The sequence below is a fragment of the Gastrolobium bilobum genome, unplaced genomic scaffold, assembly GCF_033153095.1.
Source record: "Gastrolobium bilobum isolate Gb01-03AN ecotype WA unplaced genomic scaffold, APGP_CSIRO_Gbil_v1 utg10772, whole genome shotgun sequence".
Classification (NCBI taxonomy): domain Eukaryota; kingdom Viridiplantae; phylum Streptophyta; class Magnoliopsida; order Fabales; family Fabaceae; genus Gastrolobium; species Gastrolobium bilobum.
Window position 1 is genome coordinate 260,790 of NW_026897585.1, and position 72,089 is coordinate 332,878.

Genomic DNA, 72,089 nt, shown 5'->3' on the forward strand with positions numbered 1-72,089 from the left:
GAACCATACATCAACTTAATGCATGCCTGTTTCACCCAAGAATCATGATTGTGACATGCAAAATGGATTTGTTCAGTAACGCGGTCTGTATGGCAATTTTTTTGGATTCTCAATTTCTCATCATCACTTATGTGGTGCGTAAAATTAATTTTGAGAAAAACGAAGTTTTTTACATTTTTTATTGAATAAAATTGATTTTATGCATGAAACCCACTAATTTTTTTAAAAAACATACTCATATTATTTACACAATCAAAATAAAATCAATTTTTCCAAACTCAATTTAAAAATAGATGTACCCATCTCGGTCGAATCTATTAACTCGTATGAGTAATAAATTAAAATTTAATGTAATATTTATTATTGTTAATTACGTTTAGTATAAAACAATATTTTTTTAATATTAATTCTTGAAAATTGAAATTAACTCCCCCCCCCCAGTGTCTGTGGTATCTATATAAGTGCTCCATTACGCCCTTGGTCTTCCACACAAGAATTTCATTACCCTTTCTCATTCTCTCTACCCTTTTCAAAACAAAAAAAATGGCTTCACAACTCTTCTCCTTGTTCTTCCCACCACTTCCTTCTTCAACCACGCTAACCTTCAATACCTTTTTCGGTTTTCTCTTTCTCGTAGCCGTCTTCGGCTACTGGCTAGTTCCCGGTGGTCTTGCTTGGGCTCTGTCGAAGCACAGAACTTCAATTCCCGGCCCTTCCGGTCTTCCAGTTCTTGGCCTTGTTTTAGCTTTCACTGGAACTCTTACTCATAGAGTCCTTGCTAAGCTCGCTTATACCTTCAAGGCCAAGCCTTTAATGGCATTCTCTGTTGGGTTTACTCGTTTTATCATCTCCACAAACCCTGACACGGCCAAAGAGATTCTCAACAGTTCAGCTTTCGCTGATCGACCTGTTAAGGAATCAGCTTATGAACTTCTCTTTCACCGAGCAATGGGTTTCGCACCCTTTGGTGAGTACTGGAGGAATCTGAGGAGGATTTCCGCTACTCACATGTTCTCTCCTCGGAGGATTGCTTCCTCCGGCGAGTTTCGTGCCACGGTTGGGGCTCGGATGGTGAGGGATATCATGGGCATGATGGAGAGGAACGGTGAGGTTGTGGTGAGAAAGGTGTTGCATTTTGGGTCGTTGAACAACGTGATGATGAGTGTGTTTGGGAGGAGTTATGAGTTTGGTGAGGGTGGTGATGGGTGTGAGGTTGAGGAGTTGGTTAGGGAAGGGTATGATTTGCTTGGGGTTTTCAATTGGAGTGACCACTTCCCTCTATTGGGTTGGTTGGATTTCCAAGGTGTGAGGAAGAGGTGCAGGAATCTGGTGGCAAGAGTGAATCTTTTTGTTGGGAAAATCATATGGGAACATAGGATAAAAAGGGTTGTTCAAGTTGAAGAAGAAAAGAACGCCGATGAGTGCTATGGTGATTTTGTTGATGTGCTGCTCCATTTGGAGAAAGAGAACAGGCTTCAACACTCTGATATGGTTGCTGTTTTATGGGTGAGTTTTTCTTTAATTATTTCATCTCATTTTAAGGTTATGATAATGCGCTTCAACTCTTTTAATTAGTATAAAGTCCTTTTTTCCTCTTTTTAATCCTTGTAATGTCCAAAGGAAAAGTCTTATTCTTAATTTTGCTAAGTATCGTTAATAACGCATTTTAATTTAGAGTCTCCATATTTTTATGCCTGTGCGTTGCTCTTTATAAATGACCTTACATGTATTATATATTTTAATTTCAAATGTTAATGGGCTATATATAATGTAAATTTAATATTTTTTTTCAGGAAATGATCTTTAGGGGCACTGATACAGTGGCAATACTTTTAGAATGGATTCTTGCAAGGATGACTCTGCACCCAGAAATCCAAGCAAAGGCCCAAACAGAGATTGACTCAGTTGTTGGCTATGGTCGAATAGTGACTGATCTTGACCTTCCAAACCTGCATTACCTACGTGCAATAGTAAAGGAAACATTAAGGATGCACCCACCGGGTCCTCTCCTTTCATGGGCCAGGCTAGCAATAGAAGACACCCACGTAGGACAGCACTTCATTCCAGCTGGCACCACAGCAATGGTGAACATGTGGGGCATAACACATGACCATGATGTCTGGTCCGACCCAGAAAAGTTCAAACCGGAGCGATTTATGGAAGGAGAAGATGTCCCAATTTTGGGGTCTGACCTAAGGTTGGCACCTTTTGGTGCTGGAAGAAGGGTATGCCCTGGTAAAGCAATGGGCTTGGCTACCGTTGAGCTTTGGCTTGCAATTTTACTTCAGAGCTTCAAATGGATGCCTGGTGATTCTGTTGTGGACTTGTCTGAGTGCTTGAAACTCTCTCTCGAGATGAAATCCTCTCTGGTCTCCAATGTTGTTGCAAGGCCTGCCCTGCCGCCGGTACTTGCTTCGGCCATGAATAAATGAACAAACCATCTTATTTATGTCAACTTCCAATATAACTTACATGATAATCTTTGAATCTATAGGCATTAGTCAAGCTAGTTTAGTTGGATTATGTTACTCTTCTATCTAATCGTTTTATCAATGTAAGCTTGAAAATGCTTCTATAATTAAATGAAGTTTTATATTATGCTATGTTTATGTAGTTTATTAAAGTTTGCTTCCTTGCACCAAATTTTAATTGAAGTTCATAGATATAATGCCAATGAACGACACTTTAATGAACTCTTTTAACTACAAATTTTATCATAATGGGATAAAACATCAGGTTAAACCAACGACTGATGTAAAGAACCTTGAGGTCACTACCCCAAAAGCTAGCTCAAGGGGTGGGAGTGCCCAAAGCCTTATATAGGCCATATTAGTTGCCCATCCAATCAATGTGGGACTATATGTCTCAAAGGGGTGGGAGTGTCCAAAGCCTTATATAGGCCATATTAGTTGCCCATTCAATCAATGTGGGACTATATGTCTCAACACGCCCCATCACGCAAGAGCCCTTTAGGCTAGAAGTGTGGAAATTGCACAGGCCCATTTTTTGTTTACCTTTTTGTGCTTTTTTTTTTTTAATTCCACATTTTAAAGCGGGGGACGGTGAGGCTCTGATACCATGTAAAGAACCTTGAGGTCACCACCCCAAAAGCTAGCTCAAGGGGTGGGAGTGCCCAAAGCCTTATATAGGCCATATTAATTGCCCATCCAATCAATGTGGGACTATATGTCTCAACAACTGATTATATGATTTTTTATAGTTTTGTAACTTCAACTATCTTAATAATAAAATTTAAATCGCTCACGACTTGTTAAGTGTAGTGAGAAATGAGTAAGAAACTAAGAAATATTGTTGTCACTGGTCACGTGATGATATACGGTTTAGATTTTATTGTCAAGTTTAACAATAGTTGTAAAGGAATATAAAAAGTTTATAATTAATGATTAATTATTGGTGTTTAGAGGGAATGCTTTCATTCTATCTCAACATGTTATCAATAAAAAGTTTTGGGCAAAATGTGATTTCATATGAACTCCGGAAGCATCAATGTAGTTTAATCTATTAATATAATATAGAGAGAGCTTATGAAATGAAATAAGCGATTTATTATAAAAATAAATTGATTAAATATTTTAATTATTGTTATTCATATGTAATTCAATGATAAAAATTTGCTATTTTCATCTCTCAATAGACACACAACGGCCTTGGGGATTTTTTTTTTCTTTCCAGTTTGATTAGGGGAAGTTACTCATGACAGAGATCACGTTTGTTTCATTTGATGCTTTCATGTAAGCAAGCGATTTTGGACTTTCGACCGTTTCCATTCATATGAGACGAGAGTGGGAATTTAGGTTTCGTTTCCACAAGAAACCGAAGCTAGCTAACCAGCAATCGAGTTAATGATTAATTAAGAAAGTCACTATGAGAAAGGTAGATTTTTCATCTTTTGTAAAAATGAAGCTTTGTTCCCTCCGAGTTGCAATAGACTACATAACGATGGGGGCATGCATGTTGATTTAAACCCACGTAGAAGAATGGCTATGGCATAACTTTGTTATTTGCCGTTGAAAACGTATATATATGTTTTGCAAATCAAGCAAGAAGGAAAAAAAAAACAGAGAGAAAACGTATATAAAGTTTGAGAAATGAAAGTGTGAGCAAAAAGTATTTTTAGTCCCCTCTTTTATTTGGATGACTTATAAATAAGGAAAATAGAAAAGTAGAAAATTATAATATTACAATAATATTTATCTTTTTTTTTTTTTTTTACCAAGTTGGCCATATTCTAAAAATAATATAATAATTATGTTAAAACATGTACAGTATGTAGAGAGGAATTAAGAAACTTGGTCAGCGACTCAGCATGCATGAATCATGATGACATAATGTAATATAATTTAAGTAATGAAACCAATGATTTCTGTATGTTCATTATGGCTGCATCATTTATCCTGCGCAGTATCGCTTTTTGAACGGTCGTGAAGTGTGGGTGGAGGGGACTGGTGGAAATGAAAAATTGATTCCTTGTTATATAGGTTATGAACTAGCAAGTAGCGTGATGATCACAAGAATTTCGCCTTTTTCTCTCGTTTTATCGTGACCTCGCAGAAACTTTGAAATGATTGAGGAATAAGAACCTAAAAATCATATATAATATGGGCCTTTTTCTTTTGCAAGATCCATATCCTTCTGAAGAATATATTTACCAGAGAAAATGTGCCTGAAAAAGCTGTGCTCCTTTCTCAACAATAAAAAAAAGGCCCAAACAGGATTTGAATATCCAAAGAAATTAATATCTTTCTTATTGTTTCTATTTGCATCATATTATATGCAAGTTCCCTGTCACCCTCTATATTCCTTTCCTCCTTCTCAAGTCACAACCAGCTACCATCCATCATGAACACATTACTTATTAATACTCAACCAAAATGCTAAGAATCACAATATATGCTAAGGGATACTATTAAATTCTCTTTTACAATCGTTCACATTAGTCTGTGACTGTTGTATATCTGTAACGAGGATTGACATATTCCATGCATGTGACCCGCGTCAATACTCATTATCAGGATGATCCATTTGGTCTAATCCAATTTAGTCAGTTAATTAAGAATTTAGGTATACTGCTTTTGACAACTATATATATATATATATATATATATATATATATATATATATATATATATATATATATATATTAATTATTAATTTGCAATAAATGATAACCGTTGATTGACAAAAATCAACGGTTAAAATATAATTATAAAAAGTTGTAAACAAAAATAGGTTGTAAGCGTAACCTTCCTTTTTATATTTTTATATATATATATATATATATATATATATATATATATATATATATATGAGGCAGGATCCTTTGACACCTCATCTGATAGCTGTTAGATCAAAAAAGATCAATGGTGTCACATGCTTGCAAATCAGAGTCGTTGATCTTTTTTGATCTAACGGCTCTCAGATGAGGTGTCAAATTTGAAATTTGACACTGGTGTCAAAGGATCCTACCTATATATATATATATATATATATATATATATATATATATATATATATATATGGGACATGATCCGTTTACAAACTTTTTTTGCAATTACACTAATGTAGGACCAGTCGTACACTGTGGGATTAATGTAGGACCGGTCCTACATAGTGTAGTTTGTAAACAAAAAAATTTGTAAATATAACCTGCCCCTATATATATATATATATATATATATATATATATATATATATATATATATATGAGGGATTATATTGACAAACTTTTTTTCTTGCAAACTACACTAATGGTCAGATTTAGTGTAATTTGCGAGAAAAAAGTTTGTCAATATAACCTTCTCCTATATATATTATATTTTAGGATATATATCTGCAATAAAGCAATGCATTAAACAAAAACAAAGTGTTTATGTACCCAAAAAAAAGTGTTTAATGCCGAACATTGAAACTTCATTTGTTGTTATTTCTGATTCTTTTATTGTTTTGCTTACTTGTAAACATCTAAATAGGAAAGAAGGATAAATGGTTTAATAAAAGATCGAACTTTCACACCTAAATCTTTGAAATATGAATTATTATCAACTAATCTACAAGCTCTTTGGCACATTGTTCATCCTTTTACAAGAAAGTTTTACAAGTTATATATTAAGATGCCACAAAAAAGTAGATCTCACACTGGCATAAATTTGTGAAGGGAAAATTTAGTGAATCGAATTAGGAGGAAGATTGTAGTTGAAGTATTGCTAAATCTAGTAAAAATATATGCTTGAAATAGAAAATCAAAGTTTAAATCCTCAAATAACATTTGTATATGTAATTGGGATTCCTATTAGTCGAAAAGCAACAATTAAAAACAATAAAGAAATAAACAAGTAGAAAGAGTGGAATTAAAAAACATGCGCCGCCTCCTCAACTATGAAAAACTTAGGGTCCTAAAACCCCTAGGTGAAGCATACGAACGAATCATCATCCTCCACCACCAATTGCACTAATAGAACAACCCAGAAAAAATAAAATAAAATGTACCTATAGGAAAATTTTCTCTGTTATATATCGTACTAATGAAGAGATTAAAGAACCTAATTCTGAACTGCCTTTGCGTTGCATGCGCCTTAAAAGCATACATGTGGCTGAATTATTAATAAATGTGTAACCATCATACTGGCCTGTTGGATGCTTCTCCAACATATGCTTTGGCATGTAAAATAAACACTGGAGGGCAAAAGTACATCCTTCTAATATGCTCTCTGATTTACGGTCCACTCAAAATTATATTGCTTTTGAGTTATAATAAAATCATGCTGATCCTATGACATCTACTATTTACTTGTTAATTTGATATATTAATAATATGTTAACATATATAGTGAGAGTATGATTATTAAATAGGTGGCGAAGCGGGTAACCCAATCTGCCATGCCTTCAACCGACATTAAATAACCCAATTCAATCAACTTTTAAAAGTGGGGTGAAAATTCCAATCCACCAATATGCTAACCCGCCAACATATATAAGAAAAGGAATTATTTTCAAAAATTATACTCTACATAGATATAAAAAGTATCAAATGAAGATAAAAGAGGAGTAAAGAATGTTATTAATTAATTTTTTTAAAAACAAAAAATAAAAAATTAACTTGACGGGTCAACCCGTCGCCATGTCAGGCTGAATCCATTTTGACCCACTTTTAAGCATGGTGGGTTTAAATGGTTTGGCGAGTTGAAAATCTCAACGCAGACTACCATTGGTGGGTTAAATGGGCCAACCCGACATATTGAACCCGTTTTGCCATTTCTTTATATTGGATTCATATGGGCTATAGCCAAATATCTTGTATTATTTCTAGAGTTTCCCTAAAGTGGAGTTAATAGTGTAGAACATTTCGAATTTGATGTCTCTTAATATAAACTTCAAAGTTCAGATACCTCTAACTTATATCTCTCAAACCCATGACCTCCTCCAACGTTACTAACCTAATACTTGCATGAATCGGGGCAACTTCTTCTATTTTTATTGTTATTATTTTTTTAAGATAAAATCGGGGCAACTTCTTGGATCACGGGTGTGGTCCCTATTGTTCGTTGTTGCATGATGTTTAGGAGCCGCTTCACTTAACCTCTTATTACTTGTGCTTTTGGAGGACATTCAGTACATTGGCTACATTAATTTTCACACCACACTTATTGCCCTATTTGATAATATAAGGCAACTAGCATTTTCCTGAATTTTGTTTTTTCTCCATTTCTAACTCTCAAGAGGTTACCTTCTTTAAGAATCAAACCTGCGTGAATACCTCTCCAAGTGTAGTTAGGTACATGACCAAGGTTTGCTTTAAAGAAATCTGTCCTTGGGGAGCATTTTGCACTCAAAACCTTTGCCATAAACAAAGTTAGGGGATTTCAGCATCCACCACCCTTGTTTAGCTAGTACAGCAGGGTTAAATAATGCTTCAAACTCCTGATCTTATTCCACTTCTCCTTTTGTCTCATGACAAGTATATTTTTCTCTTTCCATTTTACTATTCCACCAAAAATAGTTTATTGCAAAGGGTCTAGAGAAATTTTGGCAAAAGGAAACACCTGATCATGATGAATGAAGAATTGATATTGGGCAACATTTTTTATTAGATCAACCTCTTCTTGATAAACACTTCTCCTTCCAATCCTTTAAAACTTTTAGCATTAAATAAGTGTCATTTTAATCTTAATAACTTAACACAGTCTAATTCAAAAACTTAAATTATGTAATAAAATGTGTAATTTTTTTTTTGGTAACATAAAATGTGTAATTTACTAATTAAGGACGATGAATAAGGAATTAAAATATTACACAATAAGTAAAAAGCACAAAACCTTATAGTTTGAGAATTATTGTTTTGCTTAATATAAAGGATGATAGATACTCCTTAATCCCTATACTTAGAACACTTGTTAGCAAAACTCAAAATTCTTTCCAAAAACAAGATACCAATCAATATATTTCAAATTTTGAATTATTTACTAATGAAAATTCAAAACTAATGTTTTGAAATAACTTATTGCGTATGGCACAAGAAAATTATGACAATATGACACATATTAGAATTGCAGTATTTTACAAACCAAGTTCTCTTTATATTGATTGATGATTGAACGAACGAATAATGACTTTATTTTTTTATTTGGATTTAATGCATTATCAGTGTAAAAAAATTTACATTGTTGAATGGCGGTGAAAATTTAATTTTCTACAAATACAGTATATACAAACTAAATTTATGACTAGATTGATGATTCATTGATATCTATCTTAATTGACAAAAAATGGGAAGGCGGGATTTTTATCTCTTCTTTGCACATCAACTTTATCTTAGAAATAAAAATGTATAAATTAATGACATACTTATTATATTTTTATTTAAACAAAATAAAATAACAGTTACTAAATTATATAATATTTCAAAATCATAATTTTTTTAGAAAAAGCTAACAAAATAAAGTACTAGTATAGGTGCTTACCCAAAAAAGGAAGAACTAGTATAGGAGATCAGGACTCAAAACACATTGCTTACTACATTAGTCCATTTACTGCGACTACGTTGATCTATTTCAGCTTATTGGGCTATTTGTAGCACTAAAGTTTCAGTCCTCAGCTACCATAAGCCCAACAATCCTGAAAGCCCAAAATCAGAATTGGACTAAGCCCAATCCAACTTGCACTTTGTCTCGTTTACATTGAAGTTGTAGGTTCTCGTTCTTCTTCTTCTTCTTCTTTCTTTCTCTTAAACCCTGAAGATGCCGCCATTAGCGTCTCTGCAACTTCGGAGGCTCTTACTCCGATCCTTACGTTCTCGTTCCTTATCATTCATCTCTTCCTCTTCAATTCGACCTCCTTCTATTCTTCCCCAACAACCCTCTTCCAATCTCTCATCACATTTCAAGTCCCCAAGCATTTTCACTCCACCTTCACTATTCACAATCAGACATTTCTCATCGGAAACCCAAACCATCCCAGAAGATCCGGATCCGATTGCTCGCTCCATCTCCTCGGAGCTTCTCAAAGACCCGGACTCGGACCCTCTCTCCGTGTCGCAGCGCCTCCAACTCAGCTTCTCACACATCACACCCACACCCAATTTGGTTCTCCAAACCCTAAATCTCTCCTCCGAAGCTGGCCGCACCGTGCTAGGGTTCCACCAATGGCTCGCTTCGAACCCCAAATTCGCCCACACCGACGACACTCTCTCCTATTTTGTCGACTACTTCGGCCGCCGCAAGGACTTCAAGGCCATCAACGACGTCCTCGCCGGCGGCGGGGCGGGGCCCAAAACCCTAGAATCGGCGATCAACCGGCTCGTCCGCGCGGGGCGGCCGAGCCAGGCGGTTCAATTTTTCTCGAGAATGGAGAGGGATTACGGGTTGAAGCGCGATCGCGGTTCGCTGAATGTGGTTGTGGAGAATCTGTGCGAGAAGGGTTTCGCGAGTTATGCGGAGAAGATGGTGAAGGATTTGGCGAGGGTGTTGTTCCCGGACGAGGCCACGTGCGATTTGCTGATCAGAGGTTGGTGCATTGATGGGAAGATCGACGAAGCTCGAAGGCTTGCTGGGGAGATGTATCGTGGAGGTTTTGAGCTTGGCGTTGGGGCTTATAACGCCATGCTTGATTGTGTGTGCAAGCTCTGTCGCGAGAAGGATCCATTTCGGCTTCATTCGGAGGCTGAGAAGATGTTGGTGGAAATGGATTATCATGGGGTTCCTAGGAATGTGGAGACATTCAATGTGTTGATAACGAATTTGTGTAAGATTAGGAAGACTGAGGATGCGTTAAGTTTGTTCCATAGAATGGGAGAGTGGGGATGTTATCCCAATGAGACTACTTTTGTTGTTTTGATTAAGAGTCTGTATCAGGCTGCAAGGTTGGAAGAGGGAGATGAAATGATTGATAGGATGAAATCTGCTGGATATGGTGGGGCACTTGATAAGAAGGCTTACTATCAATTCATCAACATTTTGTGTGGCATTGAGAGGATTGATCATGCTTTGAGTCTTTTTGCCAAGATGAAGGCTGATGGGTGTGAACCTGGGATTCAAACTTATGACTTGTTGATGGGGAAATTGGGTGCCCATAATCGTGTTGATAAGGCTAATGCTCTCTTTAATGAAGCCCGGAGTAGAGGACTGCCTGTTATTCCTAAAGAGTATGCTGTTGACCCAAGATACTTGAAGAAGAAGGTTAAGGTTGTGAAGGGTAAGAAGAAGAGGGAAACCTTGCCTGAGAAAATGGCTAGGAAGAGAACTCGGCTGAAACAGATTCGGTTGAGTTTTGTGAAGAAGCCTAAACGAATGATGCGTCGAGCTTTTTGATCTCATTTTTGTACTTCAAAGGTTTTGGAATAGATTTCTCTATTTTATATCATTGTTTCCTTTGTGTCATGGTTAGTTCTACTCTTAACATATTCCGAAATAAATTCTTGTATGGAAAACCGTTCCTTTGTTGGACATAACCGCATTCGTTTGATCATCCTCTTTGTTAGAAGTGACTTATGCTTGCATTTCTTATTGAGCACGTGAGGGGTGTTGTGCTTGTGCCCTGTGCTAGACACTTAGTCTCCGAGGTGTGTCCTTTGGTGCATGTAAGATTAGTAGGAGAAGAAGGCCTCTGATAGGTGTTTGATTGTAAATGATGCCAGTGTTTTGTAACTCGATGACCTTCTTTACTTATTTTGGGTTTGATCAACTTCCTATCATGACATATAGTGTCCGGTTTAGATGGTTCAATTTCATAACTTAATATCCACTCTCAACTCTTTCGGTTCTCTTTCTAGGGTCATCACTTTGCATTCGGCCATCAGTTAGGGGATCTTGTTATTCCTTTGGGCGATTCTGAATATCAGTCTTTGATGGAACTGTTATACTTGTTTTAGTTGCTGATATATGCAATCAGGCTCAAAATATTTTAGCTACTAAGAGGTTTTATTGGTTTAATATGGGATAAACATACGAATTCCAACATCCGAGGTCTGCCATGCCATGGCTATATATATTCTTGACATTGGATTGCCTATTTATACGGGAAATTCACTTCAGTGAGGACAACTATATTCCTAATTTTTTATTTCGAGCTGCAACAAGAATCTTCTCCCTATAAAAATGGGTTTTACATAAGCCTCTTTTTGGTATCAGCTGAATTGAATCGAGGCAATGAATGTAGAATATATATGCTTAGTGGATGTATTTACGTTTATTCCAGCCCTTATACCAACACCCACTGGCCTCTATACTTTGGTGGTGGAATTAGGGACATTATTAAACAGAAATGAATAAATCCGCAGGGTAGGCTATTACAAGAAATTAAAAAAAATAAGGTGAAAATTTCTTCAGTGTTACATTTCAGCATGTTATCTCTTCAATAAACGTCAGCGTATACCTTAAGCCTCCTTGTGGCTTATCAGTTCCTCAGGAAATGTAAAGTTAACCCTCATAAATAACCTGGCATCACCTCACGTTACATTACACAAAGCGTAGCTAACTTCGTTGCTTAGGTTCATGTATGAACAAACTTTCGCGTGTTGATTTAATGATTTCCTTCAAAAATAACACATTCACTGCTGAAACTCTGAAACATTCTAATCTTTTACAATAGTTGACGATTATCAGCAAAAAATACTTGCCTGCTGAATGAAACTATAGAGTCGTACTCGTATAGTCGTATATACCTAAAAGCAACCAAAACTTGGGACAATCACAAATTGGCTTGTGGTGATTAATGATTTTAGCTTTAACTTTAATCCAGACAAGATTTGAATTTATCATCTTCATAAAAAAAAAATTTCCTTCTGTTGAGGTGTATCATTATTTTTGCGTGCAAGTGAAAAAGAGTACATAATTAATTACACAGTGAAAACGCAAAAAAATAATTCTAATGACTTAACTCTGCAGCAAAGTTCCTCATAAGTGGCAGATGCTTTAAATGAATAAAGAAAGAAATATTTGTTATTGGCACAGGTTATCCAAGTGGGAACTCAAATAAAACATCATTGTCACCAATTAAGAGTCTAAATTTTTTTATACCAGACCTATAACTTATGCCTTAAGTATAATCATACAGTCACCACTTAAAAATCTGATTATGAAGCTGATAAGGATATTATTGGCATTTGCTAACTGAAACTTTGTTTCGGATATAAAAGCATGATTAGATTGCAGCCAGTTTATCACTTGTATATGATAGTTTCAGTTGAACTCAAAATCCAAACCTAACTTTGTCACGTGTGTTGGTGCTGCAAATCTCTACGCGAAGAAATGCAGTCTCTCTGGTTATCAACCACTGGATATGTTATCCCACGTGGTGGTTTTTTGGCAATCTTACTCCTCCTAGTGCTCTCTTGCACCACATTCACTTCTACGGGTACTGCATTGTTCTTGTTCTCTCTCGTCCTTGGATATCAAATTTAGTTCTTGGAAATATTTTCATACTTTACCGTTCATGAACTAATTTAAGTGTGATAACTAATTTAGTTAAATTTATGTTGTTTTAGTGATTATATATCGATGTGACATAATACATATATGTCTTCAGCATCTTTTGGACGAAGAGGAAAATATGAAAAGGCAAAAGTACATAAATGTTTCTTAATCTTACTTGAAGTGTGATACAAATTACATTTTTTTTTTTGCTTCTCTAATCTCCACTTGAGATGCAATCAAGTTAGATATATAGAGGTTTGATCTGTAAAATTGTTTGCTTTAAATACTTAACTGAGAATTTAAGTCTTCAACTTTTCCTGGTTGTTCATGTACAGAAGCCTATGATGCACTTGATCCAACTGGCAATATAACAATGAAATGGGATGTCATAAGCTGGACTGCCGACGGCTATGTTGTAAGTGATCACTGATCACTACTTTCTTAATGTGAGAAAGTTCTATGAAAAACATTATATTACTAGTTTTCATCTTTAACCTGAAAAATATTATGGAATTAGAAAGATGTGAGAACTATATAGGACAAGACCTCTATAAGGCTTGATGGATCTACTCAGTTGTACTAGCCAGGTTTCAGCAGGACCTAAAGGGTGTCTGATTGGTTAATTGGTTATTATTTTTTGACATAATTTGAGTTAACTTTAGTTGGACTGTGACAATGAATAACTTGGTATGTCTAAAGGTTATACCAATTTTCCATTAAACCTTATAAATTTAAATGTAAACAAAAATCAGCTCCTGTCTTCCCTGCTTCTTTAACATATTGAATCTTACTTGCTTGCATTGAACAGGCTATTGTTACAATGTTCAACTTTCAACAGTATCGCCATATTCAGGCTCCTGGTTGGAAATTAGGGTGGACATGGGCTAAAAAGGAAGTAATTTGGGACATGATGGGAGGCCAAACCACAGAGCAAGGGGACTGTTCAAAGTTCAAAGGGAACATCCCACATTGTTGTAAGAAGGATCCAACTGTTGTGGATTTACTTCCAGGAGCTCCTTACAATCAGCAGACTGCGAATTGTTGCAAAGGGGGAGTCTTAAACTCGTGGGCTCAGGATCCAGACACTGCTGTAAGTTCGTTTCAACTTAAAGTTGGTTCAGCAGGAACAACTAACAAAACGGTCAAACTGCCACAAAATTTTACCCTGAAAGCACCAGGGCCTGGTTATACTTGTGGCCCTGCAAAGATTGTGAGACCAGCAAAATTTATTACCAATGACAAGAGGAGAACCACTCAGGCCTTGAGTAAGTTACTTGCAAAAAGCATTGACTTGGAATTTTACATATACATGTGTCTTTCTAAACTTTGTCTTAAAACCAGTATTTCTAGATATAAGATATGGACACATTAGCATTTATTATATAAATCAGGTGTCTTACAAAATTGATGTAACTTTTGTATTCTGATAGCTTGTGTAGTTATACCAGTTCAAAGTCTATTTCGAATTTTTCTTGTTAGCAATGTTGCCTTTGTTGATGAGATTGAATTTATGAATTAGCTTTTTCATCAAACAAATAGTAAGTTGTGATGTGACTAGAAATACTTATTTGTGCTTTGTACATTGTTCAGAAAAATTCTTAGCATGAAAACCAAATTTTAGTCTTTTAGATTCTGTTTAGCTTAACCTGCATATTTTTTGGCAGTGACCTGGAATATTACTTGCTCGTATTCTCAATTCCTGGCTCAGAAAACACCAACTTGTTGTGTTTCTCTCTCATCCTTCTATAATGATACAATAGTAAACTGTCCAACCTGCACCTGTGGCTGCCAAAACAAAAAAGAACCTGGTAGCTGTGTAGAGTAAGTCCTTAAATTATATCTTTCTGTATATATCTGAAACTCTCTTCTGATATATTTTTCTTACAGTCCAAACTCCCCACATTTAGCTTCAGTTGTGTCACCACAAGGCAAAGCTATAAATACACATCTAGTCCGATGTACTAGCCATATGTGTCCTGTTCGAGTGCATTGGCATGTGAAGAACCAGTATAAAGAGTACTGGAGGGTCAAGATCACAGTCACAAATTTCAATTACAGAAAGAACTATACACAATGGAACCTCGTTGTGCAGCACCCAAATTTTGATAATCTAACCCAGGTTTTCAGCTTTAATTACAAGTCACTAACACCTTATGAGGGCTTAAGTAAGTTTCTATGTTGCATAATCATAATCCTAGATGGTCTTATGAACAAAATGTTCCAATTATTTATGTAATTATTTTGGGGCCTTGTTTTGCAGATGATACTGGTATTCTGTGGGGAGTGAAGTTCTATAATGATTTACTTTTTTCAGCTGGACCCTTTGGGAATGTGCAGTCAGAACTTTTATTTGGAAAGGACAAATCAACCTTCACATTTGATAAGGGATGGGCTTTCCCTCGAAGAATTTATTTCAATGGAGATAACTGTGTTATGCCACCTCCTGATGCCTACCCATGGCTCCCAAATACAAGTTCAAAACTAGTTTTCTCTTTATTAAGTACAGTCATAGGCACCTTAGCTTCTTTGCTACACTTATTGACTTAACCATGGAGATTAATCTCTGTGGAGAGACATAAAGAGGTCATATCTACTCTTTCGAAATCAAGTGAGCTGAAGGCATTAATCACATAGTTAATAAAATGCATAGGAGCTGCCACTGAAGTAATAGAAAATGAATGCAGGTGCATAAATGCTTGCTACTAGAATTCTCTCTTGTTATTTACTTGGAGGGTAGATTTTTACTGTCACGTATGCTCGCATTTTTGTAGCTTTTGCTTTGTATAATTAATGTGTATTTAATTATAGTTTTGAGGTTTGATATTTTAATGTGTGTTTAATTTATAATTTAGCATGACATACATGTTATCTATCTATCTATATATAGAATAAAAGTTCTTCTGCTATCTCTGATAACCTTTCACGTTTTTTATTTTGTTTGGAATAACAATTAAAGTATATTCATTTTTGATAAGTTTAAAAAATGTACTTTATTAAAATGCCCATAAAATGTTATTTCATTACATATATATAAATTCTTCTTTTAAACTTAATTTTACAAGAATATTTGAATAAATCCTTTTAAAATAACTTTGTTGTCAGAATTGTAAAAGATATACTGAGGGCCCGTTTGGTAGCAGAATTTTTTTTTGTTTTCACTGGATTCTTTGGTTGGATAAATAAGAATGCATTGTTTGGTACAGGATTTTTAAAATTTTCTTAGGAATCTGATTTTCTCGGGATTTTCTTTTGTGTGTAAATTTTTTTGAAAAAATAATCCAGGAATACCATCCAAAATGTGGTATTTTAAGATTTCTATGGTAAGGAAAAATTTAATACAACTAAACACAACATTAACAAAATTAACCCAATATTTCCGAGAATATGTTAGTCTACCAAACTACTTCTTGGTAACATTTTCAGAAAACTTATTTTCTCATTATTTTCTTGAAAATCGTAATTTTCGAATAAATTTTTTTTCTCCTATATCAAACACCCCGTGGGAGTAAGCAATTTCGAACACCGCAGGCAGCGGGTAAAAGCACGAGGTATGAGTGAAGCAGATAAACACTACTCAATGTTTTGTTTAATTTTGGAATTTTGTCAAGTTTACAAACACAAACACTGTGCCTAACCTCCACCGGCCACTTTGAATTAAATCACAACTTTGAAAAGATGGAAGGTCTAGAAATTAAATCTTATTTTTAATTTTTTTCTATACTATACAGACTAAAATAACCAACAACTTTTATTGGTCTTATTCTGAATTCGCGTTGCTAGTCAATCATTGCAAAGGGAATTTGTAGGAACTTGGGCTTCTCGTTTAGGTTGATTTTTTTTATTGCATGATCATTACTTATTAAAATTGTCACAAAATTAATTCGGAGGAATGATAAGCAATTTAGTTCAATTTCAAACTTTTTTTTTGGGTAAACAGTTCAATTTCAAACTTAAATATAAAGCTAAATCAACCTTGGTTTGCATTTTACAATTGATATGTAGTTGGTGGCATGTTCTTTGTGTGTGCTGCCCAATGGCAACATGTCAAAATGGAAAATGATACCTATACATTAAAAGTTTACATCACTTTTATACCTTGTTTATTTGAGAGAGAAAAACAAAGTGTGTTTTTCTTGTTTATTATTAAAGAAATAAAACTAGTGTGTAAATATTTTTACCTGGCCAAAAAGGAGTGCCAAAATTCAAATATCATTTGTACAATAATAATGTGAACACATTTTTTTTTTTTTATGTAGATATCGACAGTTTTTTTAACATGCGGATGTTGTTTATACATAATTTTTTATTTCTTCTTACTCTATTTTATTTTTAAATAAAAAAAACAACAGAAACACAATTCTCAACATACATGCTCTTTCTTTTTCCCCCTTAACAAGTAGGGTTCCTACGGAGCAGTGGCAAAATTGTTCCTTCGTGACTAAAAGGTCATGAGTTCGAATTTAGGAAACAGTCTCTTTGCAATTATCCAAAGATAAGGCTGCGTACAAAGACTTATTGGCTTACGTAGGAGAGACAGAAAAATAACTTTAATAAGACATAGTTAAATTTCTGAATAAAGAGAAAAAAATAACTTTAATATTATAACTATGTCTTACAGGTAAGACATAGTTAAAGTGTAGAAGCAGTCACATTATCGGTGTAAAAATATCCTGTCCCATATATATATATATATGGGACAAGATATTCTTACACCAGCATAAGAGTTATAAGTCTTGCACTCAATCTTAATCATTGATCCACTTGTATCCAATGACTCAAATTACTAAAAAATTAGAGCCCTTAGATATAAGTGGGATCAATAGGATCAATGGTCAAGATTGAAAGTGTAACTTACATTGGTATAAAAATAATCCTGACCCCCACACCAAAAAAATAAAATAAAAAATCCTGACCCTATATATATATATATATATATAATTTTACACCTGTATAAAACTAATAAACCTTACATCACATCTCAACCATTGATTTGTAACGGTTTGAACTTTTGATTTGAGCGGCGTAAATAACATCTTGTAAAAGCAGTACTTTAGCGTATAAAATGTCTAACAAATTATTAAAAAATATATTTTTGAGTTAAGTGATTGAATAAAACATATCTTGTTAAAGCCGTAATTTAATGTTTAAAATGTCAACTGACAAATTATTAAAAAAATAAATAAACGACAACTTTTGGTGCCTTGTTGGTGAAGTTCTCAATTTCCCTTCTCACTTTCAAACCCGAGAATATTCAGGAATATACTACAGCAACCTTACTAAAAGTTTGGCATGTTCAACCGCACTAATCAGTATTCTCAAGCAATAATCTTAACACTATATCTTAATCCAAAATCTTAAAATATTATATTTTAAATCCTTTTACTTATATAGTATTTACGTACTCCAATTAACCATTGACTCTGATACTACATAGAAAAATTAATTTAACACAAAAATTTAAGCATATATAACAAAATTATACATTAACTCTACATAAGCTTGTGAGTTGTAAGGCATACCCCATTTCCAGTTAATGGGCCTCTTCAGAGTGGTGTCCTTTTTATGTAGTTACTTTTTTAATAAAAAAAATAAAATCTTTATCTTCCTTGTTCCAACAAGAACAGGTTGGCTTTCACTGTTTGATTCACATACTCATAATGTATCATTGTTACTACAATATCCCGTACAGGACTAATATTTCATTATGACCAAAAAAATGTTATTACAAAAAGACTTTCAGGAAATCGGACATCAGTTCTAGATTGCTAGTAAACAATGGTCCTGATTAGAGCATTTATGCCCTGAAAAGACATCTCAGGCTTTTGTTCATTCCATCTAGATGGATATATTAAGACTGAGAGGGACAATTGTGTCCAACCCATATCATTGATCAGAATAGCCTAACGGTTTTGTCGGTCAGATATTCTACTGACAGCATCTTGATCAGAATCAGCACAAGCAAACTATTTAAATAGTTAGCAGCAAATGAAAATGGCACCATCTCAAGTTTCAACTTCACTGTGGGCTACACTGTCTAAGATGACTGGCATAGGTGTGTGTCGTTCACAATGTGCACAACTTGTTTCCTGCATCAAATGGAAAATGAAATCTTTTAATCCTCTGAACTGAGATGTATTATCAGAGAATTACGTCTCTATATATACTTCACTATGGAAAGCAATGCTGCCAGTAAACATGATTTGATTTGATTAGTCATTGATAATGACAATGTTATGATCCTGCTTCAAGGTACGAGACTTAGAGTCACACGTCGAAAACATAAGGTTCTAGTGTAGAATTTATATGGACTTTGGACTTTCCTACCTCATAAGCTAGTTTTTTGGGTAAGGTTCTCCCTAGGTTCGTATCAGCCACAAAGATACCACTTTTTCATTTTCCTCCAAAGCCTAAGAAACTTGACTTCAAGCTAGTGCAGAAAGAGCAATGCTCTAACCAAAAGTTTACCCACAGCAAAGTGCTACGTAGTATGTATGCATAGAGAAAATTATGTGATTAAATTTTCATGAAACAGTACAAGTACCTCTTCCAAAGCAACTTAAGTAATCCGGAGAGTGCAGGAAGAATCATTTTCTTGCTTCACCTGCAAGGATTGCCTCTGATGCTCAACTCGCTGAAGCTGTGATGACAATTGTAACAAGTCAATGGTTGCGCCATCTTCACAGGAATCTTCCACATTCACAAAATCTGAACCTTGGAAAACGCCACCTGCCATTTCAAAGTTGACAATACCATTATTGTCTGATATCAATACAGGACTGAGATGACTTCCATCTGCAGGATTGAATTCTGATGGAAACCTATCTGACACTCGGCTTGAAGAAGTCTGTGACCTTATTCCTATCTTTTCAGATACCTGACTCATGCTGTAGTGATGGTTATGGTTGTTTGGAATAACCAAGGGGTGGTGAGCCAAGGGAATTCCTGATGATTGGCTCGAAGAGTTCTGGGACTGAGATGACAGAAGAGAGAGAGCACAAGAGTCCGAAATTCCCGATAATCCATGAACAGTTGATGCTGTATCAAAAACATTGAAGTCCTCACTTACTAAGGAGGTATCCTGGAATAGTGATCGTGACCCAGAATTTTGGGCCCCAAGGGCAGGAGGATATTGGCTATTGTTTTCACAGAAGATGCTTCCTGTAGTGGATGTAGCACCATTTTCATGAAGAAAGGGAAATTGTTTTTCGTTATATGAAGGAAATAAAGACCTTGACTGAGGATGTACATTGGTGGTAGGCATAGAAGAAAGATGCCTAAAACCAGTTGCTTGTTCTGCTTTTATAGGTCTCCAGAAGCCACTCATTCCATATTTCTCTGAACGCATGACTGCACTAGGGAGCATCTCTGGGCAGATAAAAGATGTTGATGTTAGCACGGTTCCCTGGAATCTGCTATCTGCAAGAACCACAGGATCTTTATAAAACTTCAAATCAAACAATTTTACTAATATCAGATGACTACAAACGTAGAGAAAATTGGTGTCAGGGAATCAGTTATTACAAGAGTCACAGACTTCAATTAGCAACTACTATAAGTAAATGAAGCGGTTCAATAGTCTATTAAGGACCAAAAAGAGCCTAAGAATTTAAGCATTGCCAAACATATAGTTTAGTGAGTAATTCAAGAATCTCTAAATATTAAAACAACTGGAATTACTGCAACACACTTTTGATGTTTTAGCACATGTAAATGTAGAAAGTTTATTCAATTCCATGAATTCAATAAAAAATTAAAGGCACGGTAACATGTTGAAACTCTTCACCTTTTTCTCCCCCTTTTTTAATTAGAAATAGAAAACGAGTGGCAGTAGCCAATGTATATGCTAGAACATTGAGGTTAGTAATATGAAATAATAACTGGGAGTTAAAGTCATTTACTATTGATTAGACTTCATTTTGTTAGGAAAAGGGCACAAAGTTAATGATTGATCACAAGGAGATAGTTTAATTCGCATGGGGAAATCTTTCACTCAGACAAGTATGGTGACTGAAAATCATTTTCCCCCACAGATAACACCATTATTCTTTTTGAATAAATTACGTTTGGTTCACATCCACCACATAACCAAAGGATCCAAATTAAAGCTAGCTCCCAAATTGTACCAAAAAAGAGCTAGTTCGTACAAGGTCTGAAAATTGATAAAGAACAGAACAAAACCAGCAACTCTCAGAGAATGAAAGCTGAATAAACATTTTGAAACAAAAAAATGAGATAGCGGTTCATGTACTGTAGATGTAAATCCATCTAGTGAACCAGCACCTTTTTTTAGTGGGTGAGAAAGCAGGACATCTTTTAGCAAATTACTTCTAGAATATAATCAAGCTGCTGGACTACATTACATATTCTGAAGTGCAATGGTGTTAAGACAGGAAGTTAGTAATGACAATTGTTGGAAATCGACAATTACACAGAATCGAGAAAACAGAAAAAGAGATAAGAGTAGAGAGATTGACACGATGATTTACCCTGGTTCACCCAATATAGGCTACGTCCAGCTTGTCTGTACTATATTCACCTCACCGCCACTCGTTACAAGTCTCTCGGTTTACAAGGCAAATATAAATAGGATTACAAGAAACCCTAACAACAGCTATTCATGGGCCCAAGCCCAAACTGCTAAGAAAATTACAATAGAAACAGAGGCCTAAACATTCACCTCAGGTGAGCGGGACCCCAGTTGCCTTTCTGCTGACCCCGACAATTAGGGCCAACATCATCATGTGAAGTATGAGCCATACCCAACATTCTCCCACTTGGTGAATGCTTCACATGTTTCTTCAATCCCAAAGCATCTGTACACCATTCAAACTTCTCCGAAGTCACTGCCTTGGTCAGAAAATCAGCATTGTTGACCTTTGTGTCAACCTTCTCCAGCAATACAACCTTGTCTTCAATCTTCTCTCTGATGAAGTGGTACTGTATGCCGATATGCTTGGTCCTCGCATGGAAACCTGGGTTCTTAGCCAAGAAAATGGCGCTCTGACTGTCACACCCAACGATCATCTCTCCTTGTGCAAAGCCAAGCTCTTTGCACAACCTCCGTAACCAAATAGCTTCCTTAACAGCATGTGTCAAGGCCATGTACTCAGCCTCTGTAGAAGATAAAGCAACAGTGCTCTGCCTCTTACTCATCCAACTGATAGCTCCGCCAAATGAAGAAACAACATATCCACTTGTAGATCTTCTACTATCAATGTCACCTCCCCAATCAGCATCCACAAAGCATCTCAGCTCTAACAATGTCTGTCCCCTTGAGCCCTTCACGCCTTCATAGCATAACCCAAGGTTAGACGTACCACGAAGATAGCGGAACACACGCTTCACAGCCGTCCAATGCTCATTTCCTGGCTTGGACATATACCTGCTCAATACTCCCACTGCTTGAGCAATATCAGGTCGAGTACAAATCATGGCATACATCAGACTCCCTACTGCACTAGCATAAGGAACTGACGCCATCTCTTCTTTTTCTTCTTCAGTCTTGGGACACTGGTCAGCCGATAACTTAGAACCAGTAGACATGGGAGTCAACACAGGCTTGCAGTCAGTCATCTTGAATTTCTTCAGAACATCTTCTATGTACTTCTGCTGACTTAACCATAATCTTCGTTTGTCACGCTCCCTCTTAATCTGCATACCCAAGATCACATTTGCAGCGCCTAGATCTTTCATTTCAAACTGCTTTGCTAGCAGTCCTTTAACAGTGCTGATCATTTTCAAACTGTTTCCAACAAGTAACATGTCGTCAACATACAAAGTTAGAATAACAAAGTCACCTTCTAACCTTTTCACATAAACACAGTGATCAGCATCACAACGGTCAAAGCCAAGCTTCAGCACATAAGTGTCGAACTTCATGTACCACATCCTTGGGGACTGCTTCAGGCCATACAGAGATTTATTCAGCTTGCAGACTAGCTCCTCTTTGCCTCTTGCAATGAACCTCTCTGGTTGCTTCATGAAAATAACCTCCTCCAAATCACCATGAAGAAAAGCTGTCTTCACATCCAGCTGCTCCACCTCTAGGTCATATGCAGCTGCTACAGACAAAACCAGTCTTATGGAATTTAACTTTGCAACAGGTGAAAATACCTCACCATAATCAACCCCTTCTGTCTGTGAATATCCCTTTGCAACCAATCGAGCCTTGTAGCGTTCAATCTCCCCATTGGCACCAACCTTCTTCTTGAACACCCACTTGCAACCAATTGCTTTTCGGTCTGCAGGTAGATTCACCAAACTCCAAGTTTGGTTTTTCATCAGAGACTTCATCTCTTCTTTCATAGCTTCCTCCCACTGTTTGGCATCCTCCGAGCTCCTCGCATGTTTTACAGTGCTCGGATCATCACCTGTAATACTAAATGCACAAACATCATCACTAGCACACAGGATATAATTTTCAGGTGTATACCTCTCAGATGGTCTTCTTTCCCTCGTGGATCTCCTCAGCACTGGTGCTTCAACCTCAGCCTCAGTTTCAGAAAATTCATCCTCTACCTCATTATATTCAGCAGGTTCAGAATTCAAATTTTCCAATTCAATCTGTGAGTTTATTGTATCCTCTTTCAAACCCACATCCAACTCCACCGTCTGTGACTTTTCAGGAGCTTCAGGAAAAATCTGATTCAACTTAGATTCTCTGAATACAACGTCTCTGCTGTAAGTTACACTTCTAGTATCCGGATTCCACAACTTATAACCTTTGACGCCATCCTTGTACCCAATAAAGATACACTTTTCAGATTTACTGTCAAGCTTGTTTCTTTTCTCCTTGGGTACATGCATATAAGCTTCACAGCCAAACACTCTGATATGAGATACGTCTGGCCTTTTTTTAAACAGTGCTTCATACGGAGTCTTCTCCTTCAAAGCTGATGTAGGAGATCTGTTCTTCAGATAACAAGCAGTAGCCACTGCCTCTGCCCAAAACTCAGTTGCCAAGCCTGCACCGCTCAGCATACTCCGTGCTTTCTCCATGAGAGATCGATTCAACCTCTCTGCCACCCCATTCTGTTGAGGTGAGTAGGGCGTAGTCTTCTGTCTTACAATCCCATTGCTCGCACAAAACTTGTCAAATTTTGTTGAACAGAACTCCCCTCCATTGTCAGTTCTCAGCACCTTGATTTTTTGATCAAATTGATTTTCCACCAAAGCCTTGAACTCGCAGAATTTATCGAACACTTCATCCTTGCTGCGCAAGAAATATAACCACACATATCTTGAAAAATCATCAGTAAAAGAAACATAATACCTTGATTTTCCATGTGATGCTACAGGTGTGGGGCCAAACACGTCGCTGTGTATCAAGTCCAGAATCCCCTCAGCTCTTCCTCCTATGGAATCAAAAGATACCCGATTTTGCTTCCCTTGCAGGCAATGCTCGCAAAATCCAAACCCCATAGAGCAGCTCGGAATTCCATCCACCAACTTCTTTGATGTTAGAGTCTCCAGACCTTTTCCTCCAATATGCCCCAGCCTCCTATGCCATAACATAGCAGTGTCCTCCTCCGCCTGTTCTGAAACATAGCTTTCACCACTGAATACTGTGCTACCCAGCAGTTTCCACAATTTACCATGACGCTCTCCTCTTGCAATAACCAAAGTTCCTCGAGTCAGCTTGCAAGAATACTTGTCACTGCTAAAATTAATACCAGCATCTGCCATACTACCAACGGAGATCAGATTTCTGGTAAGCCCCGGAATATGCATCACACCCGGCAGATTCTTGACTGTCCTGTCACTCATCTTCAGCTTTACCTTCCCACGCCCCACAATTGCATGAGTCGTGTCATCTCCCATTCTAACTGTACCGCCAGAATACGATTCATAGGTGCAGAACCACTCCCTATGAGGTGTCATATGAAACGATGCTCCAGTGTCAATAATCCAATCATTACAGTCATTATGACTGTCAAACGCCATGTACAGGTCCCCTGTACTATCATCATCATCCTTCTTTGTACCCGAAGCAGACGGTTGTGAATCATCCCGCTTCTCAGGACCTACACTTTTACTTCTGCAATTCCTTCTCAGATGTCCAACCTTTTTGCACCTCCAGCACCTCATTTCAGATTTATCAGATTTATCACGGGACTTTGATCGTCCCCTCGATCTTCCTCTGTGACCAGACTTTGATTTGTCATCACTCCTCCCTCTAGCAACCAGAGCCTCATTGTTGGTACCTTCAGAACCTACCCTTCTCATCTCCTCAGACAATAAGGCAGCAACAACCGTCTCAAACGACAGTTTATTAACACTAGTACCAATTGACACAATGATGTGCTCCCAAGAGTTGGGCAGTGAACACAACAAGGTGCAAGCTTTGTCTTCCTCGTCCAGGTTAATGTCTATAGACGAAAGTTGTGCACAAATAGTATTAAATTCATTTAAATGAGCAGAGAAAGAATCACCTTCGCTCATCCGCAGATTATACAGCCTCCTTCGCAGGAACAGCTTGTTCACGAGTGACTTGCTCTGATAGAGACTTCCCAGCTTCGTCCAGAGATCCTTCGCGGTCTTCTCAGAAGTTACGTTCACCAGAACGTTATCAGCCAGGCATAACCAGATCAGGCTTCGCGCCTTTCGATCGTCTCTGGTCCACGCCTTCAACTCCTTCGACTCGCCATCACCTGACGTTTCTTCACCGACAGGTTTTGTTGGTACGGACGGCTTATCATCTTCGATCACGTACCAAACGTCCCTGTCAACGAGCAGAGCCTCCGTCTTCAGCTTCCATAACTCGAACCCTTTTCCTCTGAACTTTTCAACCTCGACCCGTGATTGGCCAGTCGACATCCTCTCCAGATCAATTTCGCAGTTTTATCTATGCCAAGAAAAAACCCTAAATCGCGAAACCCCAATCTGTCACAGGAACCCTGGTCGCAGAACCAAAGCTCTTGATACCAATTGTTGGAAATCGACAATTACACAGAATCGAGAAAACAGAAAAAGAGATAAGAGTAGAGAGATTGACACGATGATTTACCCTGGTTCACCCAATATAGGCTACGTCCAGCTTGTCTGTACTATATTCACCTCACCGCCACTCGTTACAAGTCTCTCGGTTTACAAGGCAAATATAAATAAGATTACAAGAAATCCTAACAGCAGCTATTCATGAGCCCAAGCCCAAACTGCTAAGAAAATTACAATAGAAACAGAGGCCTAAACATTCACCTCAGGTGAGCGGGACCCCAGTTGCCTTTCTGCTGACCCCGACAATTAGGGCCAACATCATCATGTGAAGTATGAGCCATACCCAACAACAATGGCATCAGAATGAAATAACAGAAAATTGTCCGACAAATGTACCAACTGGCAACTGGAATCAAAATTGAGAAGTTAAATAGAAAAGTAAACAAAAATCTTGACTAACTTTCTGCAAGGCTGTGTGGTCATATCACAGGAAGCCTTTGAAAAGTTGAAAATGAACAAATAAAAAGAAACTGGGTTTTCAAAGGCATGATTATATATTCTTTAGAATGTTATAATTAAGCAGTCAATCAAATGGAATTTAATCAGTAACGAATGCCCAGAGGAAGGATGGGAGTTTGATAAAAAAGGGAAGGATGAAGAAGAGAGGAGAGTTATATCATCATCTAATTTAAGAATATATATACATATTATTACCACCACATGGCTGAAGCAACCTCCCGGACTTTCCAGAGTGAGTATTCAATTGTGGTTTTCTTCGACGCTCGTTATGGCCTGCAAGGCGTTTCCGACAGCTGCGCTTACCATCATCAAACTCAGCCAGCAAATGAAACCTGGATAGTAAGCTAAACATTAAAGAAGAGCTATATATCATAACAATACAGCTTCTTATTTCAAGCTTGTCCATTTCTGAACATCTGAGACTGAAACAGAAAAATTAGTGAAGCAAAAATTATAGTTAATAAGCATAATCATACAAGGAAGGTAAGGAAAATGATGAAACAAAGTCAGATAAAGCTTTTAAAACCCGTGTGACGTAATGTTGAGTAGATAAAGAGTCATGTTTTAGTATTCCAAACGGCACAAAAAAGGAGACAAGCCTTTGTGAGGTCAAAAGTAATTCTGTGTATGAGCATATATTTAGCTCAAAGCAGCATGGAATCAAACAAAAAAATTCAAACCGACCTACTACATTGCTGACAAAACCTCTGCTCAATGCCATTCACTATAACCGTGGCAGTCTTGGAGTGAACCTCACAAACTTTGTGCCTCTTGTGGTAATCTTTACAGGAGCTAAGGTCCTTGTTACAGCCATAGACTTGGCAGTAAGCAGTCTGTGAGTGCAAACCTGAAGCTCGCACTCTCTTGGGGGGCGTTGATGACTCAGAAGACGACAAAATGGGTGTTCCTTTGGAAAATGCTGGATCATTAGCATCTCCATGATCAGCAAATCTTCCTAGCTTCAAATCAATGAGGGAATCCCTTCCGTTAGAGTCCACCACAGAGTTTGAAAGCTTGGAATTGGAGTCCCCTCTCGAAGAAATTGCATTTGGGGCAGCCACAACAGTGCTTGTGATTCTACTATCAAGTTTTCTGCTTGGAACACTGCCAAGAAGATCATCAGACAATTGTTTCCCCAACATTTCAGGAAAACCCAATTCCTCAAGACCTTGGTTCTCAATGTTTTGCTGCCCCAAGGCTAACATGTCATTGGAAAAACTACATGGGGTTTTCAGTTCCCAACCCAAGAATGAATTTTTGGTTCTCCCAATACTATTGGGAGGCGAGAGTGTCTCGTTGGAAACATAACCCTTTTCTTCAGAAACATAGCTCCAAGATTCCATCACACGCAACAGAATCAGGGTGTTAAGAGAAACCAAACAACAAAACAACCCACTTCAATTGACGCAGGAATAGTGTCTTAACAGTGATGCTATAGCCAAAGTTGAGCTTAAATTTCGATTTTGCATAGCCTCAGCAGAGCAGAAAGCTTAACGAGGATGAACCATGGGAGAACCAAGCATTGTTGCAAGAAAGACACAAAAAGCAAACAAATTTACTCTACCTGAAGCAAAAAGTTTTTGGACTCTTCAATTCCAGAGAAACCAAAATAGATTGAGAAAAGAAAAGAAAAGAAAAATTTGAGAGAAAAGAAGAGAAAACCCAGGTAGCAGAGGGAAGAAAGAAAGTAGAAAAAATATCAGAAGGGCACAGGTGAATATGATGAAGGTAAAGAGTGTGTGAAGTTAAGGAGAGGAGTTAATGGAGGCAAATACTGAATCCATTTAGTCATTGGGTAATGTTTTTCTTATGTCGTTGGAGACACCTTACCTCGTCTCATAGACTCTTCGAAATTTGAGCCATCAATTTTTTGTTTTTTTTTGTTTTGTTATAGTGTAGGACTCACTTGAAGATGTTTCTGTAGGAGATAGTCTTGTCTCCGATAAGGTAAAAAAAACAATCCCTTTGTTATTATACTGAAAGAGAAAGCCATTGATTGATTGTCCGACCGAGTCATGAGAGAGAGAGAGAGAGTACTTGAAAGTTGAAATAGTGGGATTGCGGAAGGTGTTAGAAGCAGACGCAACTCAACTACTTGAAAGAGATTTTTACTGAGTCGCAAGTTGCATGGAAATTGAACAATGTTTATGTTGTGAGATTCCTATTTTCGGAGACAATCACAGTAACACACACCTGTCAATCTGTGACTGTGAGTGAATCAGGTCTTAAAATCGATCCAACCAACTCATTTAAATAAAATAAAATAAAATTGGAGTATAAAAATTACAAATAAATTAATAAAATAAAAAATATTGTAACTAAATACTTAAAATGATACATATAAGGCCATTTGTATGTGAAACTGCGTGTAACTTCAAATTCAAACAAACGAAGGATAAAATAAGTTTTATTGTATTTTTTAAAGTAATCACTAATCCAGCTTGTCGTTTTTGTTAGTTTTAAAAATTAGAGTAAATGAATTATTTAATGAAACAGTAATAAATGCCATCATGCAATATGAGAGAGATATTTTCAATATTTGAGGAAAAACAGTTTATACTTTACATCTAAATTCATCATTAATTATGCAAAAAAAAAAAAAACTGCTTCAATTTTATATTCTACAGATTATTTCTTGAAATTTCCATTTCAATTTATTTACTTAAACTTTAAATATTTAATAATTTACTTTTTAAAATCTTGATTATAGGTATACCTTCTGAGGGGCTGTTTGGTATCAGTGAATTTTTTTTTTTTTTCCCAAATGGTAGGGAAAATGAGTTTGTCATATTTGGTAGGGGAAGAATTAAATTGAGGGTTGGAAAAAACTTCTCCCGTCCAGTTATTTTTCATATGAAAATGTTATCCAATTTTGCCATTTAGAACATGGAAAAAAAACCCACCACGTGGGGAAGTCAAAACAGTTTTGTTAGACAAAAACACCCTTTATTATTAGCAGAGAATGTTTGATGACCAGGGGTGCTAAACGAACCAGGAGCTCTTCAGGGGCTTTTGGCTCGGCTCGTGAAAGCTCGAGCTTATATGTCTAAAATTGGTTGTTGGTATCAGGCTTGAACTTGTATAAAAGCTCGTTTAATAAAAAGGCCTCAGGCTTCAATTCAAAAGCTCGGCCTTAGAGCCTCCCAGGCTGGCCTTGTATATTTTTTTTTTTTATATATATTTTTTATACTATTTGTAATAGCGCTCTCTTTCTCCTCAATCCATTTCACTCCATTTTATTGGTTAAATAGACTTTTTAAATGATTTTGTTCTATATTATGCTATTTGGATATACATTGAATTTATGAATATTTATGGAATTACTAGTGTTGTTGATTGTATATTATGTTTGAATAAATTTTTGTTGTCTTATTTTTTTTAAACAGGCTAAACCAGACATGTAGTTTTTATAACCAAATCAGGCCACAGGCCGATATTATATTCGTAACAAGTAACAGGCTAAGGCCAATTTGACATATGTGAACACAGGCTTGACTTGTTTAGACCAAAGATCGGCTCGTCTCGGCCCGTTAACACCCCTGTTGATGACAGAACAAATTCAACAATATTTAAATTTATGGGTACTTTGATAATTTTGGATAAGATTCTCATCATTTTTTTACAATCAATCAAACATAGTTAGTAAAATTAACACAAGTTTTCTAGAGAAAAAAATTGACCTACCGAAAAATCTTCTCATAACTTACCGGTAAAAAAAACTTCCAACCATTTTTCCGATAAAAATGGTTCCGAGTAAAAAAAAATTCTTCGATATCAAACACCCCTCAATTTCATTTAAGTTTCCTTCTAAATCTTGAAAGTATTAGTTTAGTTTATTTGTATAGCTTTTGTTTTAGCCGGCCTCCACAGATCCAATAGGTTGAGCTCAATACTAAGGATTCATATTAAGAGCCTTTTGGATATTTTATGGTGAGCTATAGAATCTTATCATATACAGTCTCTCACTTTGTGCACAACTTATCATTATATACTCACGATGGGTGTAACAATGGAGTTTTAGCACAACTTTTTCTTCTCTCTCTCATGGCTAGAGAATCTTGTTTCCTTATATAAACTCTTACATTTTCAATGAAGAGGCATCTAATTTCTCACACTTGAGTTGTTAATCTAGTGAGATTTAGAGCCACCTTAATCGAAATACATTATCCCCTATTACAGGGTTTTTTTTTACCCTTTTGCCCCTCATTAATTAATTAATAATCATTTTGCCTCTTAGCCAGAACTATCTATCAATCTACCCATCTTTAATCGATTAACTTGAATATTTAATCGATTAAATAATCAAAACTAACAAAAATAATTGACTTGAAGATTTAATCGATTAAATCTTCAATAATATGAGCAAAGACTATCAAGACATAAGAATTAGGAAAGAACAAGAGAGGTGAATCGGAGAGGATGTGTGCAGTGTGCACCATTATTCGGTTTGATTTGGTACAATTAAGTACAAACAACTATGCTTTTATTGTTGAAGTGGCGGCTAAGTGATATGTTGATCAGCATGTATGTAAATTCTCCAGGAGGATCATTTACAGTTGATAATAATTATGTATATGTTCCTTTTTTTTTTATAGTGTCTCTCATTTCTCTTTTTTCTCCACACATGACAAATGTTTCTTCTAACTTTGTATTCCTCCCTCCTTTTCGAAGGAAAGAGATACAACTTGCGAAATTCAAGGACAATGATTGGTGGAGCTCAGGGAGGACAAAATGACATAGATATTCAGGTATAGGCCCCATTTTTGATATGAAGAACTAGTAATGTTATTGTACTGTGACTATCAATCAACTCATATGTTCTTGTTGGTTCATTTTAACCATGTTACTATGTCTTGATAATCTTTGCTTTTATTATTGAAGATTTAATCGATTAAGTTAAAAATTTAATCGATTAAATCTTCAAGTCAATTATTTTTATCAGTTTTGACTATTTAATCGATTAAATCTTCAAGTTAATCGATTAAAGAGAGGTAGATTGGTAGATAGTTTTGAGTAAGGGGCAAAATAGTTATTAATTAATTAATGAAGGGCAAAAGGATAAAAAAAAACCCCTATTATAGCCATTTTTACATTACACTTTGGAGACTGATATTGTGCTTTGGTCTTTAAATTCAACCATCCTAGATTATAAATGTTGTAACCACTTTCCGATGTTCAAGAAATATATAATAAAAAGTTATTGGGATTGGTTTAGTGGTGAGAGATTAAAATAATTTGCATAAAATTATAAATTTAAACCTCATTATTATCATTGTATAAAAAAAGAAGGGAAAAGTTCACCAATGTCCTTGTGATTTGCTTCAGAATTATTTATGTTCCTGTGATTTTTTTTTTAATCACATATGCCCCTGTGCTTTGTAAAAAATAACAAACCACGGGGGATATATGTGATAAAAAACATATCCCTTTACAAACCATAAGGACATATGTGATAGGAAAAAAATTACAGAGGCATAGAAAATTCTGGAGCAAACTACAGCGGCATTGGTGAACTTTTTTCGAAAAAGAAAAAGAAATATATAACAAAAAAACTTTTTTGTTTATTCTGCCCGTGCATCCATGACGACTTCGTTATTTTGGGAGTTGGGGATTGAGAGAGAGATGCAATTTGCTCACTATAAAATCATTCATGTAAAATCAATGTTATTATGTTTGGAAAATGTGTCGTTTTCTTCGTTAGCCTTAATCTAATCGATGATGATTTAACAATGACAGATAAGCCAAGGAATATATTCTGCTGCAAAATGGGGAAAACATTAATGATGAGCGGCGGAGTAAGACTCCAATCGGAGCCCGATTTAAATAATTACGTGTATATAATTTTTTTAATTTTAGTTAGTTCATATCATAATATATTTAAATTATATTAATATAAAATATCTGAGCAGGAAGTATCAAAAAGAATTATAATTTTGTTAAATATTTTTTAATTTTATTGAATATATTTTAAGGGAAAACTGTTTGTCATTTTAAATGACAGTAAGTTATGTTATTTTAGGAGAGATACAGACACAGAAAATTTGAATTTTAAATTAAAAAAACCACTCACTTTTTCTCTCCCATGATTTTCGTTTTTCTGTATCTATCTCTCTCCTAAAATGACATAACTTATGTCATTTAAAATGACAAACACCAAACTCATATTTTAATTTTTTTATTTAAATGAAAATGGAACACATAAGTTAATACAACTTACTCAAATATCTCATCAAATACATTTTAATTTTTTGATAGGGCTAAATTACAAATTTTAGTCCGGGCCAAATTACAAATTTAGACTGGGCCAAATTATAATTAATTATATAATTATACATGATAAGTATAATTTATTAAAATTTAGCCTGGACCGAGGCCACTCCCAGGTAACACGTGGCTCCGCCACTTTTAATGATAACTGGGATGATTTCAGTAATTTTCTTTACTTTGGTAATAATACGAGTATTATTTGCTACGATGAATCGACACTGACACGGGACACGAGATACGACACGACATGACACTCCGACACGTTAATTCTAAAAAATATCATATTTCGACACGTTGGGACATGTTTTGATATTAAATAAAAATTTTAATATATATAATATAATTTATATTTAACACATATAAGAGTCCATAATAAGGGCTTTTTGATCCTTTTACCCCTCATTAATTAATTAATAATTATTTTGTCCCTTATCCAGAACTATCTACCAATCTGCCATTCTTTAATCGATTAACTTGAAGATTTAATAGATTAAATAGTCAAAACTGACAAAAACGATTGACTTGAAGATTAAATCTTCAAATTAATCGATTAAATCTCCCACACAAGTTGGTTCACACAAGTTAGTTCCAAATATACGCTTTGCAAATATACGATTTGCATCATGCCCAAGGCCAACTGTAGATTTGTGATCTCCCACACAAGTTTCGATAGCCATGAATAAAGGGTCACCACCATGAAGAGCATGAAAGCAAGAGGAATCGATAGCCATGAATAAAGGGTCACCACCATGAAGAGTATGAACGCAAGAGGGATTTCGAAACTCATGAAGAGCATGTAAAGAAACATCACCACCATGAATATTTGAAGCAGTGTGAGCCTTGGGTAGCACAATGGGGTCCATCTTCCCCCTCTTCATCTTTTTTTTTTTCTTTTCCCACCACTCAAAGGTTTAAACTTTTCTTTCCTCTTCCTAAACCCAAAAGAACAGAATCAATGGGGTTGTTAAGGTGGTTGTTGTTGTTTTTTTTTTCCTGGGTTTGTTCAACGGTTTTGGAAGGTTTTTAACCCTAAGGAAGAAGGCACCTGGGGCAAGCAAGTAGAGCTTTCTTCTTCTTATCACATTATTATAAATGCAGAAACAGAGAAAGTGGATAAAAGCCTTCTGGATGTCTTTGTATAAAGTTTGAGAATATGTTTTTTTTTTAATTTGAAATATTTAATTGTATATTTCCATACAAAGCAAAGGGAAGAATATCACAAATCTACAGTTGCCTTGGGCATGATGCAAATCGTATATTTGCGAAGCGTATATCCGGCACCAACTTGTCTGAAGATTTAATCGATTAATTTGAAGATTTATTCGATTACATCTTCAAGTCAACCATTTTTGTCAGTTTTGATCATTTAATCGCTTAGAGAGGAGCATATTAGTAGATAGTTCTGGGTAAGGGACAAAATGGTTATTAATTAATTAATGAGGGGCAAAATAGTTAAAAAGCCCCATAATAAGTCATATAATCAATCAAATATTTAAATTTCATAACAAAAATATAAATATAAAAAAAAATTCGTACTTTGTTAATTTTTCATGTCAAATTTCATAACAGAAAAAAAATTCATATTTTTTTTTATATTTAGTTAATAAATTAAAATTAAGATTAAATAAAAACGTTTCCGAGCGTGTCCAAGCGTTGATCACGTGTCGGAGAAAGTTGACCGCATGTCGGAGCATGTCGGACACGTGTCCGACACATATATTTTTTTTTCAAATCACGTGTCGGTGCTTGTTAGATTATTTGTCAAAAATTTATAATTATTATTAGAAATAAAAACTCAAACTAAACTAATTAATTTTCTTATGTTGAGAATCTAAAAAAACATTATATAGACAAATCGACAAATTGACTTTGATTAATGATTGAACTAAATCAAATTAATCCTCACTGTAATTTTTGAGAGGGTTTAAAGTAATAATTCTGAACCCGTCCTAAAAAGAATTGCCTCATGTGAAGAATATTTGTGATTTATCCAAAAAATTCAAACCAATCATACTTTGGTTTAGTTTAATTGTATTTTATTCTTGGTACTGTCTATAAAAAATAAGGGAAATATTAATCTTATGTTACATGGGTGTAGTTCTCTCATGTTATATAGAGAGTTTAAGTGAGGTCCACCATTAAAAAGCAAAAAAACAAAACAAAAAAGAAGGGGTGCGGTTTTTGAAGAGAGAGAAAATGAGATAACTGTCTCATGTAAGATGAGAGTAGTATTTCCCAAAAAATAATTAAGATTTAACTTCACTATTTTCTGTTTTTATAATACATATTCCTGTAAAAAAGAGTATTAAAAAACAGTATATTTACCTAAGATTTTTCATGTAAATTAAATTTAATTATTCATAAGTGTATAAATTATAATAAAACTATGTACATAAATATGTAAATTTTATTTTAATTACAAGAGATTACTTAATTGGTAATTTTAACTTTCCGTGAACAAACTACGTCAAACGAGATAAAATATATAGGGAAAAGTGTGTATAATTTTAAAGGATGTAAAGTTGTGTCATTTTAAGAGAAAGAAAGAGATAGATAAAGGAGGAGAGAGAGTTGACAAAAAAAAATAAAGGTGTGGGTCCCACCTCTTTGTGAGGGTGAAAGAATGTAAGTTGTGTAATTTTAAATGATAGAGACTTTTCCCATATATATATGAAAAAAATAAGTATTATGTTGTAGGAAAATTCTTAGGTCATGTCATAGAGACAATCAATTGTGGGGGCCACTATTTTTAAAATAAAATAAAAGTAAAAAAATTGATGGGCCCACTTTTATGTGTCTGTAGGAAAATTGATTGTGTCATATGAAAGGAGGAAAACATTACCCTATATATATATATATATATATATATATATATATATATATATATATATATATATATATATATGGGTAAAGCTACCATCATGTAATAGGAATCAAAACCATTTTTTCCGCTAAAACAAAAATGCACGTGGGTCCCATACATCTACTTAAAACAAAAAATAAAAAAAAACTGGTGCAGAAACCAATGGGTCAGCAGGTAAAAAAATTTATATCATGTTACATGATAATAGTTTTCCCCTATATATATATATAACTTTCCGTGAACAAACTACTTCCAACGAGATAATATATATATATATATATATATATATATATGAGCTTAACGTTTCTCAAGTTGCCTGAGATAATTTTATCGCCGGCTACTAAATCCTAACCGTACAAAAATAAATCAATGTAATGAAGGAAGAGAGAGAAAAAAGGAATCATAACCATTCAAAGGTGAATCGATTAATATAAGGAAATAAATAAACAAAACGACGTAGTTTTGGGGTGGCCGGAGATAAACTTTTCTCAAGTTGCCGCAGAAATATTTTTTATATATATATATATATATATATATATATATATATATATATATATATATATATATATATATATGTAGGGAAAAACTATTCTCATGCTGTATGAGATAAGTTTTTTCTCCTACACACCCTTTGATAACTGTGTTAACTTTTTCTTTTCTTTTCTTTTTATTTTTTTAGGTGGTGGAACCTACAAATTTTTTTCTATGACATTAGATAACTTATCTCCTTTAACATGAGATTAATAAATTACATATATATATATATATATATATATATATATACATATATATAAATATATATACATATATATAAATTTAATTTGATCTATTTAATCTAATTTGGTTTCAAAAGTAAAATCTAAAACAAGTTAGTCGATTTTATAAAAGGCTTTAATGTTTTTAAAGTGAATGTAGATAAGTTATCTATATTTACACCCAAAATAACGTTATTCTGGGTTAAAAAATTAAAAAATTATAATGAAAAAGACTATTATATCCCTGAAATAATTTATAACTACAAAAATACCTTGATTTTCGTCTCAAAACGAGGTCGTTTTGTATTCAATTTAGATAAGTTATCTACATTGTCGGTAGAAAAAGCGAACCTTTTATAAAATTAGAATTAAACAAACTGAATATTGATTGGTTTAATTTCAAATTTCCTTTTTATCTAAATTAGTTTAATTAAATTATGAACACTCCCAAATATTTCTATTCAATTTATTTTAAATATTTATTCTTGAATTAACAACTAATAAATATTTAATAAATGTTAAGAACATCAATACTCGGGAAAGAAATTAGAATATGTCAACGAAAATTGATTCATTTAATGAATTTTTCATTGACAAAAACAACATGATACTTATCATATGATACAATACGATTCACAAGCTCAACGATACGTAATGATATAATGTATCGAAAGGAGTTGTATCGTATGATACAATACAAAAATTAAATCAAAATTTATAATTTTTAATATAAAAAATAATCGAAGATTTGATATGTGATTTAAATTAAAAAACCTATAAAATAATTATTAATAAGAAAAATAAAATATAAATTTAATTAGTCATTTAAACTCAAAAATAATCTAAAAATTTGTGTTAATAAAGAAAATAATTAAATAAATATTCTAAATATATCAATTTTTAAAATAAAAATAAATCAATAAAAAATTGATTCAGATTAAAGTAACATAAAGTTACGTAAACAAAAAGTAAAAAAAGTATATTTTCAAAATATCTTTATCGACTTTCCTTTAGCTTTACCAAGTCAAAACAGTTTTCAGTAAAAAGATGGCGTTTGCATTTGTCATTTAACATGATGCAACAAATTTTTTTACACACATAACATTTTGTGGGGTCTACACTTTTGGAAGAAAAACGAAAAAAAAAAAAATTACGGTACGCAAAACAAATCTCTATAACATTACATAATCACTTTTCCTACAACATAACTCTTATAAAATCCAAAAAATATATATATATATATATATATTTTAAAATCATTCGGATGCTATAAATTTCTTGCAAATCCAAGTGTCTTTTTGGAATTTAGATTTATATGATATTAATTATATTATATAAAAAATCTTATGTTTATAATTTTTTTTTTTTACAAATTTTTTTATAAATTATATTATGTACTCTAAAAAGTATACTTAGTTGAGAATATACTATCTAAAGTACATAATATAGTTTATAAATAAAATTTTTATAAATATAACTATCTCATATTATATATTTTTAAATTATATTTTATTATATTTCTATATCTTATAATTCAATACAATTTACATACACGATATCAAATATATCCCATACGCATTATCATTTAGAGAAAAAAGTTTTCGATGTTACTTTAGATAACTTTATCTAATGTTCATCGAAATGACGTCATTTTGAGGTTGAAAAATTAAAAAATTAGAGGGATAAAGACTATTATAACCCTGAAATAAATTAAAATTATAAAAATACTATGATATCCGTCCCAAAATGACGTCGTTTTGATGAACATTAGATAAAGTTATCTAAAGTAACATAAGAAAAAACAAACTCTATCATTTAATAACATTATTTATACTGAAAAATATTTATGCATTTATTGCAGATAAATTATCTGTATTTATTTTTAAAACGACGTCGTTTTAAAATTATAATTATAAAGATTATAATAACCCTGAAATAAATTAAAATTACAAAACACCATAATTTCCGCTTCAAAACCAAGTTATATTAGACTTTCAACAAATAACTTATCTACAACAACCGCGTAAAAAGCAAACGTTCACTTATAGTTACAGGGTTTTATAAGAGTTATGTTGTAGGAAAAGTGATTGTGTAATGTTATAGAGATTCGTTTTGCGTACAATAATTTCTTTTTTCTTCAAAAAGTGTGAGTCCCATAAAATATTGTGTATGTAGAAAAATTTGTTGTGTCATGTTAAATGACAAATATAAATCTCATAGTTATAACTCAAAACTTAAAAATACAAAGAAAATGGGGTGAAAAAAAGTGGATGCACAGTCAATGCCAACTCACGAAGGAATTAATATGTTGGGATCTAATAGACAGGACCCATACTTCTGATCTTACCCTTTTCTGACACGTGTCACTCCGCATTAATAGTTTTTTTAACGTCTTGTGCGCTTGCAACCACTCTCTTTGAGAGACAGAGTGACACACCGACTCAAACCAGCAACTGGCTCCACCATAGCGTGGCCCGTTACGCAACTCGCTTTGTTTCCTTCCTTTCTGCTGATAAAAGAAAAAAACACACAACTCCTCCAATGGCTTCGCCTCAAATGGAAATTCAATGTCTTATTCGGTTCTTCCATTTTCCAACCCTTTTTTTAAAATCCCTTGACGTTCACATATATCTGACTAGTATTAATATGTGTTAGCTTGGATTCTTGAATTGTACCCGAAAAAAATTGAATTTATATTTGTACCCAACTTGTCATAAGGAAATTTTTTTGAATCATGTGCAAAACACCCAGCAGACACGATATGAATTTTTTTACTACTATGTCCACAATACTAGCTATTTGATAAACCTTATATAGTTTGCTAGATGAACATATGAAAGTAATTTTACAAACTGAGTTGGATGCTTCATCAATATTAGAGACTGAGTTTGTGTTGGAAATCGACAATCACACAGAATCGAGAAAACAGAAAAAGAGATAAGAGTAGAGAGATTGACACGATGATTTACCCTGGTTCATCCAATATAGGCTACGTCCAGCTTGTCTGTACTATATTCACCTCACCGCCACTCGTTACAAGTCTCTCGGTTTACAAGGCAAATATAAATAGGATTACAAGAAACCCTAACAGCAGCTATTCATGGGCCCAAGCCCAAACTGCTAAGAAAAGTACAATAGAAACAGAGGCCTAAACATCACCTAGCCTCTACGGGCCCGGGGGCGCTGCCCCCCGGATCCCCGCCCGCTCACCTGGGAGCGGGACCCCAGTTGCCTTTCTGTTGACCCCGACAATTAGAGCCAACATCATCATGTGAAGTATGAGCCATACCCAACAGTTTGTACATCCGCAAAGAGAAATTGGCAAGTTTAAATCTTTTTAACTCTTTACACAAGACTCACATTTAGAAGAATAAGGAACAACAACCAACAAGAAATCAATAAATATGTGGATCAATTAATAGTTATTCCATCTTAATAAGTAATTTTGAGTTCAAGTTATGTTAAAAATTTGATGGAAGAATTTTGTTGTCCCTGTGATTTTATCCTATTCAAAATGAACTAATCGAGTAATCAATGAACCAGGAAAAAAAACAAAAATTTAATTTGAGAGAAAAGTTTTGATATTATATGATGAGCCAAATATTTCAAATGCTAATGTTATTAGATGAAGAATTACATTACACATCTAGCTATCAAGTAGGTAATGGCAAGTTGGGGACACTATGTAGGCAGCCTACAAATATAAATCCATGGAGTTGAATAAATGAGAAGGTCCATAGCAAAAGACGAGAAGGTTGATTATGGGGGAAATGGAACCTAAATGTGGTACCCAAACAGGACACTTTTACTGACATGTGGAATATTATCATATATCAATGTGCCCAAGTTTCTACGTGGTCTAATATCTAACAAAACTATGGGGGGAGGGGGGGCATGGTGAGAGGGAACCTACTGCACCAACTCTGGAATTAATCGATGTTGATGCTGATGAGAGCATGAAAGCTCTGTCATAACCAAAATTGATGTCCATCCCAATCCCTTGGCCTTCTGCTTAGAAAGCTGATCGCAATCCTACCACTCATATTTTTGTGGTCCCAAAATTCTCATCTGTAGGATTTGATACATACAACTGCCATATCTTCCTTTGCACTCACAAGTCAATTACGAGTCTCCTGTACTCTCCAATATATTTATTCAGTAAGTGTGTTCTCAAGGTATTATTTTCATGTTGCTTTTGTATGTTAAATCTGTCAAAGACCCAACAACCAAAAATAACCCAAAATTTACTATTAACCAGAGACATCCATCAATAGATCCAAATTGCAGTGATCGAACCGAAAAACTGAAAATCAAATTAACCAAAATTGAATTGATTTTTGGATTGGTTGGTGAAAATCGATCGAATCCAAACCGATCCAATGATTCTTCAACCTTAACATCTATCTACTTGGACCTTTCTTCAATCATAGCCCAAAAATCATATAGCAAAATTCTAAATCCAAGACCCATTAACCCATCATGTTGGAGAAACTAGATTATGCTTGATCTATGTTATGCTCTTTTTTTGGTAAGATACATAATATATTTTTCTTACATGAGTTATTGTTGTACAACAACTTCTTTATAGAATGAAAATTTAGGTTACTTCGTATCTCAAGCAACCATATTATAAATTTTTTGTTGGAGGTAAAAGATGAAAATTCTCAATTGGATATTGATCAATTTTTATTTTTAATTCCCAAGTCAGTTATGGGTTTTTTTACCCTTTTGTTTTGAGTACTTGACTTTATAATATGGAATTCCCTCCACAAAACCCACCACCTCCAATTCTTCCCCTTCCATAAAGTTATAGCAAAAGGAGAGCAAGCAAGCCCACCACAAATTGAACCTACTACCTTCTTCCCGAAGAAACACGCATTAAAGAGGAAAGTGAATTACAAACGTTGCCTTTCTTTTCTAACTTATAATGCTTAATTGATTTTAATTAGGGTGCGCATAACAACCTTCCCGGAATCAATTCTTTTTTAATTTCTGTTCCCGAGAAATGGATAGCAAACTCGTTTGGTAAAATCGGTTTATTTTTTTGTTCCCGGGATGAACCGATTTAATTTTTGTGCTGGGGAACAGAAAAAAGAATAAAAAAATTTCTGTTTTTTTGTTCCCGGGCTCAAAATGAGAAACACTTATCTCTCTCAATCACTCTCCGCCTCTACCATCATCACCACCACCACCATCATCTCGACACGACTGTCGCCACCATCGTCGCCGTCGCCGCCATTGTACCGCTAGTGCCGCCGTCACCACCCCTCACCACCACGATGTCACCGCCACCATTACCACCACCTCCACCCATCACTACCACCATGCCACCACCACCACCACAACTACCATCACCGTCGCCGCCACCACCACCATCACTATCACCGCCATCAACCACCACCACCATCATCGCAACCATTGTGCTACCACCACCACTACGCCGCCACTACCATCACCACCACTGTCACCAACCACCACTACCTTTGTCGCAACCACTACCGTCTTCACCGCCGCCGCCGCCGCCACCACCAACCACCACTACCATTGTCGCAACCACTACTGTCTTCACCACCGTCGCCGCCGCCGCCACCAACCACCACCACCATCGTCACAGCCATTACCGTCATCGCCACCATTACACCAACGCCACCACTACCATCACCAAGCCATCGCCACCACCACCGCCACCATCACCTACCATCACCGTCGCAGCCATTGCCACCACCACCACCACCATGATGCCTTCACAACCACCACCACCATGTCACTGCTACCATTGTTGCCGCCACCAACCACCATACCCACCACCATTGTCGCTGCGACTGCCGTCACCTCCACCACCACCATCCCCACCACTACTACCGTCGCTGCCACTATTATCACTGCTATCGTCGCAGCCATTGCCGTCACAACCACCACCACTATCTTCACCACGTCACTGCCACCACCACCACAACCAGACCATATGAAAAGGAAAGAGTTGATCCGAATTTTTTTTATATTTAATAGGAATTATTTTTTATTATATTATTTGTTGTGTTATCAAACACAATTCTCATTCTCGAAATAAAAATGGAACATGTTATCAAACACATTTTTTTTCTCAGAAACTGTTTCAAGGCACATAAATAGAAAAGAATTGTTTCTTTTCAGAAACAGTGCTCGGGAATAGAATGGTTGTCATGCACACCCTTAGTATTTCTTTATTTTTCATCTATGATCCAATTACCATCTAATTATAACATTATTATGGTAAAGAATTAATTCAATTCAAAAATTTAAGCTTTTAGGTTGAAATAATTTTTATATGGTATTTGAGCCTCCGTGAGCAAATGGTCTTGGTCACAAGTTTGATCCTCACTGTCTCATTTTATTAATAAAAATAATTAAATACTATGCAATTTTTTAGCATATATAGACTGAGTCTGGTATCACCATTTAATTTCATTGAACTTTCGTGTGAGGAGTATTAGAAAAATATAAAAACCATTAATATAACCTTATCAAATAACTTAAATTTTTGCCTTGAAATGCTCCAATTTTATAGTTTTATCTCTCATTTATCTATTTCTACCGTTTCTCTTCTATCACGTTTAATTCCTGACATTTTTCAAACATTAACCCATTTATTCACTTTCAATAATTCTCATCTATAATGATCTTATATATAACATTGAAATACTCACACAAATTAATATACGATGAAATCAAATTAATACTCACACAAGTTCTATTGATTATAAAAGTTTAATTTATAATATTGCATATCTAAAAAGATATTACAAAATATATTTTGTGTCGTAGGATTAAAAAAAAAAACGGAACTTGGCATTATCGAATAATTTGATGGGACTTAAATAGGCATTATTCAACTGCTTCAAGATAATGACCCACAGGTCATATCCCAAAGACTTAAAACTTAAGGGTGCGTTTCGTTCAGGAAATTTTTTTGGAATAATAGAAAAATGAGATAGATAGAGAAATAATTGAAAAGATAAATAAAGTGAGATAGGTAGAAAAATGTAAAAAAAAGTTATTTGGTGGGAAAAAACTTTACTGGGAAGATTAGGTAGCTTTATGAAATCAACAGTGCATTAAAAGTCAGAAAACCGATTTTTCGAAAAATCTCACATTCAAATTGGGTTTCTAAACAGTGCGGATATCTATGTTTCTTATAAATCGAGACAAATTGGATAGATGGATTTTTGGTGAAAAACGTTGAAACAAACATGGTGTTTCTAAAAGCCACACTTGAGAAAGATAAATATCCGCTGAAAAACTCCCAACCAAACACCACCTAAGTGCTCTTCGTAGGAGATAAATTTTGAAATGCCTGGCGTTCTGAGATTGGCATTCTTACTTTCCGTCGTTTGGTAACACAAAAGTGAAATTTTTTTCTGAAAAACCTATTTTCTTGGATTTCCCTCTTCAGTGTAAATTTGTTTCCAAAATTCAGTCCCAAAATATCACATATACGGTGGTAATTTTCGTTGTCCGGAGAAATGCAAAAATAGTTGCAAATCAGAAGACGAAATTGACCCTGATGCATCTTTCATCACTGTCATCGCAAATCAGAAGACAAAATACCACGTATGTTTTCTCAAGATTTTCTTGTTGAAAGTTTTAATCAGCCCTTTCTTACAAACTGAAAATATGACCTCAAGTTGGAATTGATTCATTCATGGTCAAGGTTATTGAAAAAAGAGTAGTGCTCTCTCACCCTCAACAGATCTCCCCCTCGTCTACACGAATAAAAGTGTTAGGGAACCAACAGATCAGACAAGTTAAAAGCGCACACAACTCAAACAGAGACCCAAAACCAGAATGCTTGCGTGTCTCTGTCAATGAACCCCATAAAATCGTGTTTCAGTGAATATGGGTGAAGAAAACCCAGATCATTTGTTTATATGTAGAAAGAAGAACGGATAAAATGATATTTGAATAAAAGAGTGAAGCTGGAAAAATCACTCCATTTTTTCAGTAATATTTGATAATCATCCAAACATAAATTAAGTAAACTAAGTAAATAATTCCGGTAATATTTTAGCATACTGAACAATTTTTTGGTAACATTCTCGGATAATTTCCTTTTCTACCATATTTCTGAAATTCACGAACCCCGGACACTAAAATTTTTTTCTTGTACCAAGCGCCCCCTAAAAGAGTTAAACAATAGTTTCAAAATAAATAAATAAAAGTTTTATTGTCTCTTATCATGTTGTAGGAGATAATTTTATTTTCTATACATACACAAAAGTACGTGGATCTCATTTTTTCTTCACATGATTCTACATAAGTCCCACACACTTTTATCTATGTACAGAAGATAATTTTATTACCTACCACATAAAAAAATCAAATCCAAAAAAATGAGACATCATAAACATTGGGTTGTCCGAGAAAAGATGAAGTATATACTCCTTAATTTTCTTTTGTTTGTCTTTTAAGATTGTTATCCTTGATTATAAGTAAAATTAAATTTATTTGACTTAATTAACTTAATTAAAATATTAGTATTAGGGGTTAATTTTAAAAATTAATATTCTATGGATTAAAGAGAGTAATAACTAGTGAAACAACAACTATATTGTAAGTTTGAAATAATTAAGGTTTAATGTAATTCAGTGATATTAATTTCTAACTCTGATTACTTTCCTAGTCAAAATCGTCCACTGCCTTGGAATTCAGTAGAACTTCAAAATTCAAGTCAATTTGGTTGTAACCTCCCATCTAGCATAAAATAAATTGTCATTAATTAATTAGTAACCCAACTCTGACATGGAAACCCTTTGTCAAGCATGGTGACCAAATACATTCAATGTGAGTCAACAGCACCACAAATTTGCCAACGTAAAGGGATGGTTGTCGCCCCAAGCACCTGCACACGAAAACAGAAAATAAAATGGCAGAGGTAAGGATGGGCATTTTAGAAGGGTGTCTGTTTAAATTCTGCTAGCTAAGTGTGTGAAATTTTCAAAAAGATTGGAAGTTTGGCTTCACCTGAATAAGATTCCGATATTTAATCTCACCTAAATATTTTTTGGGAAGGATTCGTTTACAAATTTTTTTACAAATTACACAATGTTTTCCCGGAAATACATAGTGTAACCAGTGTTTTTCCGAAAGAAAGAAGATAGTGTAGTTTGTAAATAAAAAAATTTGTAAACAAAAAAATTTATAAATATAACTTACCCTATATTTTTGTACTAAAAAAAATGGCAGGGTTTTAATTAATGGTGAGCCCGTGCATTTGGTGGACTGGTTGGACCATTATTACAAAGTTCAAATTTTTTATGTTGAACTTGTGTAACTGTGTTAGGTCATGTGTACTGTACAAAGTCAATACAAGTCATCCACCACTCCAATAGGTCATGTGTAAATGTGTCAGTGGTCCTTAAAACTCAGATCCATTCTTGTGTGGGTCATGTGTGCTTTACAGGGTCGCAGGTGTTAATGTAAAAGATCAATTAGAGCCTATCATCTTAAAGTTCTATCGGCATTTGAATTAGTATTAGGCCTTGTAGTCGAGGTCAAGTGAAGCAACAATTTTATCATAGCAGAGGAAGGTATAATATCTCTCCAACGAATACAAACTAAATTTATATTAACAAATGCCAAATCATGAAAGTTACTACAGTTGAGATTAGATTAGACATCTATATATATATATATTCATGTATTGATGAGGCAACTGAGTTTAGACACTCTAAATTAAATTATTTTGATGTCAGGAATAAAAGTAAAATATGTTCTTGACTAGCATAGCAGGAATAACACTCAATGTAAACACCGACTACGTATTACAAAGAGATAAGTTATATTTATAAACTTTTTTATTTATAAACTCTTACAAATTACACTGTCTTTCTTTGAGAGAACACTAATTACATTATGTTATCTCTTTGTAAAAATTTTTAAAAAAAGTTTGTAAACGGATCCTTCCCCTATCACAAATATGTGTTTTGCATATTGTTTTAGGAAAAAATGTTTATCCTTTTAAATGACACAACTTATATCCTTTCACTCTCACAAAGAGGTGGGACCTATATCTTTATTTTTTTTGTCAACTCTCTCTCCTCCTTTATCTATTTATTTCTCTCTCTTAAAATGACACAACTTTACATTCTTTAAAATGACACACACTTTACCCATTGTTTTAACCATTCCAAAAGTGTAAAATGATATTAGTGATTTTATATTTCTTTAACATATTGTCTCACCTTCACGCAAGTGCCCTTTGTATTAAAGTGTGGATATTGTACAAGTTCATTTTTAGTTTGTTTTGTGCTTACTTAATTCCACCACAAAGTGGAGGCACTGATATCAAATTCGTAACCACTTGATCACTCTAATTCTGATATCATATAAAAAATTAATTCAACGAATTGGTTGGTTTTCAACGTGAAGGGGTGATAGAGCCCTTCTTGACTTTTACATGTGGGCAAAGAAAGAGAGTATCATTCAAATCCTTTTATTTTTGGTTGGGGGATTGAAAGTTTAAAACTCTGGCCTGCATCATTCTGAATTTGTGTTAGTAGTGTGTTTACTGTTAAGTTCCTTTGGAGCTTGTAAGTTTCAGTGATCCACTAGTCTGGGACCACCATTTTTTAGGTGGTCCCTTAGTGTAAATCGAAAGGCAAAATTGGAAAAGAAGAAAAATAACAAGGATAAAAAAGAAAAAAAAAAATTAATATTGTGAGAGGAAGCACCAAATCATTGGATAATCCTGAAGCATATTAAATATTTTCCATCCCCCTCTCTCTCTCAGGGTGCATTGTGCCGAGAGCGTGCAAAATTTGCTCCTTGCCTTGGTTTTCTCTGCATTGCTTCTGATGTATTTCCAGATTACAAAAACAGAGGTTGTCTGCAACCCTCTTACACAAGAGCATATGGTCTTACTACAAGTAGTTCCAGGAATATTTCATTTCCTTTTGTACATGTTGATTTGGGATATGATTTTCTTCTGCAAGTACATGATGGTGGAAGTGTATTTATAGAGTATTACTGGACAAATAAATAATTTTTTTTTTATTCTCTCTAAAATCTCTGTTTACTTAAAAACAGAGGTAAAAAAAATTATATGTGTGTGTGCGTATTACGTATTAGTAATACTAGTCCATAATTAAAACATGAAGTCTGTTAATGGAATAAACAAAATTATGGACTAGAAAAATATTGCTTCACTCTAAAAAATTAGGAGATTATTCTGGGACAAATAAAATTTAAAGGAATAGAAGTGAAATTAAAAATAATAGATGAAAAAGTGCAATTTTATCTTTCACATTTTAAGTAAAACTTGGTTCCATTTATGGATTCGTAAACAACTTAGGTGAAGAGGGAAAATTGAATTTGTTTGACAATTTGAATCTGTTGAACAATGCGTTGTGTTTATTAAGATTTTTAGTTGCACTTAACTTGGATGCATGGGTTATTGTTGATCAATGAAATCCAAGTTCATCTCAATGGTGCTCCCCCCACAGCACATTTGATATACAAGCTAAGGAGTATGTCCTACTAAAGAATGGGGAAAAAAAAGGAGAAGTTTTGTAACATAAGGAAATTCAGGAAGAGCGCAGAGAGAATGAGGAGTTTCGGTGTAGTGGTTTTTTTAAACTAAAACCTACTTCTAAATTTTAAGTTAAGAATAAACACTTAAAAAATAAAATTAAAAATTGTTGGTAATTATATAAATTTTTTAGGTTAAAGTTATTTTAAAGCTCAAGCTAAAAATAAATTCTTTGGTAAAGTAATTTCCTTAAGTTCTGTTTTAATTAAAATCAACATAAAAGGTATTTGAAATCTCTATTATTTAATAAACCAAAATATGATAAGAGATAAAAGGAAGATTTTAAAGGGAAAAATATATTCAAGAACTTCACTCATAGTTTTTTTTTTTTGGGTGGAGGCAACTAAAAAGGAAATGCATGGTAGGGAAGCTTATTTTTTGACGCATAAGAATTTTTTAAAATTTTACTCATAGTTTTTTTGTTTAATATAAAGTATAACATAAAATATATATAAGAGATCAACCAACAACAAAGTGCGAAATCTCCCTCTAGGACGAACACTCTTTTAGTGATGTTGTCAGAGAAGGTCGAATGATTTGTTATTAAGGTAGAAGATAAAATTTGTAAATATAAATGTTCAATTGGACTCCAAGAAAGTTAGTGTACATGAGTATATCTTAGAAAAAGTACCTCTTTGGAGCTTTTAGTTTTTTTTTTTAATTATTATTAAACAAACTTTGTTTTATGATAAGAGCTTTTTTAAAAAATATATTTGCTTTAATTTTTTTTTAAAAAAAAAGAATCACCAAATAAATACTTAGTTATTTATTTGATGCCCGCTTAGCATATTTTTTTACTAATGTGGTATTTTACTAATCATACTTCGATTCCTAACAATATGAACGTTAACTTTTGAGCCTTTATGGATTTTTAACCTATATTGCACTGATACTCAGATGAAATATGACACTCCGATATGTTAATTCTAAAAAATATTATATATCAACACGTTAGAACACGTTTTGATATTGAATAATATTTTTAATTTATGTACTATATATTATATTTAATATTTAATAATTTAACAAAAAAAATAAAATTAAACTTATAATATTCATCAATTTTGCAAAAAAACATAAAATATCGCAAATATTTATATTAAACTAAATAAAATAGTAATCGTAATCCAATAAATTTAATAGTTGAAACTAAAAAGACAACGTAATCTTTAAACTTTTTTTGAGTCTTTGCAACCTGTGTTAAAGAATCGGGGTGTCGGAAAGTAGTGTCAACACAACACATCATATTTTTTGAAATACTGTATATTATAACTTTTAACCGTATCCCACGTGGACTATGAACTAATGGATCGTGCTACCCATTTGAAATGTCTTGTTATGACGAGAAAGAGTTGCACAATTTTTCATGTCCAGGAATCCACAGCACTAAAATATGTGTTTTTTATTTCCCATGTAGTAGTATGAGTATCAGATTGCATTTTCCTATGCCTAACTGCGAATTAATTCATCATTTCTTAGTGGGTTATATTCTTGTATGATTTCCTGACCTTAATTAGCTTTCAATGTGTGGCTGTCCAAACTAACCATATCACAATCTCCAGAGATTGAATTCACCCGGTGAAAGAAGGAACCCGTCCTTCATTTTATGCAAGAACTTTTCAATGTAATGTCTCCGTTTTGGGCTGCAAGATGTAGGACATCGAAATAGAATATGACAGTCGCGAGTGGCCTATTACGTTAAACTCGGGCCTTGTTGGGGAATCGTGCAAAGGCCCAAGGGAAACTTTTAAGACTTTGGATTACGAAAGTAATGTCAACTTCATTGGTATAATTTCTCAATAAATCCATAAAAACTCGTCTCCTTGATATTTTGGACACGGGTGCGATAGTTGTTATTGTGAATGCGGTTACTTTTATATGTCAAAATCGCATCAATTTTGAGAATATCTTTCGTATTATGGATGCATAAAAAATTCGGTGCATCTTTCATTCATATTGTGACACGTGTCTTACTTTAATCAAATCAATAACATATAATTTATTTTAAAATTAGAAAAGAGTGTGATTTGTTATAAAGTAAGACATATGTCATGTTATGAGTGAAAGATACACAAAAAACTCAATGCATTCGTAAGATCAAAGAAATTTTCGTCAATTTCTTATCTGCCCTAAATCAGTGTGTCATTCGGTATTTGGATCCCACGAAAGGGGAAAAAAAAAAATAACAGTCATAAATATTGTATAAATAATAGAGAATTTTATTATAATTGTTGTTTTTCTTTTCTCGTAACATAAAAAAAAAATTATATAACCAATATGAGATTATGTAAACATGCATCACATGGAAATAATAGTCACAAGTAGTGACTATGATCGGTCGTGTCCAGCACAAATTGTCATTTTCACAACCAATTAAAGATTACAACAACTAACTATGTTTTCAACTCTTAATTTGCAGATTTGCGTGATAAGGATTGAACAATACTATTTAAAATGAAAAAAATTCAAACAAAATTGATAAGAAACAAAATCAGAAATGTATAATATGACCTTTTCCGGTTCCGGTTTGTCATCTACAAGCTTGTTTGTATTGGTGCGGCGAGATTTGTGGTAGGGACCGGCAGTGATGCGCGTGCAACGGGGATCCAATGGTGTTTGGTGGCCGGTGCGGTGGTTGATGGCGACCAGAGGAGAGTGGTACGGAGTGCCCGTGGTGGTAAGGGGTTGAAGATAACGGTGGCGGCGCGACATTGGGAGAGATAAAGGCAGGATATGTGATGCAGTTAGAAGAGAATGTGGACTGTTGGCAAAGGCTGGAACGACCAAGCAATATATCAAAATAAATAAGGTTAAAATAAATAACAAGAAACTGATTGACATGTAATAACGGGTTAATTAATTTAGGTGATTCAATTGTGGAACATTTGTTACAGTGGTCCATGTTAAAAGGCACCTACTCGTGAATAATATGTTTCTTGTTTTTAATGTATGTAGTATCGATGTTACATTATTGCATGTTGAATTAATATGGAAAGGCTTTGTATAAAGGTCTTGGGATGGGTCCATCAAATATAGCGGAAGCGAGAAACTTAAATCGGCACGTTGAGCTAGAAGCTCGACACTTGGAGGTTGGTCTTTAAGTCATTAGATCGACTAATAAGAAAAAAAAAAAAAAAAAATGCAGAGAAAGAGAAACAGAGAGAAAATATAGCAAGTTTTAACGTGAAAAATCTCTTCCTAAAACAAAGGAGTAAAAATCTCGGACACTAGTTGAGAAAAGATTACAAGGAGATCAAACTTCACTAAAAACATTGATTATAAAGGTTCTTCTCTAAAGAGATCTAAAACTCAAACTTCCCTCTAAATCATTCTCTCAGAATTTCTTGGCTAACCTATTACAAATGTTTTCTTGTGTATATACAGAGTGAGAGGGAACCTACACCTTCTTCTAGAATCTTCAATAATAAAGTGAACAGCATTTATGGAGTTAGTTGTGTAGACACTGAACCATGCACCCATAAATAAGATGTATGCTCAATCCACCAGCATTAAATTAAAGGAAGGAAGCACCTCAACAAAACGGCCTCTCAATTAGCATGAAATAAAAAAAGGTTAATAAAAACATGATTCTTCCTCATCTTTTGCCGAAGGGTCAAACTGATAATTGAAAATATTTGGTGCAATATTGTTTATACCCAAATCGAACAACCCAACTTAATTGTGAGTTGATTACACTTGTTGCACAAGCTTTAGCTTCCACATAAAGTAATGTTTCATGATCTTGTAGGCGCAGCCTTGCGAAAAGCGTTAGTCATTTTGATCACCAAACTATGTGAGCTTTTGCTTAAACAAGAGAAAATGCGCTCCTTGTTGACTAGCATATCTGACTGGCCAAATTAACACACCATTATTTGTGCGTTTTTGTTTTATCCCATGTATGATGTGTGTCCTTAACCGGTGTTTCTCCTTTTAAAACAAAAATTAACAAAAGCTTAGGTCCTAAATACCACTTTAAGTAAGGGAAAATGCAGAATTTGCTGTCTATATAAGTTACGGAATATTACAAATTTAGATAATTAAAAAGAGGTACTACACAATTACAAAGAATGAAGCTGATTACACATTTTTAAGAGAGAAAAACAATATAGAATCATCATACGAAGAAGTTGATGAAATATATGTGACATATACAAAAAATTTATATATGAATGAAATATGTACACATATATATATACGTCTAAAAGAAAATGTATTATACTTTTGTCCGATTTCAAAGGCGATATCAACTATTTAATTTCTTCATGTGCAAAGCAAAGAAGTTGCAGATGGATTGCTTCGGCAAAAATAGTAGGTCCAACTCGCAAAAGCCTATTGCCTCGGCAACTTGATGATAGTTATCAGCGAGAATTGAGTGCACATGGTGGTGTTAATTGGCTCCATATATAAAATTATGGAGTGGGGAGATAACATAACCATTTATTTCAAGTTCTTCCTTTGTATAGTGATTAGTGGACCACCGCTAAATTACATCAATCATAGCAAATGAGTCCAAGATCATGTCTCAACTAAAAATTATAAGGCATTGAGTTTCACGAGTCTTCCTATTTATATGAACTTTTTTTTATTCGTTATCAACCAATATGAGACTCTATCACTTGGAAATGAATCTTCTCATGTGTAATTTAACATGATCATGTTATGTGGGAGGATCTTAACCATTAATAATTAAATCAATGGTGATGATTGTGTAACTTTCTATCCTTATATTTTTTTTCTCTTCTTCCTTATCACTATCAACTCACTCATGTATAGTTATGATTATCCCACATGATATAATCATGTTAATTATCACTCGAGAGGATCCACTCCGCATGTCACTTATATATAGCCTAACACCAACATAGTCAGAGCTAATTAACTGGACCACCGATTGAAGTGGGGCATTCAGTTGAGCGCTGACAATAATGACAAGATGATCATATATCATATGGAGGGGCTCACATGGCCGACCCAGATCGATAATGACAATAACAAACGTAGCCATATATATCTCTGTCACCAGTACGACTGAAACTGATGAAAAGCACAAGCATTATTTTTCTTTATAGTGGAGAGAGATCCTGCATCATTATAGCTGTAGGGGGAGCCCAGTTCTTAGGGTTATAGATGAAGGGTCTATTCCAAATAGGGACAATCGATTAGGGTCCCTGCTTTATACGCATGCCCATCCTGAAACTGAAGCATTGTTTCAAGTTATAAGAATGTACATTTTATAAGTGCGGAAATAATGCACAACTTTATTTCTTTATGCATGAACAATATGATTTTTAATTCATTTGATACCTCAAAATAATTATTTTTCAAGCCTAAATTCTTTTATTTTTATTTCTTATTCATAAAATAGGTATAGAAAAGGTTGGTCGTTTCGTGAACAAGGAATATTGTGTTACAAGAATTGTGTTATGGGGTTATTATATATATACAGAAAAACAATTATTATGTTGTAGGAAAAATTCTTAGGTCATGTCATAGAGACAATCAATTGTGGGGTCTACTATTTTTAAAATAAAATAAAAAGTAAAAGAATTGATGGCCCCACTTTTGTGTCTCTGTAGAAAAATTACTTGTGTCATGTGAAAGAAGGAAAACATTAATTATATATATATATATATATATATATATATATATATATATATATAATTTGACTCCAATATAATATTAATCAATCATTAAATTTCACCCGGTTGCAATTTATTGAGTTATATTTACTTAATTATTAATTTTATTTCAATACATGTCATATTATATTACATAATATTTCTTAATCTTATATTTGAGTCAAAAAAATCCTCCGCTATATATATAACATTATTTGTGTGGCACTTATATATCGAATTTAATAGCCATGATGAGAGAGAAATTAGGATGGGCATTTGTTCTAGGGGTGTGCATGGGTTCGAATTGACAAATAAAATTAAATTATAGACATTGGCATATATAAAATTAAAATCAAAATCACCAAACATTAGCCAACCACCACTACAGGATTTCACCATGAGTTACCAATCACCAACATTGACATTGGCTATTGCCACGTCCAATTATTAGGCAATAACCACCACCATCATCGATTTGCCTTCACAATTGTCACATATCACCGTCGACGCTGCCATTACCACCATTGACCACCGCTTTCACCCACTGCTACTATCTCGAGCCACTACCACACTTAACCATCAGACACCAACCATTAGCCACCACCACTGTTGTCTTTAGTCAACACTACAATTGTCACCAATCATCACCGCTAGCCCCCACAACTCTTGCCACCATCACTTCAACCAACCATGACCACAAACTACCGGCCACCAATATTAACAATTAGGGAAATGATTCGTTTATAATTTTTTTTTTATAAATTTTTGTAAATTACATTATGTATTTCCGGAAGTACATAATGTAACATAGTATACTTCCGGGAGTACATAGTGTAGTTGGTCAGAGTTGGTAAACAAAAAGTTTGTAAATATAACCCCTCCCTAACAATTAAATTCAAACTTATTTTTCAAAAAAAATATTATTGTGGATATATATATATATATATATGTTTTTAAATTTTTTTTGTAAGTTATTTATGTATTTTAATGTACTTTATTTAAAATAATAATAATTTGAAGTTAGAATTAATTATAAATAATTAATAAAAACAATTTTAAAATCATATGAAAACATGTTAAAAGAGAGTTTTTTTTTTTACTATTTGTATCATGACATAACATGAAAATACGAAATAGGATAACTTTATCCAATTAGACTATCTACCTCGTGCATCAAACACAAGCTAAAATATGTGGTTATCAAGTCCATATTATTGATACACTTATCGTGTCCTTTTATCTTATCAATTCCTATCATATTCTGATCGACCATCAAATGGGCTGTTAAGGCTGACATTTCAGTTTCTTCCTCTAATTAATTATTTAATAAGTTAATTTAATTACTATCTTATGCATTTAACTAAAATTTATGTAAACTTTTAATTAAATACGAATAGATTATTAATTAAATTAATGTACTGAATAATTAACTCACGGTACAAAATGTCCGACTTAAAAATAAAATAGCGCATTAATCAAGTGTTTTTGGGTGAAAATTACGTTTGCGGCTTGGGAAATGGGATTGTACAAAAAATCACGTTGTCAGGTTAATTTTTTGGTTAACAAATTTTTTTGCTAATTAGAATTAATTTTGAAAGAGTAAAAGGATTTTAGTTTTTTATTAAAATTAATTTTAACTGCGTAAATTTAAAAATAAAAATAAAAATATATTTTAAAATAATTATATTTTATTATTGAAACAAAATTAATTCTTTTAAATTTATTTTTAAAATATCATCTTCAAACAAAATTAACTTTTTTAACATTAATTCTTTTAAAATTTATTCTTTGAAGGTTGTATCCATGGTAGTTAAAATCTCGATTTAAATCTGCGATTTTATGATTTTACGATTTTTTCTAATCAAAACGATTTCATCAAAATTCTAAAAGATTTTACGATTTTTTTTACGTTAGAATTTTACGTTTTACAATTTTTTATCCTCCTTCCGATTTTAGGTAAAATCTCGATTTTAACTACCATGCTTGTACCCAAATCTAAATAAAAGAACACCCTAGATTTTTCATTCTAATTGCTTGACGGATTTTTTTTTTTAGATTCTCTTTTCTTTTAAAGGGAAGTTTAATTAAACATATTTTTATAAAAAAATTATTATAAAATGATTTTTTTTGTGATGAATAAGGAAGGAAAAAAAGCTTGAAGCTCTCCATGAGGAGCTTTTTTAAATATGTATTCAATTTTTTTGTAGTCCTCGTATTTATTTTCTAATTATTTTTTATTCTAAATTTGCATTTACAATTTTCACCATCTATCTTAATTACAAATCATATTTTCTCCTCCTCTGGTCCAAAAGCTGAAAATGTCCCATAGAAAAGGTATAGTCATGTGTGTTATTGAAATTTGATGCATTCAAATCCTTTTAAGTACATCTTTTTTATGAAGATCTCTTCTAATAAAAAATAATAATAATTCGATTTATTTTCAATAAAATCTTAATCTTTAAAATATTTATCTTTTGTTTCTAATCATATTTGTATTTATCTAAATAATACAGGTTTTCTATTATCTTTCATGATACTTTTAATTAGAAATATGACTTATAAAAAGTTATTTTATCAAACAACTTATTTTTAGTCTGATTCTCCAAAAAAAAAAAAAAAAAACTTATTTTTAGTTTGAGATTTAAAGTAATTTTCAAGATAATTTTTTTATCGAATCACCAAATAAATTTTTTTTATATGTAAATTAAAAGTAACCTTTATCTTTAAAAAATAATAATTACGCGTCAGGCTCTAAATTGCACACGGTTGTTGGATGCAGCAAGTAGAACGACGTGGAAAAATTGGCCCAGTGTCAGTATCGCATAAAAGTGGAACAGTCTCAATAGAGACACTGCTGATATTTTATGAACCGCTAACAAAATGAAAAACGAATTGGAAAACCTCTTCGTGGTCCCATTTGACTGACTGAATTTGGTTCTATAATTTGCTTTCCCATGTTCATATTTTGATATCCTACCATAAAATTAGAAATAGTCTGATTGAAACTCTCTTCTCTCATTCTGACCCACTTACACAAACACAAACGCCATAAGTGAGTATGAAAATGTCAAGAGTGCAAGATAAGAATCTTGTTTTGCAATCATTAAATCAGTTTTGTAATTTATCTTGTTTTATAGACTAAAATTACATGTAAAATCAAGTTAAATAAATGAAAATTAGGGTTTATTGACATAAAAACATGAACTATGTGAATTATGAATTATATAATTTATATTTGTTTATTTTGAAAGAATTTGATGTAAATGAAAGCAAATATGAAGATTGGAGAGATAGAGATAAAAAACTGATGATATGAAGATCTCAACTGAAAAAAAAAAAAAAATCTAAATTCTTGAAGAGGAGGCTTAAGCTTCCAAAAATTCCAAAATAACCGAAAGCTACTGCCTTAGAGCGCTTAAGCCCCCAACTTAGAGCTTAAGCGCGCTACAAATGAAAAATTCTGATTCGAAGTGGGTGCTTAAGCGCGCCACGTAAAAATTGCATGAATAATCATGGAGGCTTAAACGCCCAACAGCGCGCTTAAGCGCCCCGAAATATCCAACTTAAGCCCACTTGAAGTATCCACCTAGGGCACGATTCTTTGTCTACAAAAACACATTTTGGGGCAGAATTATACAGCTTTTGACATTCTTTGATAATTCTTGGTACTTGGAGGCAGAGAGAACGCGAATGAATCACTAGTTCATGTTATTTAAGGTCAGAGACGGATCAGAACCGAGTTTGCACTGGAAATATTGAAGATTCACCATTCAACTATGGAGTTTGGGGAAACTTTTATATTTTCTTTCTTTCTTTATTTCTCCGTGTCCGACTAGGTTTTTATAGTAGTTAGGGTTAGATGGAACTCAATTAATCTGTTATATTTTGAATAATTCTTGATGTTAATTTGTGTTTTTATCATGAATGAAATTATCTTTTATTAATGCCTTCTATGAGCTTGAATCTTGTAGATTGACCATAGGTAATTGTATGACAATAGGAATGTTGGTCCATGATCCGTATCTGACAATTTCATCGTAATCCTTATGATTCTAGGGATAGACATAGAGTTTTGCGCAGTCTTATGATTCTTGAACTTAATTAATGCTTACTTTCTTGGGGAATAACCGGGGAACTAGGGTTCTTGCAAGATTGTAAAGATTTAGAGTGTCAAGAGATTGAGTCCTAATTAAATTAAAAGAATCGATTGGATTGATATTAAGGACGATTAACTTAAAGAATGAATTCAAACATAATAGAGAGGTTGAGGGAAATCGAAGCCCTAGCTACGTTTCTTTTCTATTTTAAAATCAAATCTTTAAATTCTTGTTCTTATTCTTGTTTTTAATTAGTTTTCATATTTTAAATTTCAAAGCAAATCTCGATACAAATAAAAAATTGATTGTCCAACTTAAGTTGAAGTAATGAATCAGTGCTTGAATTATAATCCTCGTGATAACGATCTCTTACTTGATACGTTATGTTACTTGTATAACCGGTGCACTTGCTGTGAGTCCCAACATAATGCACTTAATCAATTTTACTCCTAGAGAGTACAAAATTTGAAAAACTTTTGCGTCGTAGACTCAACTGCCATGTTACACTACAAACACACACACACAAATAATAACAATAAAAAAAAACAGAAAACCTCAACTTATATATATTTCCCTCAGGTGCACATTGATTGCAAAATAATTTCTGAACAGAAACCTTATAAATTCATGCTTCAAACTTACTACTATTATATTGTATGGAATAAAATTATCTCTTACATATACATAAAATTGCGTGGAGAGCATATTTTTTTTCTCTATCTTATCTTGACATGGCCCCACACACTTATATATATATATATATATATATATATATATATATATATATAAAAGATAATTTATCCTAAAACATGAGAAATAACAAACTCTTAAAAATTCTTGGCCTTCTCACTTTTTTAATGATTACACAGGGGCAAGCTGCGGCTTTTCGATCAAAAAGTAGTATTTTTTTTAAAGAAATTATTAAATAATGTAATTTGTTAAAACAATATCAATCTAATATAATAAATCTCGCACCTTTTTCATGTGAGACTATCGGTGTCACCCCATATGTATTTGAAAAGAATTAACTATGATCTAAACCGTGACTAATTTTGTAATAATCACGCTTGTGAGATATGTGAAACAAATCTTATAAAATTAATCAAAATTTAAAATATAATTAATTTTTCTCAAAATAAACTTGTAACATTTTCATTTGTGACAAATGGCAATACTGCTTGAAAGCTTGCGGGACTAGTTCCACATGAATATATAGGTGAGACTCCCTGTATTAAATTACTATTATATTTTAAAATTATATTATTTTAAACTTTTTTAAGAATTTCCATACAAAGATTCATTCACCCGGCAAGCTGGTATTGTGCAGGTAATGTATTTATTTTGAAACGGAATCCTCCAATATATCTAGTTTTTTTTCTTCCTCAGTGAAAAAGCGTATCTGGAGTCACAAAAAGCTGAATTGAAGAGACTTGAAAGATGAAATGGATGGTTGTGAAAGGTAAAAAGAAGTAATGAGCTTGGATTTGGATTCGGATGAAGGAGGAGCTGTTTCCTCGGAGTACAATATAATGTTTCTGTTCCTTAAAAAGTGTGAAGCAGATGAAACGACGAGGAATCTATCACTAACCTTTGGTTTATAATATGCTTTGCTATTTGACACGTATCCAGTGGCACAGTACTTGTGTCTTGTCCACAGCCGTTATAAGAGGTACGGTACTGTTTTATCAGTGAGACTGCAAGTTATTAGCCACTCAAAAGTTGACACGTCGCATCTCATTGTGACTACTGCGGTGACAGTTTTAACTTTTAAGATGCCTTCTATTAAACATTATGCTTTGGCTTTTTCCAAGATCTATGGTCTAACTATGAGAACCCATACGAAGCATTAGTCAAAATTATTGAGTATATCTGATACTCGCGGTCATCACAAAGTTAATTGAGGTCCTGTTCTCAGTTGAACGGGCGAGTGTCTTGGGGCAGCGCTCTCAGGTTTGTAGAGGCTATGTTTTATTGTAATTTTCTTAGCAGTTTGGGCTTGAGTCTATGAATAACTACTGTTAGGGTTCTCTAATCCTATTTATATTTTGCTTGTAAATTGAGTGACTTGTAACGAGTGGCGGTGAGGAGAATATAGTACAGATAAGCTAGACGCAGTCTTAATTGGGTGAACCAGGATAAATTATCGTGTCAATCTCTCTACTATTATCTCTTTTTCTGTTTTCTCAATTTTGTGTGATTGTCGTTTTCCAACAAAAATTATCAAACATATTATTATTGCGGTTAATGGTAAATTATTTTTTTTGGTAATTAAAATTTTTGGTTAGTTTGTAAGGTCGGATAAGACCATCAACTTTAATTAATAACGGTTTATGTGAAATTATATATGTCGTACCAAAGAGGTAAAATCTGATAATCGCTCCCAAACAAGATCTAACATGGAAAGGTTTCATCAGGTGTACCTAACCTAATTAACAATGATAAAATACTTTTACTGCGATGAAGTTTAGAGATAATAATGCATATGCCCTTTTGCTTCAGTAAATAAATATTTTGTTTCTGCTATATGAAGTTAGAAATTAATTATCAACCTGTGTGTTCCCAGCTCACCACCTAATTGAGTAACTTTACATTTTCTTTTTCTTGCTGTTAAGGTACTGTTTGAGCTAGTTCTCTCTCACATTAATTTACTTTTCTATTCTGGTCAAAAGCAAGCCATCTTGAAACTGTGAAATTTGCAAGATTATTCTTTAGAGCTGGTTTGATTTATTAAACAAAAAGACAATATAGAAAGAAAAATGAATCCTTTACTTAATTTTAAAAATTAAATAGTTTAAGTACAAGACGAAAATAGCTATAACATAAAACTTTGAATTTTTGTTATTTATTAAACCAAATGAAAAATTGTACTCACAACACGAAGTATAAGAGCAATATAGGGTTTGTTTAATTTTCTTTTGCTTTTTTTATTCTTAAAATTATTTTGTAAAGTAGTCAATAAAATGAGTATTTTCTGTATTTTTTATTTAATATTTTTCCGATCACTTGAGATAAAGTTATCTCTAATTATTTCAAAACGACATCATTTTGGTATTATTGGAGATAAATTATCTTCAATGACAAGTGGAGAAACATTAAACCTTTTTTTAAAGTTAAAAATTAAAATATAAAACAGAAGCAACTAAAATATGTTCTCTAATTTGATTTTAAAAACTAAATTACAGATATAATTTTTAGAATTATTTTTACAAAATAGACATTATCAAACATATTTTTTATTTATTGTGAAAATTAAAAAAATATTTTTAAAAATAGAATTCAAACATGCCCATAATCCTTGTTCCTTCAAACTTTTTTTCCAGCTCTATCGCACTCATATCAAACACAAGGGATATTAACTAAAAATTATGTTATTATATTCCATACTCATGCGTATCAAATAAAGAATAACACAAATTTATCATCATGTACATTGGTTGTCAAACAGTTAACAAAATAAAGAATTATCATGGAACTCAACCATTTATGTTATGTTGTTTGTATTGTCCCTCAATATGCATCAAATATACCCTTATTATTTAGGGGAATTGATCCGTTTACAAACTTTTATGAATTTTTTTTACAAATTACACTATGTTTTCCCGGGAGAACATAGTAAAACGAGTGTTCTCCCGGGAGAACATAGTGTAATTTGTAAGAATTTGTAAATAAAAAAGTTTGTAAATATAACATGCCCCTATTATCTAACCTCAAGTAATTAATTGTTGGTTATGTATGTTCGTACAACATGATGTCTATTGTCATCTTATGCACTACTTTGTTACCCCATGAATGTTATATTATATTGTTTGTTAATGTATTAATGTTTAGGTTTAATGTTTCTCGAGATAAATTATGGGTTTGATTTTTCTCAGGTTACATGAGACAATTTGTCTCATGCAACACAAAAAAAAGTGAATAGGACCCACTTTAAGAAGAGAGATAAAGAAAAAAAGTGGGTCTCATCCACTTTTTTGTGTGTTGAATGAGACAAATTGTCTTATGTAACATAAGAAACACATTTCCCATAAATTATTTCTTATAATATCAAAATGAGATCATTTTTAATATCCAAAAAAAAATGAGATCATTTTAGGGGTGATTAAAAAAATTATAATGATAAAGATGGAAGACCAACATAGTCCCAAAATAAATTAGAATTACAAAAATACATTTCTCCTAATTGCAATTGAAATACGTCGTTTTAGAATTACAAGAGGTAAGTTATCTCCATTGATCAGAGAGAAACATTAAACTCTTAATACTTATCGACGTAGTACATGTTCACACTCTTTTTTAGGTGTTATTGTTGTATGGTGGTCTTTGTAATTTTGTTGCGTGGTGGTATATATGCAAGATGGTACGTAGTACGAACATGTTTTCAATAGTATTTATATGAACATAACAATTGCTAACACCATGCTATGAACAGGCAGAAACAAATTTGTTATGTTTTCAATAGTATTTATATGTTTTGTATGGTTGTTTGTGATGTCATGTGTGTTTGTAAGGTTCTTTGATCATTTGGCATCACATGTGGAGGAAATGTAAAGACTGCGGGTGGTAACAGTTTTTTAGAGTTATTATGCAGTTAAAGGTAGAATTGATTTAGACTATGTGCACAATCAACATACATTATCGGCATAATAATTAAATGCATGTGCCACCCTCAATCCCACCCTTCCATAAGGGATGCCAAACAGATGCACCATTATATTAGTGATTTTTGATGGAACAAAATTTTTGTCAAAATACATTCACACGGATATACTTACATCCGTAAAAATTCGATACCAAGTTTTCGACGGAATAATTATGAGATGTACGGGGTGTAAAGATTAGGATCCCTGTTCAAATCCATATTTCAATTGGGGAAATGTGAAATCCTAAATAATAAATATTTCTGACTATGATTTTGTTAGCGAAACTTTTTTTTTGTGTGTGTGTGGTATACTAGCGAAACTTTAACATAACCAAAAGTGTATGTATAGATCGATTAAAAATATACCAAAAACTAATCCTAATTAAATAGGCTGCAATTGGCCACTTAAGCCTTGCGCCCTGGATGCAATGTTACGCCATCAAAAAATAAAAATAAAATTCTGATATCATGCCATAGCATGCGATGCTATGTCGCTGAATTAGATGCTCACTTGTTTGTTCTTACTTTTTACTCCTCTAGTTTTGATGCGGTGCTACTTTCCAAACTCTTTCCAAAAATCTTGGTTAATTTCCTATAAAAATAGATAGTAACAACCAATTAATTAGTATCAATTATAACAATTTTTTTTTGGTAAACATCAATTATAGCAATTAAATTGCATAATTTTTAACAAGCATATTGGTGAATTTGAGTATTAAAGCACTTCATTTATCATAGTATAAGGAAATAATCACCCAAATTAGATATGAAATTATGCCTAATTAACTCAAATTATAAGATTTATCGTCAAGAACTCGGAATTGAATTCTGTTTTGACCCATAAAGAAGGAAGAAAGCTTTTAAGAAGGAAGCGAGTTACCTTTTATCATGTTAACAACATTAAAAACAAATCCATATGCACGATTGTTTTTACTTTTGAATTCATAATTAGTAGTTTTAGCTTTAAAATGGTTTACGCACGTAGATTTACCACCACAAGTTACCCCAACATATATACATTCATAACAAAACATTTTTATGTGACATTTGTTGATAATTTAAGTGTGAGTAATAGAGTCCCGCGTTGAAAAAGAATGAGCTAAGCCTAATATGTAAAAGCAAAAAAATTCATAAATGTGATTTTAGATTAAGAAATGATGTTGGACCTTTGTGGGTTTGTCACTTATAAGGTCCATTTGATAAGTGGATAATAATCTTCTTTAATTGGAGTTACTATGGCAGCTCCTCAACAATACTTGATGATGGCGGCTAGTGCATACTAAATATTTAAGTTGAGGTGTGTTGCACAATTCACTTGATTTCCCTACAACATTTAATTCTTTAACCGTTGAGAATGACTTAATGCAACAAATTAATTCAATAAAGCTTCCGTGTTCCAAACTTTTGTATGTCCTTCCTTTGTCTAAGAATGACCTATGATCGGAAAAAAAAAAAAAAGAATGCTTTTCTTGAACCTGACACGTGGCCGAATGTCTGCCAATATTAAAGTTGGTGCTGACGAAAGTAGACACAATCCAGTAATAACTCCACATTTCCTATTCAAGCGTAACCTAAGTTCAATGAAATAGTTAATATGTGAAGCAGTTAGATTATAGTTGGCTTAGTTCCAGGTGTGGCCAATGTGATGGAGGATGATGATGATGCAGTGGAATTGTGGAAAGTTAGGGATCTTAGGACCTAGATATTTTTTTTTAGCATACATAGGCGACCCTATAGTTAGTCTGTGTGGTATATAACACTTGACAAAGAAGGATTAAGTTCAACTTTTTGAGGGTACTAAGATAAGGTACACACAATATATTGGAAAATATGCATGTCAAATTAGTATGCAAACAACAAAATGTTTTTAGCAGGTTAAACATATTTTTTTGTGGCTTACAGTACAGAGATGAAAACCAAACATAAGGCAACCTTTTTTTTCAGGGTTTCCACTTTTATTTCTTCTCTTGCACTATTGTTTTATCCCTTTTGGTACCCTAAGCAAATAGGCCATTTAAGAAAGCATTTTCATCTCTTAACCAATACAGGAAATTAAGAGAGTTCCAGAGAGAGAGAGTGTGTGTGTGTGTGTGCTTTTAAGACAGAGAAAGAAACAAAAAGATGGGAAGGGGGAAGGTTGAGCTGAAGAGAATAGAGAACAAAATTAACAGGCAGGTCACATTTGCCAAGAGAAGAAATGGTTTGCTCAAGAAGGCTTATGAGCTCTCAGTCCTTTGTGATGCTGAGGTTGCCCTCATCATCTTCTCCAGCCGTGGCAAACTCTATGAGTTCAGCAGTACCTCCAGGTATTCATGAACCTCTCCTTTATCACCTCTTTTTTTGTATCTTCTTCATTTTGTCCCGTGTTTGTATGCGTGCATAAGTGCACACATATAGGCAATGACATTTTTTTTTTGAAAGATCTGTGCTACTTCAGTGTTTCTTCTCCTCAACCTAACTATCTGCTGATTGATACATACAAAGTACTTCTTACCTACATATGAGTTTTCAGTAGCTTACATAACCAAGCCCCTCCAAAATAAAGTCCATTATTTCATCTTTTCATCATTTCCCAGACTTGTGGGAAGTGTAAAGTTCCAAGCTTTCCACTCTGTTTGTTGTCCAGAGTTATAAATACAAACAAATGAAACTGTATCATTTAATTTCTACCCATCATGTGTGAAGATCTGAAACTCCATATTTTTACCCCTCTATATGAGGAAGCACCTGTGTCAAAGAGGGAAATTTTTCTTTTTTCCATCATTCAGAAATTGTTTTGGAAAAGCTTTTCTGCGTCTATTTCAAGATGTTAATTGGGTCATACCCTCCTGAACTAGGGCAAGATCATTTCCAGAACAAAATAAATAAATTTTTTGTTAAAAATTTATTTAACAAAAAATAAATTATATGAGCGAGTGTGGATTTGCTTCCTATCAGTCCTCTCAAGATTTTGCCAAATTTTATTAAATTTGCTTAACTTGGGGTCGTTTCTGTTCATGAAGATAAAACCATGAACTAGCCCTAATCACTATCTGAATTTTTTTTTTTTATTCTTTTAAAAAAAATTGGCCTATATCTGATTAGAGATAGACCATTAACAGTTCAGGCCAGTATTTACTGTTATGATTTGGTGTCAGAGATGGGATGTTTGATGTGCAAACCTGTTTTACTTCGCCTTGCAATTTAAGGATCGCTGAGAGAAAGAGAAAAAAGGGTGTCCTTTAACTTGTAAGGCTGCAAATTAACGCCTATCCTTAAAACCGTTGTGGAATAGCTGGTTTGATCTACAACAAATGACTAAAAAACAAAACATTGTTCTTACTATTTGCAGGGACAATTATAGAGAACAATTATTTATAATGGTTAATAGCTTAATATCATTTGAACGCAAGAATAGGATATTAATTTGGGAAAATAACTAGTAAATAGTAATCAAACAAAAGTTCCTACTTTTATTAATAACGTACGGTCTTGACCTTAAAGTCCCTTTGGCTTATCCATTAATCTGTTTTCTTCTTTTCTTGAACAAATGATTTTGTACATCCAACTTTCTTTTTCTTTTCTTTTAATGGAAATCTCTCTTACACTGGAAAGGGTTTGGTGCTCGTATTACATTACAATTTTTGCTTGGTTGTTAGAAAGTCTTGTCTTACGCTTTATTAACCTTACTTCTTGATATATTAAGAGTAACGTGAATGCAGTTGTAGTGTTCTATTTAGATGCCTCACTGTTTTTATAATAATTATTGTTTATGATCTCTCAAAAACGTTAACTCAGATAGATTAATTGGTGATAGTGGAGACCGTTACCTACAGTCTTATAGAGGGCCAAAAAATCGCTAACTAATAATTAAAAATATTTTTAATTAACTATTTGCCTGTTTTAATAAGTCCTGGCAGAAATAAATTTTGCATTAAATTTATTTGGGAAGAGGTTTTTCTTTTTCCTCTCTTCCAAGCAAGAATTGCAGTAAACTTTATGCAGAAAGTCCTGCGATCACATTTTCATGGGCAAATATATATTGCTATAAATTGACCTTAAATACAATAATATACTTTTGCTGCAATTTAATTTTTATAAAAAAACAATTCAATTCAAAAGTTTAAGTTGTTGGTGAAGGTCAAGCTGTTAGGTGAAGGCCAATTAATAGTTTTGTATTTTTCTAATGCGCCCCTTTACACTAGAGTTTATTGGGCTTGAAGAGTGGATAATACATCAGGCCCAACTTACTTATGCTCCTGATATCATGTAAAAAATAAATCTAACCCAAAAGCTTAAGTTAGTAAAGGCCTTGTATTTCTCTAACTATTTTCTTTTCAGTTGATAAATATTTTGTTTTAGGATCAAATTATGCATTATCATATTAGAACTTACTTATAATTAATACCAAATGTTTGAAAAAACAAACTCTTTAATAATGTAATGACATATGATTGAATGAAAGGATAGATTATCCTAACCTAATTAAAAATAGATAAAACAAAAATTCATTGTGTACCTTCATATTGAATAATTTGAAAATTAGCAATTGAGTATATTTGATGGCTAGTAGAGATTGTATATTGTATATTCTCCAGTATAAAATAGAAAATGAAAAAGACTGAAGCAGTATATAACGTAATAAGTTTATGATGTAATCATTAATAGTCCCTATTTAACTAAACACACGTACAAATCAAGCAAACCATTTGATAAACTTAACAAAAAAACAAATGTCAGCTAACATATGAAACCTTGTCTTCCAGTCAATGTCATTATTATTAGTATTATTTTTATTTTATTTTTAAAAAGGAAAATCCTATAGGACAGTACCAGAATCAAATCAATGAAATCTTTAAAGTAAAACAAAATATGAGCAATTTTAGTTAATTAAAGTATATCAAGAAGTTATATTGATCATCTAAGTAATGCAAGAGTAGGAAATAATGAAGATTTAGCTCCTAAAAGAGACACTACAATTTTCCTTTCAAATAGTGATTCTTCTAGATGAATCTAATTAAAGTGAATATTAGACAGTGGGATATTGCAATACTAGAGAGTCACAACCATTTAGTTCACCTGTTCTTTGTATATATTTGTGCCATTGATCTATTGGCAATATTCAATCATTGGTACTCATGACATATTGTGGCTTGTGATGCTTCCTTTTGAGCAATTAATGCGTAGTATAGTTTACGTTTTTTAGAAAGTTAAGGAAAAGAGAAAGAAAATTCTTTTTTGTTCTATTACTAGATAAGAACCTCATAATATATAGCTCTTCCCTAGAAAAGCTAGACATTATGAGGGAGGCCACAAGGTTATATCTACACACACCAAATTTGTCATATATCTAAGTAATGAGGGTCAACGGATCATACTAAAATGATATATACACATGTTGTGTGAGAGCTTTTGGAGGATTTTATGCATGGTTTTTTGCAGTTATGGTGTCATGCTGATCATAATCATGCTTACTACATATTGTAGCCTTTTTTTAGGACCACTACAATCATTTACAAATCAATTACCCCATATTTTGATTGAGTTTTTTCCTCATGTCACAGCATGATGAAAACACTGGAGAAGTACCAGAAGTACAGTTACAATGCACTAGAGACCAGCCGACCAATAAATGACGCTCAGGTAAGTCTTTAGTTATTAACAGCAATAATTTTGCTACTTAAACAAATAAGGTTATATTCATAGCTTTATAAGCTCTCGTTATAACTATTGTTTTTTCCTCCATTTCTAATACTCACCATCAAAATCCTAGTTTTTGTTTGTGTGTTTTGTGAGATTTTCCACCCGTGCAATATTTTTTCTATTAAAAATACCGTCTTGAAAGCATGCATGTTAACAAATTATTTTCATCCAATGCTAATCTTTAAATGAATTTGGTTAACTTCAATCTTAAAGACATATGTTAAGGAATTTAAATAGAAATTATGAGATAAAAATATTTTTTATTTTCTTTTTTAGAATAATTAAGATGGTTTATTGAAGAACAATAAATATTTCTTAATATGTGTCGTAATAGCAATTTGTTTAGTGGAAAGGTTGCTGTTATTTTCTAACTTGGTTTATCATTCTTTATGTATATCTGTGATTTAATTATCATTGAAAAGTAATACTTTTCAATACATACGAGATATTTAATAGCAAATATGTTACTTGGCAGAATTACCAGGAATATGTGAGATTAAAAGCAAAGGTAGAAGTCCTGCAACGTTCACAAAGGTAGTTTTATCTTAAAATAGGACTCCATGAATATTATGCACCTCGCTACTACCTATGCACCTGACTCTGTTGAACGTTAAGTTTCATAAATACTTTGTGTAAATTATTCTAAATGCTGCAGGAACCTACTTGGGGAAGATCTTGCTCAAATGAATACAACTGAGCTCGAGCAGCTTGAAAATCAACTAGAGGCAGCACTGAGGAATATTAGGTCAACAAAGGTAACAGAAGTCAACTTCAATTTCAACTATCAGTGTTCTTAATTAGTATGTGTTTCTCTTATGCTTTTCCCTTAATAAGTGTAAAGAATCATTTCGAATGATTTTATTTTATATTTCTGCAACACGTCTCTTTACATAAGAGTTCAGGTTAGAAAGACGAACAATATTTAATTATTTATTAACAAAATTGGACAACAAGGATCGAAGTCATAATCATTTTTATCGCAGAGGTTTTGATACCATATAAAAAACAATATTAATCTAAAATGTTAAGCTATTAGATGAGATATACTAATAATTTTATATTATATTTATGGGTTTTATAAGAGTTATGTTGTAGGAAAAGTGATTGTGTAATGTTATAGAGATTCGTTTTGCGTGCCGTAATTTTCTTTTTTTCTTCAAAAAATGTGGGCCTCACAAAATGTTGTGTGTGTAGACAAATTTATTGTGTCATGTTAAATGACAAATGCAAACCCCTATATTTATCTATCAATAACTTATACAGTTTGACTGAAAAACGTGGTCTAGGGGTGCTGTTGGCTTCTAAAGTATTTGGTCTTGCACACATTATTATTTTGACAAGCTAGCTTGGATTAGTGTTCTTTCTCTTGAATAGATTTTCATTAATATTTTACAATTTTTTTCAGACTCAATTCATGCTTGACCAGCTTGCTGATCTTCACAACCGGGTATATGCACGTTCTTTTCTTCATTAGTAGACTCCGATAATTGTCATATTCTTTTGTGTAACCTTGGCTTTTACTGATTCAATGCAGGAAACAGTGCTTGTTGAAACTAATAATGCGTTAAGGAGTAAGGTAACTGTTATCTTTTATGAGAAAAACAAACATCAGAGACAATATTGTGCAACAACTTATTTTATTCTGACTAATGAACTTGTTTTTAAATACAAAACTGAGCTCATGCGGTTGCTACTAACCAGCTGATTTTGTTGGTCCACAAAATCAGCAACAAACTAACAAAGCAATAACAGTAAAATGCAGTAAACAAACTCCTAAACAAAAGACTAATCAATTTAAAAAACAACTAATTAACTCCTAAAAAATAGGACATCAAGAGCAGCCTTGAAACACCAACATTCTCCTCCTGGATCAAGTGCTGCACACTCCTAGCTTCTCCCTGAGAAATTCAAATCGACTAACATGAAATGACTTGGTGAATATATCTGCAATTTGGTTTTCTGAACTGCAGTACATTAGCTTCACTTCTCCAGCCTTCTGCACTTCTCTCAAAAAATAATACTTGATCTTAAAATGCTTTGTTCTTCCATGAAATACTGGATTCTGTGAAATAGCTATAGCAGCTTGATTATCCACAAATACTTCTATGCCTTCTTTTTGCTCCAAATGCAGGTCATCCATCAGCTTCTTCAACCATAATGCTTGGTTTACAGCTGCAGTAGCTGCAATGAACTCAGCTTCTGCAGTTGATTGGGCCACTATTTCCTGCTTCTTTGAACACCAAGAAAAACAAGCTGACCCAAATGTAAAACAATAACCCGAAGTACTTTTCATATCATCCACTGATCCAGCCCAGTCACTGTCAGAATACCCTTGCAACTTAAACTTCTGAATTCTGCAGAATTTGATTCCATATAAAAGAGTACCTTTCAAGTACCTTAACACCCTTTTTGCAGCTACCATATGCAGTTCACTTGGACAATTAAGAAACCTAGACAAGACACTTACGGTAAACATAATGTCTGGCCTAGTTGCAGTGAGATACATAAGGCAGCCAATTAAACTCCTATAAACTCTTTCATCTGCAGATTCTGATTCATCTTTCTTTTGAAACTTTTCCTTTTGACCCATTGGAGTACTTACACTCTTGCACTCCTCCATGTTGAATCTTTTCAGAATCTCCTTCAAGCACTTCTTTTGATAGATAAAAATTTCATTTTCAGTTTGTCTAACCTCCATCCCCAAAAAATATGACATCTCACCAAGATCAGTCATTTCAAACGTTTTCATCATTTCCCTTTTGAATGCAGTAATCTGAGAATTATTACTCCCTGTTACCAGCATATCATCCACGTAAAGAGACACTACCACTAAGTCAGATGCTAACTTCTTGACATATAAAGTGGATTCACTAAGACTTTTTATGAAACCCAAACCCAGCAAGTGCTCATCCATCTTGCTGTACCATGCTCTAGGAGCTTGCTTCAAACCATAGAGAGCTTTTCTCAGCAAATAAACCTTCTCCTCCTGATCTGGTGTGACAAAGCCTTCTGGCTGCTCAACATAAATCTCCTCTTGCAACTCTCCATTCAAAAAAGCAGATTTCACATCTAACTGATACACTTTCCATCCTTGTTGAGCTGCCAAGGCAAGAATCATTCTAATTGTATCTAGTCTTGCAACCGGAGCAAAGGTTTCTGAGAAATCAACTCCCCAAACCTGTGCATATCCCTTCACCACTAACCTGGCTTTATGCTTATTCACCGAGCCATCAGGATTGAGTTTGGTCCTGAAAACCCATTTTACTCCAATCACTTTCCTGTCCTCAGGTCTTTCTATTAGCTCCCATGTCTGATTTTTTTCTATCATAGCCAACTCTTCCTTCATAGCATTCATCCACCTCTGATCACTTTTAGCTTCCTCATAACTTGAAGGTTCCAAAACAGCCACACTACACCTCTGATATATATCAGTCAGAGATCTGGTACCTCTAATTGGATCATCATCTACTAGCTCATCATAATCCAGTGAGACCTCCTTATGCTTTGCTTGTGGCTCATCTGTCCAGTCCCACTGCTCATCTTCTAGGAACTAAACATCCCTGCTATTGATCACCTTCTTTGTCTGTGGTTGATAGATCTTGTAGGCTTTTGACACCAGACTATAGCCAATGAAAATTCCAGGTTCAGCTTTTTCTCCCAGCTTGTCTCTCTTGACCTGTGGAATGTGAGAAAAACACAGACAATCAAACACTTTCAAATTTTTTAGAAATGGCTTGAAACCAAACCAAGCTTCGAAAGGTGTCTTCTTTTCCAGTACCCTTGTAGACAGTCTATTTAACAAAAAAACAGCTGTGTTTGCTGCTTCTGCCCAAAATTCTTTTGGTAGATTCTTCTCATGCAACAGACACCTAGTCATTTCCATAATGGTTCTATTCTTTCTTTCACTAACTCCATTTTGCTGTGGAGAATAAGGAACAGTAAGTTGATGCTCAATTCCAGCTTCCTCACAGAAAGTGTTAAACCTTTGTGAAGTGTATTCTGTTCCATTATCAGATCTGATGACTTGAATTTTGCAGCCACTTTGAGTCTCAACCCATCTCTTAAACTTCAGAAATAGCTTATAAATTGAACTCATGCATAGATATACTTACCAAACTTCAATAACTTGACGAAGCATTCTCGATTTGTAGCTAGCCTGGCAAGGGCACAGGGGAAATGAGAATTTTTTGTGTCTTCTTATAATATGCTACATTTGCTTCA

At 33.6% G+C, this 72,089-nt stretch overlaps 4 protein-coding genes and 1 pseudogene across 4 annotated transcripts in view; 4 read left to right on the forward strand and 1 right to left on the reverse strand.

Annotated features, from left to right (window-relative positions):
- The first annotated feature begins 543 nt into the window (after positions 1 to 543).
- LOC133308348 (cytochrome P450 78A5-like) lies at positions 544 to 2,478 on the forward strand. The gene is made up of 2 exons (XM_061508966.1): positions 544 to 1,506; positions 1,794 to 2,478. Exons 1-2 carry the CDS (start codon positions 544 to 546, stop codon positions 2,430 to 2,432), a joined length of 1,602 nt encoding a protein of 533 aa, XP_061364950.1. The 3' UTR covers positions 2,433 to 2,478.
- Positions 2,479 to 9,253: 6,775 nt separating this feature from the next.
- On the forward strand, positions 9,254 to 11,207 carry LOC133308337 (small ribosomal subunit protein mL104 (rPPR9)). The gene has a single exon (XM_061508951.1). It carries the CDS (start codon positions 9,255 to 9,257, stop codon positions 10,821 to 10,823), a length of 1,569 nt encoding a protein of 522 aa, XP_061364935.1. The 5' UTR covers position 9,254; the 3' UTR covers positions 10,824 to 11,207.
- A 1,554-nt stretch (positions 11,208 to 12,761) lies between these two features.
- LOC133308333 (protein COBRA-like) lies at positions 12,762 to 15,436 on the forward strand (annotated as a pseudogene).
- Positions 15,437 to 18,669: 3,233 nt separating this feature from the next.
- LOC133308347 (squamosa promoter-binding-like protein 6) lies at positions 18,670 to 27,740 on the reverse strand. Its single transcript, XM_061508965.1, has 4 exons — positions 27,066 to 27,740; positions 26,577 to 26,713; positions 19,468 to 20,342; positions 18,670 to 19,012 (listed from the first exon to the last, which is right to left on the reverse strand). The coding sequence occupies exons 1-3, from the start codon at positions 27,722 to 27,724 to the stop codon at positions 19,483 to 19,485; spliced, it is 1,656 nt and encodes a 551-aa protein (XP_061364949.1). The 5' UTR covers positions 27,725 to 27,740; the 3' UTR covers positions 18,670 to 19,012; positions 19,468 to 19,482.
- Positions 27,741 to 64,266: 36,526 nt separating this feature from the next.
- The window catches only part of LOC133308328 (agamous-like MADS-box protein MADS2), an 8,447-nt gene continuing 624 nt past the window's right edge, over positions 64,267 to 72,089 (forward strand). Inside the window, exons 1-6 of the mRNA XM_061508936.1 lie at positions 64,267 to 64,492; positions 67,730 to 67,808; positions 68,344 to 68,402; positions 68,524 to 68,623; positions 69,274 to 69,315; positions 69,403 to 69,444. Coding sequence (XP_061364920.1) covers positions 64,308 to 64,492; positions 67,730 to 67,808; positions 68,344 to 68,402; positions 68,524 to 68,623; positions 69,274 to 69,315; positions 69,403 to 69,444 — 507 coding nt within the window. The 5' untranslated portion in view covers positions 64,267 to 64,307. The remainder of the gene's footprint in view (positions 64,493 to 67,729; positions 67,809 to 68,343; positions 68,403 to 68,523; positions 68,624 to 69,273; positions 69,316 to 69,402; positions 69,445 to 72,089) is intronic.

Bases quoted from the DNA above. Each gene is read 5' to 3' on its own strand.
- LOC133308347 (XM_061508965.1), bottom strand. From the start codon at position 27,724: ATGGAATCTTGGAGCTATGTTTCTGAAGAAAAGGGTTATGTTTCCAAC. The intron at 26,714-27,065 runs GTCGGTTTGAAT...CTTACTATCCAG, and splicing joins TTTTGTCAGCAATGTAGTAG to GTTTCATTTGCTGGCTGAGT. The intron at 20,343-26,576 runs GTAATAATATGT...TGGTTCTTGCAG, and splicing joins GTTGCTTCAGCCATGTGGTG to ATAGCAGATTCCAGGGAACC.
- LOC133308337 (XM_061508951.1), top strand. From the start codon at position 9,255: ATGCCGCCATTAGCGTCTCTGCAACTTCGGAGGCTCTTACTCCGATCC.
- LOC133308348 (XM_061508966.1), top strand. From the start codon at position 544: ATGGCTTCACAACTCTTCTCCTTGTTCTTCCCACCACTTCCTTCTTCA. The intron at 1,507-1,793 runs GTGAGTTTTTCT...ATTTTTTTTCAG, and splicing joins ATATGGTTGCTGTTTTATGG to GAAATGATCTTTAGGGGCAC.